Source organism: Tamandua tetradactyla, chromosome 2 (genome assembly GCF_023851605.1).
Source record: "Tamandua tetradactyla isolate mTamTet1 chromosome 2, mTamTet1.pri, whole genome shotgun sequence".
Lineage (NCBI taxonomy): Eukaryota > Metazoa > Chordata > Mammalia > Pilosa > Myrmecophagidae > Tamandua > Tamandua tetradactyla.
In genome coordinates, this window is record NC_135328.1 from 31,205,474 (window position 1) to 31,266,779 (window position 61,306).

The 61,306-nt window shown below is 38.0% G+C and overlaps 3 pseudogenes; 2 read left to right on the forward strand and 1 right to left on the reverse strand.

The window, feature by feature from the left end:
* The first annotated feature begins 8,125 nt into the window (after positions 1-8,125).
* Positions 8,126-8,333, forward strand: LOC143659555 (guanine nucleotide-binding protein G(I)/G(S)/G(O) subunit gamma-10 pseudogene; annotated as a pseudogene).
* Positions 8,334-49,693: 41,360 nt separating this feature from the next.
* LOC143655900 (riboflavin kinase pseudogene) lies at positions 49,694-53,612 on the reverse strand (annotated as a pseudogene).
* A 3,800-nt stretch (positions 53,613-57,412) lies between these two features.
* On the forward strand, positions 57,413-58,246 carry LOC143655908 (F-actin-capping protein subunit beta pseudogene; annotated as a pseudogene).
* The last annotated feature ends 3,060 nt before the right edge of the window (positions 58,247-61,306 follow it).

Here is a 61,306-nt window from a genome sequence, read left to right on the forward strand (position 1 = left end):
AGGCTGTGTTGTGGGTGCCCCCAAAGGAGAAGAGAAGGGAAAATAAGAAGAAAAACCAATGGAGGAAATTATCACTGAAAATTTCCCAACTCTTATGAAAGACTTAAAATTACAGATCCAAGAAGTACAGCGTACCCCAAAGAGAATAGATCTGAATAGATGTACACCAAGACACTTTCTAATCAGAATGTCAGATGTCAAAGAGAAAGAGACAATCTTGAAAGCAGCAAGAAAAAAGCAATCCATCACATACAAGGGAAGCCCAATAAGACTATGCGAAGATTTCTCAGCAGAAACCATGGAGGTGAGAAGACAGTGGGATGGGATGATATATTTAAATTACTAAAAGAGAAAAACTTCCAACCAAGAATTCTATATCCAGAAAAATTGTCCTTCAAAAATGAGGGAGAAATTAAAACATTTTCAGACAAAAAAATCACTGAGAGAATTTGTGACCAAGAAACTGGCTCTGCAAGAAATACTAAAGGGAGCACTAGAGACAGATATGAAAAGACAGGACACAGAGATGTGGAGAAGAATGTAGAAATGAAGACTCTCAGCAAAGGTAAAAAGAAGAAAAATTAGATATGACATATAAAATCCCAAAGGCAAAATGGCAGAAGAAAGTACTGCCCTTACAGTAATAACACTAAATGTTAATGGATTAAACTCCCCCAATCAGAAGACATAGACTGGCAGAATGGATTAAAAAACAGGACCCATCTATATGCTGTCTACAGGAAATGCATCTTAGACCTAAGGGTAAACATAGGTTGAAAGTGAAAGGTTGGAAAAGGATATTCCATGCAAATAACAATCAGAAAAGAGCAGGAGTAGCTATGCTAATGTTCAAGAAATTAGAGTTCAAATGTAAAACAGTTAAAAGACACAAAGAAAGATACTACATATTAATAAAAGGAATAATTCAATAAGAAGACATAACAATCATAAATATTTATGCACTGAGCCAGAATGCTCCAAAATACATGAGGCAAACATCAAAAACACTGAAAAGAGAAATAGACATATATACCATAATAGTTGGAGATTTCACTTCCCCACTCTCATCAATGGACAGAACATCAAGACAGAGGATCAATAAAGAAACAGAGAAATTGAATAACACAATAAATAAGTTAGACTTAACAGACATTTATAGAACATTACACCCCATAACAGTGGGATATAGCTTTTTCTCAAGTGCTCATGACCATTCTCAAAGATAGGGCATGTGCTGGGTCACAAAGCAAGTCTCAATAAATTTAAAAAGATTGAAATCATACAAAAACACTTTCTCAGATCATAAAAGAATAAAGTTGGAAATCAATAATAGGCAGAGGGCCAGAAAATTCACAAATATATGGAGACTCAACAACACACTCTTAAACAACCAGTGGGTCAAGGAAGAAATTATAAGAGAAATCAGTAAATATCTCGAGGCAAATGAAAATGAAAACACAGCATATCAAAATTTACGGGATGCAGCAAAGGCAGTGCTAAGAGGGAAATTTATTGCCTTAAATGCCTATATCAAAAAAGAAGAAAAAGCAATTTCAAGGAATTAACTGTCCACTTGGAAGAACTAGAGAAAGAATGGCAAACTAACCCCGAAGCTAGCAAAAGGAAAGAAATAATGAAGATTAGAGATGAAATTGAGAACATGAAAACAGTCAAGAAAATCAACAAAACCAGAAGTTGGTTCTATGAGAAAATCAGTTAGATTGATGGACCCTTAGTGAGGTTGACAAAAAGAAGAAAAAAGAGGATGCAAACAAATAAAATCAGAAATGGAAGAGGAGACATAACCACCGACCCAACAGAAATAAAGGAAGTAATGAGAGGATACTCTGAACAACTTTATGCTAATAAACTTGACAATGTAGATGAAATGGACAACTTCCTAGAAAGGCATGAACAACAAATATTGACTTGAGAAGAAATAGATGACTTCAACAAACCAATCACAAGTAATGAAATTGAATCAGTCATTAAGAAGCTCCCCAAAAAGAAAAGTCTAAGACCAGATGACTTCACATGTGAATTCTACAAAACATTCAAGAAATAATTAGTACCAATCCTGCTCAAGCTCTTAAAACAAATTAAAGAGGAGGGAAAACTGCCTAACTTATTCTACGAAGCCAACATCACCCTCATACCAAAGCCAGACAAAGATATTACAAAAAAAGAAAACTACAGACCAATCTTTCTTATGATATAGATGCAAAAATCCTCCACAAAATTCTTGCAAATCGAATCCAGCAGCATATTAAAAGAATTTTACACCATGATCAGGTAAGATTCATCCCAGGTATGCAAGGATGGTTCAACATAAGAAAATCAATTCATGTATTACACCATATCAGCAAATCAAAGCAGAAATAATGCATGATCACTCAATTGATGCAGAAAAGGCATTTGACAAAATTCAACATCATTTCTTGCTGAAAACACTTTAAAAGATGGGAATAAAAGGGAATTTCCTCAAAATGATAAAGGGAATATATGAAAAACCCACAGCTAACATCATCCTCAATGGGGAAAAACTGAAAATATTCCCCCTAAGATCAGGAAAAATACAACGATGTCCACTATCACCATTGTTATTCAACATTGTGTTGGAAGTTCTAGCCAGAGTAATTAGACAAGAAAAAGAAATACAAGGCCTCAAAATTCAAAAGGAAGAAGTAAAACTCTCACAGTTTGCAGATGATATGATATGTCAAAACTCCCCAAAAATCCACATCAAAACTACTAGAGCTAATAAAGAGTACATCAAAGTAGCAGGTTACAAGATCAACACTCAAAAATCTGTGGTGTTTCTATACACTAGTAATGAACAATCTGAGGGGGAAATCAAGAAAAGAATTCCATGTGCAATTGCAACCAAAAGAATAAAATATTTAGAAATAAATTTAACTAAGGATACTAAAAGCCTACACAAAGAAAACTACAAGAACTTGCTAAAAGAAATCACAGAAGACCTAAATAAATGGAAGGGCATACTGTGTTCATGGATTGGAAGACTAAATATACTTAAGGTGTCAATTCTACATAAATTGATATGTAGATTCAATGCAATACCAATTAAAATACCAAAAGTTTACTTTTCAGATAGACGATAAAGACTGAGATGGTATAATCTAGGAATGCCTAAAGTACATAATGATAGTGAATAAATGTACAAATTAAAAAAATGTCTTTGCATGAGGGAGAACAAAGGAATGTCATTACTGCAGGGTGCTGAAAATAGATGGTAATTAATATTTTAAAATTTTGCCTTATGTGTGAGACTAAAGAAAAAGTTTATTTGGTACAAAATTTGTATTTTGACTAGTGCATTTGCTAATATAACTTATGTGGACAGCTTAATTGAACACCATAAATACATGGAACCTTGAGTAGGACATGAGATTTTGTTGGTTTGTCCAGAGTGATGCCCTGATAAATCCCAGAGTGATTTGAACAGTGAATAAAAAATTATTGGCAAAATAATTATTGGCAAATTATTATGGTGAGAAAGGGGGAAAATTCAACTTCCCCAAGTTGAATTCTTGATATTCTCACAAGCAGTGTGGACGAATGCTATAGGCTGAGCCCCCAATCTTGGGGGTTGTTCATATGAAACCTAACCCCACAGGGGATAGATAGGTCAAGCCTACTTAAAATTAAGCCTAAGAGTCACCCCCAAGAAAACTTCTTTTGTTGTTCAGATGTGGCCTCTCTCTCCAGCCAATACAAGAAGCAACCTCACCACCCTCCTCCTGTCTATATGGGACATGACTCCCAGGGGTGTGGACCTTCCTGGCAATGTGGGACAGAAATCCTAGAATGAGCTGAGACTAAGCACCAGGGGATTGAGAAAACCTTCTCAACCAAAGGGGGAAGAGTGAAATGAGACAAAATAAAGTGTCAATGACTGAGAGATTCTAAACAGAGTCGAGAGGTTATCCTGAAGGTTATTTTTACAAATTAAATAGATAACATCTTGTTCATCAAGATGTAACAGAGAGGCTGGAGGCAACTGCCTGAAAATGTGAAGCTGTGTTCCAGCAGCCACGTTTCTTGAAGATGACTGCATAATGATATAGCTTTCACAATGTGACTGTGTGATTGTGAAAACCTTGTGTCTTATGCTCCTTTTATCTGCCTTATCAACAGATGAGTAAAACATATGGGCTAAAGATGAATAATAGGGGGAACAAATGTTAAAATAAATTTAGAATGAAATGCTGGTGATCAGTGATGGGGAGGGGTGGGGGGTATGGTATGTATGGATTTTTTTCTGTTGTCTTTTTATTTCTTTTTCTGAATAGATGCAAATGTTCCAAGAAATGATCATGATGATGAATCTGCAACTATGTGATGATATTGTGAATTACTGATTATATATGTAGAACAGAATGATCAAAAGTTACAAATATTTACTTTTTTTGATGTTTTTTGGTATTTAAAAAAATTTTAAATTAGTAAAAAAAAAAAAAGCTTACTTTTCAGAAATAGAAAAACCAATAACCAAATTTATCTGGAAGGGCACTGTGCTCCAAATAGCTAAAAATATCCTGAGAAAGAAAAATGAAAAAAGAGAAAGAGAAAAGTCATGCTACCTGACTTTAAGGCATATTATGAAGCTACAGTGGTCAAAACAGCATGGTACTGGCGTAAACATAGATGTACCAACCAGTGGAATCGAATAGAGTGTTCAGATATAGACCCTCTCATCTATGGACAATTGATCTTTGATAAAGCAGTCAAGCCAACTTACCTGGGACAGAACACTCTTTTCAATAAATGGTGCCTAGAGAACTGGATATCCACATGCAAAAGAATGAAAGAGGATCCATATCTCACACCCTAAACAAAAATCAACTCAAAATGCATCAAACACCCAAACATTAGATCTAAGGTCATAAAACTGTTAGAAGAAAATGTAGGGAAATATCTTATAAATCTTATAATAGAAAGTGGCTTCTTAAATCTTACACCCAAAGCATGAGCATTGAAGAAAGAAAGAAATAAATGGGAAATCCTTAAAATTAAACACTTTTGTGCATCAAAGAACTTTGTCAAGAAAGTAAAAAGACAGCCTACACAGTGGGAGACAGTATTTGGTAACAATATATCAGATAAAGGTCTAGTATGCAGAATATAAAAAGAGATTGTTCAATTCAACCACAAAAAGACAGACAACTCAATTATAAAATGGGCAAAAAACATGAACAGATACTTCTTAGAAGAGGAAATACAAATGGCCAAAAGGCACATTTCTGTGGCTATTAGGGAAATGCAAATCAAAACCACAACGAGATAGCATCTCACACCTACCAAAATGGCCATTATCAGTAAAACAGAAAACAAGTGCTGGAGAGGATGTGGAGAAAGAGGCACACTTATCCACTGTTGGTGGTACTGTCAAATGGTACAACCTCTGTGGAAGGCAGTTTGGCAGTTCCTCAGGAAGCTAAGTATAGAATTGCCATATGACCCAGTAATACCATTGCTAGATATCTACTCAGAGGATATGAGGGCAAAGACACAAACAGACATTTGCACACCAATGTTTATAGCAGCATTATTTACAGTTGCCAAGAGATGGAAACAGCCCAAATGTCCATCAACAGAAAGTGGCTAAACAAGCTGTGGTATATACATACGATGGAATAATATGCAGCTTGTAAGACAGAATAAAGTTATAAAGCATGTAACAACATGGATGGACCTTAAGGACATTATGCTGAGTGAGATTAGCCAGAAACAAAAGGACAAATACTGTATGGTCTTACTGATATGAACCAACATTAATGAATGAACTTGGATAATTTCAGTTAAGAACAGACGTCATCAGGAGATAGAAATAGTGCAAATATTGTGTAATTGGAACTGAAGGGATACAGATTGTGCAATGGGACTGATTGCAAAAATTCAGAAATGGATAGCACAATACTATCTAAGGATAATACAATACTATTAGAACACTGAATGAAGCTGAATGGGAGAATCATAGAGGGAGGAGGCCTGGGGGCACAAATGAAATCAGAAAGAAGGACAGATGATAAAGACTGAGATGGTATAATCTAAGGATGCCTAGAGTATATAATGATAGTGACTAAATGTACAAATTTAAAAATGTTTTGCATGAGGAAGAACAAAGAAATGGCAATAGTGCAGGGTGTTGCAAATAGATGGTAATTCACATTTTTAAACTTTAACTTATGTGTGAGACTAAAGCAAAAATATTTATTTGGTACAAATTTTACATTCTGACTGGTGCATTTCCTAATATAACTTTTGTGGACAGCTTATTTGAACACCATACCTACATGGAACCTTGAAAAGGGCATGAGATTTTGTAGGTGTGTCCAGAGTGATGCCTTGATAAATCCCAGAAGGATTTAAAGAGTGAATAAAAGGTATTTGCAAAGTTCCCTTTTGGGGAATTGTGAGAAAGGGGGAAAATTCAACTTCCCCAAGTGGAGAATTCTAGATATTCTCATAAGCAGTGGGGACAACCAAAGCAATAGGCTGAATCCCCAATCTTGGGGGTTGTTCATATGAAACTTCATCCTGCAAAGGATAGGCTAAGCCTACTTAAAATTAGGCCTAAGAGTCACCCCCAAGAGAACCTCTTTTCTTGCTCAGGTGGCCTCTCTCTCTCAGCCAACACGACAAGCAAGCTCACTGCCCTCCCCCTCTCTATGTGGGACATGACTCCCAGGGGTGTGGCCCTTCCTGGCAATGTGGGACAGAAATCATAGAATGCGCTGGGACTCAGCACCAAGGGATTGGGAAAACCTTCTCGACCAAAAGGGGAAGAGAGAAATAGACAAAATAAAGTGTCAATGGCTGAGAGATACCAAACGAGTTCAGCAGTTATCCTGGAGGGATTAAATAGATATCCCGTTTTTAGTTAAGGTGTAATGGAGAGAACTGAAGGGAAGTGCCTGAAACTGTAGAACTGTGTTCCAGTAATTATGTTTCTTGAAGATGATTGTATAATGATATAAGTTTCACAGTGTGACTGTGTGATTGTGAAAACCTTGTGTCTGATGCTTCTTTTATCTATCTTATGGACAGATGAGTAAAACATATGGATTAAAAATAAATAAATAATAGGGGGAACAAATGTCAAAAAAATTTAGTAGATTGAAATGCTAGTGAACAATGAAAGGAAGGGGTAAGGGGTATGGTATGTATGAATTTTTTTCTGTTTTCTTTTATTTCTTTTTCTGAATTGATGCAAATGTTCTAAGAAATGATCATGATGATAAATATACAACTATGTGATTAAAAAAAGACTATTCGTGTTGTATGTTGATTGGTTTTATTAATAAAAATCAATTTAAAAAAAGGAACATGATCCTTCGTGGGGTACATACAGCCTCCAAGCTATCATAGGCACCCTGTAAGCATTCAGAGGATGCAAACTGGTGCTTGGTGAATGTGGTGGTACAAAGCTGTATATACCCCAGAACGACATGTTCTTAAGCTTACTTGATTTCTATTTGTGAAACCATTGTAAGAAGGACCTTTTGATGAGGCTGTTTCAGTTAAGGTACTTCAATAAGGATGGCTCTTAATCCTATTACTAGAGTCTTTTTAAATGGTATAAATACAGAGAGAAAGCGAGACAGAGAGAGCCACAGGGAGCAAGAAGCTGAAATGGAACCCAGATAAGAAGAGAGAGACCAGGAGATGCTGCCATGTTCCTTGCCATATGACAGAGGAGCCAAGGATCACCAGCACCCAGAGCCAGAACACCAGTCTTCAGGGAAAAAGCATTGCCTTGGTGATGCTTTGATTTGGACATTTCCTGGCCTTAAAACCATGAGCAAAGGGCCATCCATGCTGGCTCAGCAGGTAGAGTTCTTGTTTGCCATGCAGGAGACCCGGTTCGATTCCTGGTGCCTGCCCACGCAAAAAAAATTTTTAAACCATGAGCAAATACATCCCCATTGTTTGGGCCTACCCATTTCATGGTATTTGCCTAAGCAACCTAGGAAACTAAAACAGTGAACATTGTCTGAAAGCCAGTGAGTAGCTAGCCTTTCTGATATCACATGATATGCAACATTCACGAGTGCCCATTAACTTTAAGAAAATTGCACCCGCCGAGCCCAGTGCCGCGGCCATGTCTACCAGGGCCAGCATGAACGCTCTGCAGTGCCTGGTGGAGCAGCTCAAGCTGGAGGCCGGCGTGGAGAGAGGATCAAGGTCTCTCGGGTGGCTGCAGAGCTGCAGCAGTACTGCGTGCAGAATGCCTGCAAGGATGGCCTGCTTGTTGGGGTGCCAGCGGGAGCAACCCCTTCCGAGAGCCCGGATCCTGTGCTTCACTCTGAAAACTGTAGCGATGTTCATGGAGGAATGCCTTCAAGCACAAGATGAGCAACTGTCTCCAAGTTTCAAGAAAACTCTTTTCCTATGGGCTGGTCCTATAGCCAAAATTCTACAAAAATTGATACGTTTCTGCTCAAGGAAGGAAACTGTGAGAGAGTGAATCTTTTAAATAATAATGACCTGGTTCTTTTGATAAAGTGCTTTATGCTCAAACAAAAGTCTTACCACCAAATATACCAAAATACATCTCTTTCATAAGTGAATTACCAGTGTTTCTATACCTGGAATACCATATATATTTTTTTTATTGGATGTTTACATTTTAGGAAGGAAAACAGTTTTGTTTTTAAAAATTGAATAGTTGTAATTTGTGGTTCCTAAAATTTTTATGCTGTAATAAAATTTATCTCATAAATTTAGTTTCTACATGAAGATAAGCAGCTATAAACTCGAGGGGAAGAATAGGCTTTACTAATCAAATGATGTCTTGACTTTTCTAAGTGAGAAGACAGGTGTTTTTGTTTTTTTTTTCTGAGAAGACAGTTTTATTTTTATCTCTCTTTTTTTGCGCGGGAGGGGGTGGAGGGTGCAGGGGAAGGGGGCTGTGCATGGTCTGGGAATCAAACCCGGGTCCTGCATAGAAGGCAAGTGTTCTATCACTGAACCACCTGTGCACCCAAGGCAGTTTTATTTTTAAACACTAAACATGGAGTTTTCAGCAAACTTGTTTGGGAAAAGATTAGTATTGTGTTATGTATGTGATTGCTCCGTCCTGTGCATAAAGCAGATTTGATCTTTGTCTTAAGTGCCTCTCTTTAATGATTGTGCTTTAACAAACATTATATTATTTCATGTCTTTAATAAATATTTAAAGTGTAGCCTGTTTTCAAATGGTTAAAAACAAAATAATGTGGAAATACAGGCTCAAAGAATTCTGAATGTCACAGTGTTTTATTTTGATGATGTGCCTTTCAGTTTGATTGGGACACTTTTTAAAAGGATACTTTATCTGTGTTTGTAATAATCTATGAAGAGTTTAGAAATAAAATTTCTGCTTACTTCAAAAAAAAAAAAAGAAAAGAAAAGAAAGAATGAAAGAAAATTGCGTCCTCTTCCTGCTTGGGATAAACAGTTCTTGTTTCTATGACCTGTTTTGTACATTGAGAAGTTTGGGAGCAAAGAGCCTGGCAGAAGTCACCAAAGGGGACATAATAAGAATGGCAAAGACCAGTATTTATTATGAAGGCAATAAGGTTAATTTGCATTTCCTTTCAGGGTCCTGAGATTTAAGATTTCGTGTTCTCATGGAGAGATATTCAAATGTCTGCACTATGTTAGCCAAAATGTTTGTTTCTTGTAAACTGGTTCTCAGTGAAAGAGGCTGCACCTTACATGGTTTCCTTTTGTAAAAACTCCTGATGTGGAATATTTGTAGCTTCACCTATATGATTACTACATAGAGTGTAGATAGTTTGTGCTGATAATTCATAGTTCTGAGTAAAATAGTCAACAACCACAAAACAGCTTTGGGAGGAAGACTGACCCTGGTGATTAACTTCATTTTGCAAGTGAAGGAAGGAGTAAGACCACAGAAAGAGTCTAGGACCTAGCCAAAGCCATAGCTGGCTAAGGGAAGTGAGAAAGGCTAGACTTCAATTAACCCCAAACCTCAAGTCGCAGTGCCTTGTCACTCAACCTGTGCCAATTTTCTGCAAATTTAGGTTTCTTTTCTGTGGTTGTCCTTGGATTTAGAAGTGGTTTGCTGTTGTGCCTTAGTACATATAGCAAACAAGCACACAGGTTGTATTTAAAAATCACATGTGACACACATACACATTAACAAAAATCTAGTGAGAAAATTCCTTCCTAAACAGTGAGCTACCTTAGATACCTGATTAAAGGATGGTGTGCATCAGAACTAGACAATCCAGTTGAGCCCCTTTGGGGGGACTTGTAAGCTAAGATCCTATACATAAGGGAGCCAGAAGCACTTTAGAATGTAAGGTGGTTTTCTTCTATGCCATGTGTGTCACCATGTCCTGGCCTTTTCAGTTAGCCAGCCCACAGAGACTGTCAAAGCCAGCCACTAGTACCAGCCCTCAATGTAGGTATTTGCCTACAATCTCCCTGCCACCTGCATGAGCATCCTGTTATTCTCAATTTTCAGATACCTGGGCTCTCAGATGCCCTTAGGTTATACTTTGGTTATAAAACAAGAAATTGTCTCAGGTCTTCTCCTGTCTGGACATCCGGCAGGATGTCCTATAACACTGGGCAACACATTTTGTATCCATAGTCAGTGTATAGCCAACTAGTAGGTATGTTGTTTGTGATATTGAGGGTTGTTTCACTTTTTACTTTTCTGCTTTCTTGAACAAACTGCCCTCTCCCCATCAGTGGCAGCTTCAGTGTTCTCAATGTTAAGTGTTCCTCCTTAAGGGGAGGGCCTCTACAGCCAAGAACAACATGTCAAATTCCTGGCTTTGAATTCTAAAGTAGGCTTTTGAAATTCATAGCAGAGACAATAAGCTTGAAAGGAGAGACTTAACTTGCAATCATTGGGTTATCTGAAAGAAGAAGTATTTTTAATAAGTTCAGAAATTTGGCTTTAAAATTAAGAGCCAAAATCCAAATATAACATTTATACCATAATTATCAGACTTTGGAAGAATATAGCATGATGTAAGACCAATTTTCCTAGGCATAAGGAAATAAAATTTCCACCACTTGGCAGGAGAAAGAGAATTGGAGATGACATGAAAGGAGCTTGGCCTCCTGGGTGTAGTTTTATCCTTTACCCTGTTCAGGTCTAGTTCCAAAGGGATTTGAGAAACATTAACTATTCCCCTAAGGTTTGCTGGGGGGCTTCTCAGGGCAGGAAAATCATTGGCAGGCTCCCCAGGGTGTTGCCTAGTGGGATGGCACATCCTGCGGAAAAGCCTCGATCTTGAGCAGAGCATTTGAGCTGTGAAGGGCAAATAGCTAAAGGAGGTGTCCAAGTTGATAGTCCTGAAGATTGCTTCTCAGAGTCCCCACACCCCTGCATGGTGTAAGAGAAACTTCATGAGTTCCCATGCCCTCAAAGGAGGACAGAAGTGGTCAAAGGGAGACCAGTGAAACTGGAGAGGACAGGACGGGAAGGATAGAGAGTGACTTGTGAACTCTGGGTGCAGGGATCCAGGACCCTCCACATCGAGGTCAGGTCCTTGCGCGTAGCCACCTACATGACCAGAAAAGATGTCGAAGGTCATCAGACTTCCTGGAGGGAAGGAGGGCTGTACAAATGGCATCATAAATGAAGCACTGAAACTCACCCCACCCTACCCTGATCACTGTTGATAACAATCCTTCAAATCCCCTATCACAGAGACCCTGCTGAAACTCTTTTGCCACACCCTATGAGATTTCTTTGTCCTGAACACTTATAAAATGCCCTCTGGCACTCCCTGCCCTTTGCTTAGCTCTGACCTTCACTTTCCACCACCATGGAAGATCTTCTCCTGTTCGTAAGTCCTAATTAAAATTCAAGTCTAACTATGTGCCTGGTGTATTCATTGGTCTTTGGCTGCCCTAACCCAAGCCCTCCAAGAGCTGGGTTGGGAACATGGGCTACTAATGAGCTGAGACATTTCAACATGGTTATAGAGGGAATAGGCAACCAATGCAAAGGAAACAGGGATTATTCTCTTAAAAGAAGCCAGAAGAGTGGTTTGCCCATGACCATGAACCACATTCCTCTCCCCCAAAGTCAGGATGAAAGACCACCTGGGTCTGACATCATCCAGAACTTAGACTGCTCCTCAATAGGGAAGGAAAGAAGTAAAGGGAGAAAATCTTAATTTGACTACCCATAAAGGGACTGAATTTAAACTGGAAAGTTTATAGAAGTAAAAGGAACCAGTATTACAAAAAAGTATTTTGACAACTTGGAAAAAACTGATGAAAATGTAAATGCAAAGAAACCAGGGAAAAAGGAAAGCATCTAAAAAATCCAGGAAAATAATTAGGAAAGATACTATAAATATGCTGTATTAAGAAATGCCTTCTGCATTGTCCAAATGTAACCAAGAAATCAAGATTTAATTGATGATTTTAATTAGTGAATCGTTACATAAAAATTTCTTTTTGCTTTCTGGAATGTTAGAGTAAACAGGGAAATACCTGAGATCTCTGAATTGTAGTCCAGCTACCCTGATATCTCTAATGAGTGTAAAAAGCCCTTATCCTGTGCCTTTGTAATTCTAAGAGCAGGATATTCTCTCATACAGCAAAGGCCCTAACTCCAGTGAAGTCGGCCATCAACTACTTCTGCCTTTTGTTTACACCTTTAACACTGAATTGATAGTTCTGCCTCCTCTCCTTTCAACTTATGTTCTACTATTGAAATGATAATGTTAACAGTCTTCTTTTCTGCTTTGAACTTAACTATCTGAAATGACTTCATCTCCCTTTGCTAAAATCCTTAAAGACCTTGAACTCCCTAAATTCAGGGAGACAGATTTTGGGCTGCTCTCCTCTTACACGTGTAGTAGTAATAAATTCTTTCTCTCTTTAAAACCCTGGTGTCTCCGGAATTGGGTCAGGCAGAAGAATCCACTGCCTTTGTCCAGTAACACAAATATGAAGCAAACATACTTTCAGATCAAGTTGATGCTGTGAGTTTATACTTTAAAAAACTACTCTTTGCTCCAAGCACACAGCAAAAACAGATAAGGAAAGAATACAAAAAAGCATAGTCAGGATCAAACACAAAATCCAAAAAGGCACAGAAATGCAAAACAAGTGAAAAGGACCGAAGGTGAGACAGGTCCTGTAGGGTAAAAGGGTTTGAAAAAGCTCCATATGAGACAGCAGGCTGGAAGCAGTGTGACAACCTCAACACTATGAAAAGAGAATGAAAAAGAACTACTGCTAACTGTTGCTTGGGTCCATAACTTTTAGTGAGCTACAGGCTTAGGGAGGCCAAGGGCAAAGTCATATCCTTGCAACCAGGAGATGAGCCAAGATACCTAGAGGTGTGTGACTGGACCTTATCCCCAATATCACCTCCTATTCACTATTGTGAGTGAGACCTAGCTATTGAATTAGAGACCCACAGAGCGAAATGGAGGTGATTGGGAAACTGGTAGGCAGGAAAGGGTAAAGAGAAAGAGAAAAATATAAAAAGTATAATATAATGAATAAGCAAATTCTCACTTGATGTCAACTTATACACCAAAATCCCAATAAAAACAACATTGTTGCTAAGAAGGACACCCATCAAAATCAACAATTGGAACAGAAATTCTATCTAGACAAATTATTTATTGAATGGTCTGACAAAGTCTTAAAAGTAAATGTTGAGAATGTTCAAAATTATACATTGACATAACTTTCTTTTAGAAGATGATAGGATTATAAAACAAAACAGGTAGAAAAAGAAACTAGAACAATTAGAAATCTTGGAGATCAAAAATATAATCATGTGAAAAAGGAAGGTATTACTGATAGATACAACATGGATAATCCTCAGAAACATTATGCTAAGTAAAAAAAAGTCAGATGCAAAAGATCGTATGTTGTAAGATACCATTTATATGAAATGTGCAGAAATGACAAATCTATGGAGACAGAAACTAGGCTAGTGGTTTCTTGCAGCTGGGAGTGTGAACAAGGATTGACTGTAAATGGGCAGAAGGGAGCATTTGGGGTTGATGGAAATATCCTAAAACTGGATTATAAGGATAGATCCACAACTCCACAAATTTACTAAAAATTGTCAAATTGTACACTTCAAATACGTGAGCTTTATGTTATATAGATTATACATTAAGATGTTAAAAAATATAAATCACTGGAATAAAAAATGTTATAATCAAAGATACTCTCTAAACTGAACACAGTTATAAAGTTAAGTAAGGCATTTGAAGACATTACTGGGAGCTCACTCAGTGTGCCATGCAGATTGGCAAAACAAATTAAACATGAAAGAGCAATAAAAGAATGGAGGAGAGATTTTGAGGATCCAATACTTGTCTAGTAGAAGCTCTAGAAGAAGAGAATGGAGGTTGGTTAGAGAAACAATATTGAAAGAAAGAATTGCTAAGAATTTCTTTATATGAAGAATGGCATTAATTTATTTAAGAAATATTTATCAGCTGCCAATTTTGGGCCAGGCCCTGGAAACATAACAGTGAACAAAATTAAAACCTCGCCATCACTCAGATTAAGCATGTATTTTCACCACCAAGCAGGACAAATAAAATCGCATCTAGCCACATCATAATAAATCTGCAGAACATTAAAGATAAAAACATAATCATAAAAGCTTCCAGAGGACAATGAATGATGAGCTATTGAGCAACGACAAATCAACAGCAGATTTAAATCAATAACAGTGGGAGCCAGAAAACAGTAATGATGGTGCTGATAAGAAATCACCAGCCACATAGAATTTTTTACCCAGAGAAACTATGATTCATGAATGAGGGACAGAAGACATGTTCTTCTCTCACATTGATATACACAATGTAAAAGAATTTACCATCCACAGGAGCTCATTAAAAGAACCGTTAAAGTGTACTTTAACAAGGGAAAAAAATGAACAAAGGAAAGACATGAATTATAAATGCAATGAGTAAAATATGTCACTTTATTTGACTATTTCATGTAAAATGCTAGTTTTGGTATGTTTACAATAGAATAAAATTATCACTCTAAACAACAAAAAATATTGTTATATTCAATGGGTCATCAAAGCATTTTAAGACCTGTGTTTGAGTTAGGAGTTAATAGAAATACTACATTATTATAAAATTTTTAAAACTTTTAATTCCTGATGTATATAAAATGTTAACTTAAGAATAGAAGTAGTATCTACTACTTCCAAATGAGTAGAGGGGGAAAAAGGAAGTGAATACCAGAAACTTTATTCAGGCACGGAAGAAAGAATACAAATAATAATAAGTAAACAGAAAGCACAGATTAAGGTGGCAGAAATCAATTACAAGATATCATAACCACAAAACAAAAAATGGCTGGGTTTCAAAATGTTTAGCTCTATGTTTTTGGGAGACAAATCTGAAACAAAACCAACCAAAAAGATTGGAAAGAAAGGGATAGAAACAGATGCGTCATTTAAATACTAATGCTACAAAAGCTTTGGTAGCAATATTAATATAAGACAGAATATGCTTAAAAGCAAATATGAAACTAAAATGTGGCATAATTTCAAGTGATTGATAGAAATGAGTAAATAGAAGCCACTTGATCTTGACGTTAGAAACTATTTCTTTTACATAGACCAGGGACCATGACATTGGAGGAGAAAATGTAATTCTGAAATTTACATGGTCATATTAATGTAAGTGCTGTTGATTCATTTATAAGGTTTGGAGTCATCTCAGGAAAAAGAAATCAGCAAAGTATTGGTTGCAGGCAGAAGTACAGGTTAACCACTTGATAAAGTAAAAATAAAAGTGTACTGGCAGGCAGTGGCACATGAAAAGGGTAAGAAAGTATAGGGGAATTATTATTCTCAGATCAAGTAGGGAGTCAAAAGTCTCTGTCAAAAGCTGATAAAGGGTGGTGCCATGGTGGCTCAGTGGCAGAATTCTCGCCTACCATGCCAGAGACCTGAGTTCGATTCCTGAAACCTGCCCATCTTAAAAAAAGAAGAAGAAGCTAATGAAATAAGAAATGGAAGTTTAAGCATATTGTTTAAAGTTAAACATATAACCAATAAAAGAATAAAAAGTGATACAAATTACCCAAGGGAATGAAGGATATATAGTGAGCCAAATCTTCAACTCTCATAAACAGGAGTCAGTAGACAATGCCTAAAATTAATAAATCAAAAAAGAGAGGTTTAAGATTGTATATATAACCTGACAGCAGAGTCCAATAAAAGTTCTGAACTTTTAGAAACTGACTGTGGAGAACAGGATCGAGGTTGGAGGGAGGGGTAGTATGGGGGGATCATCGCTTTTCATCAGCAGCAGAACTATCCGATGTTATCACATCCATAAGTTATTTCAATTTATGAAATCAGTAAAATTTAAAGAGAAATTTAAATAAAGGAGATGTATCACAAAAGACCTCTTAAACTTTGGGACTGGGCAACTGCATTTTCCCATCAGAAAGCTCCTATGTGGCCTGAATAAATTCTTGGAGCCTCTGGGTGTGTGCAGCTTGAGAGGAGATGTGTCTCCATGGGATTTCTGATATTTCTTTGTATCAACTTTGACACTGGAACTTTGGTTTTCCACCATTGTCAATAACAACTGCAAATTTCCATACCATTGAGGCCAATGGTATGGGGCTTCTTCCTGACTTAAGAGGCACATCTGAATTTCTGTTCCCTTGCCAGGAGGGCAGCAGTCGACAATCATGTTGTCTTGTTCTTGGACATGCATAAGTGTGGTCAGAAAACATGCGGTGTGGCTCTGTAAAGGTGTTTGTCGTCCATGTCAGTTTGAAGCTAGAACCATTGGTACCTTTCAAATTTGAGGCGAGATTTTATTTATTCAAAGAGGTCATAGAAATCCATCTGCTTTAACCTTTGCATCTGTCAAATTGATATATTACTAATTTTTCAGGTTTGCTGTGTGAACATTTTTAATAAGAGCAGATTTTCACAGCCAAAGCACAAAGGTCCTGTTGACCATTTCACTGGAAAGACATCCAATCGATGCTTGCTGACGTTGGTATTGTTATTGTTGGTAATGGTTGTGATAGTGGTGGCCTTGATGAGATGGGAAAGAGCCCATTCCATCACCCCACCAGCCAAAGTCCTGGACTTTGTGAAGAGTCATCACCCTGGTTTTCCCAGAATGGCATGTCAACAATTCCACGGCTCATCCTCCTGAGGCCGGACACTACCCTTGTCATGGCTTCTATTTGTTATAAAGGGTCTCTCCCCTCTACTCTCACAGCAAGTCATTCTGCTCCTAAAATAGGAAACCCATGTACCTAACTCATCATGGGATTTAGTAGCCCTGACTTTAGGAATTCTCTCCACGCAGAAGCAGATGTTGTCAGATGTTAATGTTCACCAGCCAAACGAAGCATCAGGTGCAGAAAGCATATTATTAGGTGACGTGTTATTATCTCTCAAGTGCCAAATACTTCCACTAAAGCATTGTCTGGCAATTGCAGGCCTGCAGAGCTTAGGGGTGGGGAGAGACATAGAAATCATTGCCATCTACACACACCATTTAGCCCAATTAATCTTGCATCAACTGCCTGAATGCAGCCTGGCTCAAGGCTGATCTTAGAATTCTATATCCTTCAACACATAGACATGATCTTCATCCCCACTCCACCCTCCCACCTCCCTCTCTTCTTCCCTTCTTTCTTTTTATCTGCCCCCTTCACTCACCACTCATCCTTAGAGCTATGTGTTCCAGACACTGCTCCTACGAGAAGGTGCCAAGAACTGTGTGCCAACTTTAAATTCAGGAAAGTCTAAAAGACCCCAACGTCAGGAATAGAGGCGGGTTTTGTAAGACGTTAGCATAGGAACAAGTGGAACAAACCCCAATTTAAACTGAGCAATCCCCAGCAGAGTTGCACCTGCTTGAGTAATTCTGCTGCACCACACCTTATTTGGTTGGTAGGATACTGTGGGCAGTCGCAAGTACAACAAATGGAAGATTCCCTTGCTTCATCTGGACTCTTTGAATGAGAAACAGAAATGGCTGCTGCCCAGTGATCACTCCAAAGGAGTGTCTGAAGGATGTGAGTCAGGACTGAAATCTACCCATACACTGCTGGGTAAGGCAGGAGGCTAGGGGCCCAGAGGAGGGGGCCCTTTTTCTCATTCGACACCTCCCACAAAGATACTGTATGTCCTAGCAGTCCTAGGATGCAAATCAATATTATTTGGTTGAAATACATTGGTAGGAAGGTGAGAGAGTTAAAACCAGAACGAGAACACACTGTGGAGTGTCACAGGCTTTACAAGGCAGGGTATAGAGTGGACTTTGCTTTCCCCCTTGCGTCCCCTACTTAGAAATGGCCTAGGACCAAATTTGATTGAGTCTACACTTGAAGATCCTGATGCATTCTTGTCTTTTCTAATTTGGGATCCAGAATTCATGGCAGGATCCAGAATGCTACCCAGACACTCCTCTCATTAGTACTACTGATTTTTCCTCGTAAACATAACCTGAAACTGCATACTCCTTTCCATCCTCACTAGTATTTTCATAGTGGAAATTGCTGCAGAATCCCCAAGAAAGATGTGCTACACTAAGGACTTTAGGAGCTGGGACATGGAACTGCTCGTTTCCCAGAGTCAACCTTATTGTCCCCTAAGGAACCTATCTGGAAAAAGATCCAGACTCCCGTCATGAATTTGATCTTAATTCCATGCTTGCTTTTGAGTAAGTCCTTACCTCTCTCTGGGCATCAGTCTCGCAATCTGCATAAGAAGAGGCTTCAGCTTTTCTGGTTCTGTCAGGCAGGTTGTGGTGATAGCCAGTTTGGCATCCAGAGGTTGGAAGCATAAAAGCAACTTGGCAGCAAGCCCAGCTTTGTATCCCTGTGGAGTCTGCATCTAGAACAAGAAGGAGGGTGTGGTTGGAAGAACCCATGGCCAAACTGCCCAGGACGCAGAGCCCTATGCTTCTCTCCCTACTCAGTACACACCAAGTGTATCAAGGCTCTAATTGCCCTTGGTACACCAAACATTACTGCACTTACTTCACCTTTAGCTTCTCCTTTTGTTCATTAAGCCCTTGCGGAAGACGTCACCTCTCCCACCTATACATAGGTATGCAGGATGCTACAGTAAAAGACCAAGAGCTTTCAAGTCCCAGCTCCACCCCATAGTAGTTATGTAAGTGATTCCTAGTTTCCTAATCTGTAAAATAGAGATAATAATGCTTCTGTCATGGAGTTGCTGTGAGGATTAAGTGAGATTCTGTACAAAAAGCACATAGCACGGGACTTGGCTGATACATACGTTAACTTCCTTTCCTTTCCACCACCACTGCTCCTTATCCCCTGCCCCCCACACATTGTGCACATGTCATTAAAGACGCTTATAGTTTTTCACCCTGGAGGAGTGGATTGTCTGGCTAGTAACGCAAGCCCAGGCATGAAACAGGTATGCAGTTAGCTGTTTGTGGCATGAGATCTCACCCCTGCCATTTTTTTTCATTACAAGTTTCATCTGAAGAAATGTTTCATTAGAATGATAAATGATAAAAATGTACATTTTTCCTCTCTTTCTCTGAAGTGATGGGTACCTCCAGTTAAGTTGGATGTGATAATCCTACATGTATGTGTACAGAAAAGGTTGGCATCCAATGACTTCTTTCAAAAGGCTTTGGGAAGTCCCTTTAAGTGTCAACCTCTCCCACCATCCATACATGATTTGAAGCTCTAAAATGTTGTTATTGATACCCAACTACCGCTTGAAAAATGTTACTCCCTCACTTGGGCTACCTATTCCATCCGTGAAATAGCAAAATGTAGAATGGATACTACACACTGTTCCTATCTGTATAAAACAAGGGGATCATATAAGGTAATACTTAAGACCAAGGCCCCCACAGTCAGACTGCTTGGGTTTCAATACTGGCTCTGCTACTTACTAGCTTTGTGATTTTGGTAACCTCAGTTTCCTTATCTGGAAAATGGGACCAATGGGGCCAGCCTGATAAGGTTTTTGAAGATTAAATGAGTCAATATGTATAAATTTCTAGTATATAAGTTCTCATAAATGTCCTTTATTATTAATAATATAATGCTCTCTTCTCCAGATGATAAGTTGTCATGTCCTAGGACAAAGCTGAGAATGGCCCTGTTAACTGTAGTAGAATAAAGTGGGTAGAGTACCTAAGTCTTGGACCAACTATTTAGGAGGTTTACCCAGCTTCAACTCTTAGAAGCTTTATCTCACAGCAGTCCGTTTTAAATGGAGGGAAACACCATAACTAGCACGTGGAAGGTATGGCTCTCAGTGTGAGGGCAGCTTTCTGTCTATTGCACTGCCGGGTGGGACACCTGAGCCCAGTAAGGTCAGAATGGCTGTGAATTCCTGATCATTAATTTTCTTTACATTATTGCCTTGATGAGTACAACCCAACCATCCCCTGGAACTTACAGATCATAGCCTTACCTCAGCCTCCTGCTGGGGACAGTATGTTCAACTTGTGTAAGTAACCACTTATCTCCCCCAGGACCAGGGGTAGCTGGTTGAGAGAATTTCTTGGAGGAAGTGGCAAAATAGCTGTCCCTGGCTCTGATCTATTGCCCAAATCCTGAATGCTCACTTCAGCTGCTGAAGACCTGTGTCCTCAGAAAGGACACAGGTGAGAATGTGTTGGTAAGGGCCACTCTGTCCTTTCATTTACCCTGCCATACCAAAAAAAATAAAAAGATGTGTTAGTATTACTAAGGCTTCTTGGCAGTCACAGCTTGTAACCACTACCCACTCCTGATCATCCCCAACTGGCTGGACCAGTTGAGGAAAGCCAGGATATTCACCAAGTCTGAACTCAGGAAGGTGTGTAACCTCATCAAAATCTAGGAGGATGCCTGGAAAGCAGCATTCCACAGTGACTCAGGCAATATGAATACTGAGGGTTGCTCTTCAGTTTCTGCTGAATTAAAGGAATTAATTTCTAGAAGTATGGAGAGAGAGGGATAAATATAAACTGGATTGTTTAGGAAAGGTGCCTTGGAGAGGGTAGTCCACATACCATACTTCTGCTTCTAAGACCAGCTTTCCACTTTCCCCTCATTCCCACTCCTGATATATCTATCTATTCCTCTACCTTTTCAACCTCTTATTCCTGGCATAACTTACAGGGGCTTTCTCTTGAGAACACTTATCTCCCCCATGGCCCTTTCTCATACTCTATCTCCTCTAAGGCTTAGAAGTAACATGACCATTCTTCTTACATCCCAGTGGCATTTACAGATCATTATTCTTCTACCCTCAAGTAAAAATCTTTCCTCTGTTGAGTTTCAGTTTTAGACCACTGGATTATACACACAGTCCTCCTCCATGACTCTAACTACCACCTTCCTGGTTCCTTACCTCCTGTCTCCCAACTCACCCTGACTCACCTTTAGCCCCAAAATCAGCCTGCATGACCACAATGTTTATGTCAATGATTGATCCAACACCTCCTTGACCTTCTCAACTCCATGACCTGTATGTAACTTCAGTCACCCCCATTCATGGACAAGTCTTGGTCTTGTCAATTGCCCCAAACAACTCTACTTTCAGAATCTTAAACTCTAATATCCTATCCTCTGGCTTCAACCTTCCATTTCTCTACTCCTTGCTCCTTCTAGACCTGATCTTAACAAGACCTCTCAGACTTTGATTCTTCCATTTCTACCAGTCTATTTGTCTCTTTCCTATCCAACTAACTTCCAAGCTCTTCAGATTAACTGCTATATTGGCAAAACCGTCTCTTCTTTTTTCCCTTAACCCTTTATTTAACCCACTTGGAAAAGCTGAGGTGGACCCTCTATGCTGCATATCCCTTGCCATCTCTCGCTTCTATTCTACCTCTATGAGCTATTTCAAATTTCTCTTTTCTCCTCAAACTCCCTACCCCATCTGTGTCCCATTTTACCTCCTCATTCCCGCAGGATGGCCTCACTTCATACTTTACAGGGAAAATAAAAATCTTTAAGGCATAATTACTTTAAGATTAAGCCCCTCTTCCCTGGTATACAAAATTATTCTGCTTGCATCCTTTCTTCCTTCCTGTTGATCTAAAAAGCTAATTTTTCCAACTGTGCTCTGAATTTCTTTCCCATCTACCAAGTCACGGGTCTGATTCCATCAACAAACTCTATGGTATCATTCATGTCTCTCCCTACTTGAATCTCTCATGCTTCTAGACCAGGTAAGTCCCTGTTCACCTGGTCTTTGCAAAGTCTAGGAATTATACTCTGAGCACTTCTACAAGAGCACCGTTGACAAAAGTCAGGGAAAGGGGCTGATTTTTAGGAACAATTTGGGACTTTACTTTTTTAAATACTGGGTTTGATGGACTATTCAAGTACAACTATCAAGTAAGAGGTTTAGAGATGTATACATGTATCATTTGGGGAAAGATCAAGTCTGGATATCCAACTTTCTTCTTTACTCTGATAAGGCATTTAGCTAGACATTAACTGGCATTAAATAAGATTGGAGGGGTATATGAGGGGAGATTGTCTCTGGGTATTTTTTTTCCCTAGCGTTTTTCTCCAAAGGGCCTTTAAGCTTTGGCATATGGACACATTTATTTTAAAGGTAGTTCAGGGTGTTGAAGACACAGATGTTACAAATCTATCTTTTTTTAGGCATAAGTAGTAAAGTTTATTAAAGGAGAAGTTTATTAAAATGAGAGACTACCCATTAGAGAGATTAATGCAGTCATGCCCACTCGGGCAGTGAGTGGAGTAGGGAAAGTTTTACCAGTGGCAGGTTTCCATAGTTATCATTGAAGACTAGATGTCTTTCTTGTTCTAGGAGGAGATAGCTAGCAGAATTCATGGTTTGTTGTTGCATACCTAAAATTTTGGGCAAATGGTTAACAATCTTTTTGACCCTATGCTTCCTGTTATTAACTAAGAGTTTGCCTTGGGCCCAGAATTTTACAAGCTTTTATGGTTTGGGTAGGTTGCCATGGTTTGGGTAGGTTTGGCAGCTTTAGGGAAATTTTTATCCCAGGAAGTCTGCAGCTCTATATTAGTTCCTTTGGAGCCAGATAAGAACAAGAAACTTGGAGATGTCTGTTAACTCTATCAGAGTTGAACAAGAAACCAGGGGCTTACAGTTGTCTTATTTTATCCTGCTTCAAATTCCCCCCTGAAAGACTTCAATCCCTTTAATCTTAAAGGTTAAGGGATAAATTTTTTGTTTTCACAGGGCTGAGAGAGTATATATAGAAATGTGCATAATTGCTGGCAATGTTGGAAGGGCTGGGGATATCAGAAAATGCAAAAACATTATTATGTTATAATCTGCCCCATCCCACCATTTTTACAATCTGTCCACTGCCTCTTCCACATCAATCCCTGCACATGAGAACAGGAGGTTATAGGTTTACAGCAAGCAATATTGAGAAAAGAGAATAAAATATCATTTTAGGGGAAGGAATATATGATTTGGTTCACTTAGAGCTGCTTTGCCCTTCTGTACATAATTTTGTCATATAGTGATGTCCCGGTCACACTTCAAAGTGGAAAACCATCATATGTGCTGGGGTGCAATTGAGTGAGGAATTCTGGTGCCCAGGATGCCACCTTTACTAATGATCCAGACTGAGCTGTTTCAAACATGTGACACAGATGGGCAGCTCTTGTTTAGATGTACTCTTGCTTCTTTTAGAAGTTTCTTTTTGTTGAAGATGAATTTCGGATTTGTAGTTGACTGCAAAGTCTGGTCTGCCAGATGACTAGTACCCTCAAGACACCTATTCAACCCAGGGCATCCCCATTGGAAAGAAAGACCTTAGATGTTAGGAGACAGGCTGTCTGGATTCACCCCTTATCTCCTAAGCTGGACCCAAAGGGCTGGTAAGCGGAATTTCTCATCCCAGTGGCTCTGAACCAGACTCAGAGGCTGGTGAGATAGACACATTGCTTGATATTGTGGAAGAGGCTACTCTCATGAGATCTTTTGAAATCACTCCTGGTGAGCTTGCCAGAATGTGTAATCAGTGCCCTGCTGGCAATAGTGCCAGTTGGGCCCCGATTCAGGTTTCATAGTCTCTAAACTAAAAAACCTTAGAGACAAGAGGGCCAGTAGGCATAATTAATGAAGTTTATTAAAAGAGAAGTTTATTAAAAAGAGAGGCTAACAACAGCTTTCCCAAGGGAGTGATAAGCCCACAAATCTATTTTATCCCAACATCCAGATGTGGAATCCAGAAAAAAATTCCCTAGAATTACGACTGAGCAGAAAATGAGAGACAGTGTCACACTGGGTCCTTGTGCTGATTTGAAAGGCTGTATGTACCCTAGAAAAGTCACGTTTTAATCTTAATCCCATTTTGTAAAGGCAGCCATTTCTTCTAATCCTTATTCAGTATTGTATGTTTGAAACTATAATTAGGCCATCTCCCTGGAGATGTAATTCAATCAAGGGTGGTTGTTAAACTGGATTAGGTGGAGATGTGTCTCCACCCAACTGGGTGGTCTTGATTAGTTTACTGGAATCCTATAAAAGAGGAAATATTTTGGAGAATGAGGAAGATTCTGAGAGAGCAGAATGATGTAGGCATGAGAAGCAGAGAGTCCAAAAACCAGTGACCTTTGAAGATGAAGAAGGAAAATGCCTCCTGGAGAGCTTCATGAACCAGGAAGCCAGGAGAGAAAGCTAGCAGATGATGCTGTGTTCGCCACATGCTCTTCCAGCCGAAAGAGAAACCCTGACTGTGTTCACCATGTGCCTTTCCACGTGAGAGAGAAACTCTGAACATCATCGGCCTTCTTGAATCAAGGTATCTTTCCCTGGATGCCTTAGATTGGACATTTCCATAGACTTGTTTCAATTGGGACATTTCCATGGCCTAAAAACTGTTAACTTGCAACTTATTAAACTCCCCTTTTTAAAAGCTGTTCTGTTTCTGGTATATTGCATTCTGGCAGCTAGCAAGCTAGAACAGTCCTTTTTAGCGATTCCTATATTTTTGCATTATGGAGGAACCACTTAGGGACAATGCACAGCAAAACTCTTGTTAGAGAATGACCATACTATTTCTTTGGGATCAAGCTTCGCTCTGTACATGCTCTAAACTATGCTTTTAAGGATCACTGCCTAACACATATATGCTACATATAGAGTAGGGAGAAGCAGAGGCTGTGAAATGCTACTGAACTATTGGGAAGAATGCTTTTGGCCTTTAGTTAAAACTAACAAGTTTATCATATTCCAAATTCTTTCTGATAAAGTTGAGCTTCATTTTTCTGATGAATAATTGCTTTGTCAGTCTATGTTGCTTCATTATATATTTAAAAATCCTATGTTGCTCTGAACCACTATAACCAGCACACTGTTTTTTTTGTGTGTGGTGTGATAACACTTTGGTTATAAGTATCATCACAAGGTGCACTTGAACATTCATCAGAGACTTAAAGGATTTCCTTGAACTGAAAAGATAGCATTCATCAATGTACTAGAATATCTGCAATGCAACTCTGCCAAATGGTCATCTGTCTTCTCTTCAAACCACAGAGCTCAAATAGATGAAAACTGTAAGTAAAAAGGCAGACTAGAATTATAACATTAGAATGATTTTTTCAATATCACCTATTCTTTTCAAGCACCATACCATAAAAGTCATTCCTAAGGATGAGATTTTATAGTCTAGTATTATCTCATTCTCCTCTTTCTTCCCCTCTTTACGCAAATATTTACTGAGTACCCACAATGCATCTGGTCCTATGTGTAGTACTGAAGCTATTGTGAGGAACGACAGTCAGTGTCTGCCTTTAATACTCTGTTTAGTAGAGGAAAGAAAGAATGCATCCAGGAGCCCAGACAGGACATCTGTGTTCCTCAACTCAATTGGGTGATCAGGAACTATTTCTAGGAAGGTGATTCTTGAACTGCTTCTTTAAAAGACAAGTAGTATCTAGCTGCAGGCAAGGGGGAAAGGATGGTCCAAACGGAATATTCGCAACTTCATGGAGAAGTAAGAACACATGGTGTAATTATAAATGAATGGAATGGCTGGACCATAGTGTACGAATATTGTACGAATTTAAATACAGGAGAGTCCCAGTCACCCATTCTGATGACAATATTTCAATAACATAAAATTAGCCCTGGGTGGGCCACGGTGGCTCAGCAGGCAGAGTTCTTGCCTGCCATGCCAGAGACCCAGGTTTGATTCCCGGTGCCTGCACATGCAAAAAAAAAAAAATAAAAATAAAAATTAGCCCTTACTTTTTGCTCTCTTATTTAGTAGACTCCTTAAAAGGCCAAGAAAATTAAAATCTGATTCTATTTTATTTAATCAGAGGTACCTTAGTACCAAATATAGGGAGAGGAGACTAAAAGGAAGTTTTTCACCCATTCAACTTTCCTTTATTAGTTATACTTATTACTTATTGAGAGCAATGGTTATTAATAGGAGTAGTCAAGAAAATAAATCCTCAATCATTCCTAGCTGATTTTCCAGGCAAAACTTCATTCACATCAGAAGGATGCTAATTTCATTTTTCATAAGATAGGGGAGAATGACCATTGTAAAAAGTAGAACCAAACTTCAAAGAGTCTCAAGTCAGTGTGGATAAGCCCCTTGAAATTCTGATATTTATTTGATGTGGTCCTTAAGTCCAATAATTTATTTTCATAAAATAGGCTTTTTAAGAGTAGCTATTAGAGCTTTTGCAGTGTGACTGTGTAACTGGAAAAACCTTGTGTCTGATGCTCCTTTTATCTACGGTATGGACAGACGAGTAAAAATATGGATAAGGAATAAATAATAATAAAGATTAAAATAAATTGAGTAGATTGAAATACTAGTGGTCAATGAGAGGGAGGGGTAAAGGGTATGGCATGTATGAGCTTTTTCTTTTTTCTTCTTTTGCTGGAGAGCTGCAAATGTTCAAAAAAATGATCATGGTGATGAATACACAACTTTGTGATGATATTGTGAGCCATTGATTGTAACCATGTCAAGAATGTTTGTATGTCAAGAATGCTTGTATGTTTGTTTGTTGTTTACAATAAAAAATATTAAAAAGAAAAGAGAAGCTATTAGTCTTATTTTGGATTCAGGAACAACAAGTGATAAATCATAACACAAAGTCACATGACTTCTAGAACTGTTACCAAAAATCTCTGTCTCCGTCTTTCTCTCCTACTGGACAAAGCTTACCTGCCTGGTATCAGCCCCTTCTCTTTGTTAGGTAGTCCAATTAGTAAAATCTTTTAGCATTTACACTTTAACATCAGGTACTTTTTGCCCTAATGCCCTTTATCATGTTGAAGAAGTGTCCTTCTATTCCTAGTTTTCTAAGTTTCTTTTTTTTTTTTTTAAATCTGGAAGGGGTGCTGGATTTTGTCAAATACCTTTTCTGCATCAATGGAGATAATGTTGATGTGGTATATTACATTGATTTTCTCTTGTTGAATCACACATGCTTTCCTGGGCTAAACCCCAGTTCATTAAGAGGTATAATTCTTATATGCTTTTGGATTCAGTTTGACAGTATTGTGTTGAGGATTTTTGCATCTATATTTTTAAGGGATTGGCCTATAATTTTCTTTCCTTGTGGTATATTTACCTAGCTTTGCTATTAGGGTGATGTTGGTCTCATGGAATGAGTTATGAGTGTTCCCTCCTCCTGAATCTTTTGGAAGAGGTTGACCAGGATTGGTGCTAAATCTTCTTGGAATGTTTTGTAAAACTCACCATTATAGCCATTCTGGTCCTGAGTTTTTCTTTGTTGGGAGGTGTTTAATTACTGATTCAATCTTTTGTTATTGGTCTGTTGAAATTCTCTATTTCTTCTTGAGTCAGTGTAGATAGTTTACATGTTTCTAGGAATCTGTCCATTTTATCTAGGTTGGATAATTTGTTGGCATAAAGTTGTTCATAGTATCTTCTTATAATCGTTTTTATTTCCATGGGGACAGTAGTAATGTCCCCCTTTCATTTAGGATTTTCTTTATTTGCACCCCCCCCTCTATATATATTTATATATCTAAATATATATATATTTAAATACCTCCTTTTTATTTTCCCTGATTCCATGGGTTATTCATTTTACTGCTCAAAATCTGGACTGATGGAAAAAAACACGTGATTTAGAATCAAATAGAACTCTCTAAATATTGGCCCCATCTCATACTGTGTGACCCCCTAGGCAAGTAACACAGCCTCTTGAATGTTAGTTTTCCCACTTCTAAAACAGTAAAATAATGCCTACTTACATACTCCTAAAAATTCAATAATATGCATATAATGAACACATGGCCCAGAATAGGCAGTCAGCAAATACAAGTCGCATTTCTTTCTTCAAGCAAGTGCTTTTCCTTTACCTAATACATTAAGAACCTTTTTCCAGTAGAGTCATATATGATATTATATGTTAAAAATCCAAAAAAAAACCCATAGCAAAACTACTACAGGTAATAAATGAATATAGAAAAATGGCAGGATACAAGATCAACACCAAAAATCAGCAGTGTTTCTATACACTAGTAATGAGCAATCTAAGGAAGAACCCAAGAAAAAATTTTCATTTACAATAGCAACCAAAAGAATCAAATATTTAGGAATAAATTTAACTAAGCATACAAAAGACCTATACAAAAAAAAACTGCAAGAAATTGCTAAAAGAAATCATGTAAGATCTAAATAAATGTATTTAGTCTAAAGAAATCTGGAAGACTAAATACAGATAAGGTGTCAATTCTACCCAAATTAATCTATAGATTCAATGCAATACCAATTAAAATCTCAAAAACTTACCTTGCAGAAATAGAAAAAACAATGACCAAATTTATTTGGAAGGGCAGGGTGCCCTGAATAGCTAAAAATATCTTGGGAAAGAAAAATGAAGTGGGAGGTCTCACACTACCTGATTTTAATGCATATTATGAAGCTACAGTAGTCAAAACAGCATGGTACTGGCCTAAAGTTAGATATACTGATCAATGGAATTGAATAGAGTTTTCAGATATGGACCCTCTAATCTATGGACAATTGATCTTTGATAAGGTGGTCAAGTCAACTCACCTGGGACAGAGTAGCCTCTTCAATAAATGATGCTTGGAGAACTGGATATCCATATGCAAAAGAATGAAAGAAGATGCATATCTCACACGTTCTACAAAAATTAACTCAAAATGTAACAAAGATCTAAATGTTAGTGCTAAGGACATAAAACTTTTAGAAGAAAATGTAGGGAAATGTCCTATAAAACTGGCAATTGGAAGTGGTTTCCTAGATCTTACACCCAAAGCAAGAGCATTGAAAGAAGAAATAGATGAATGTCAATTCCTCAAAATTAAACACTTTCGTTCATCCAAGAACTTTGTCAAGAAAGTGAAACAGCAGCCTAACCAGTAGGAGACAATATTTGGAAACCACATATTATATAAGGGGTTAATATCCAGAATATATAAAGAGATTCTTCAACTTGACAACAAAAAAGACAAACAATCCAATTAAAAAATAGTCAAAAGAAAAGTCCCCTTGGGGGAATGGCGAGAAAGGGGGAAAATTCAACTTCCCCATTTGGAGAATTCCTGATATTCTTGCAAGCAGTGGGGAACAACCAAATCAATAGGCTGAGCCCTCAGTCTTGGGATTTGTTCATATGAAACTTATCCCACAAAGGATAGGCTAAGCCTACTTAAAATTAGGCCTAAGAGTCACTCCTAGAGAATCTCTTCTGTTGCTCATATGTGGTCTATCAAACATGGCAAGCAAACTCACTGCCCTTCCCTTCTTTACATAGGGCATGACTCCCAGGGGTGTAAACCTCCCTGGCAACATGGGACAGAAATCCTAGAATGAGCTGGAACTCAGCATCAAGGCATTGAGAAAACCTTCTAGACTGAAAGGGGAAAGAGAAATGGGACAAAATAAAGTGTCAGTGGCTGAGAGATTTCAAACAGAGTTGAGAGGTTATCCTGGAGGTTATTCTTATGCATTATCTAGATATCCCCCTTTTAGTTTAAGGTGTACTACAGTGGCTAGAGGGAAGTGCCTGAAGTTGTACAGCTGTGTTCCAGTAGCCACATTTCTTGAAGATGATTGTGTAATGATATAGCTTTCATAATGTGACTGTGTGATTGTGAAAACCTTTTGTCTGATGCTCCTTTGTTTTCTTTTTGCTGCTGTTTTTTTTATTTATTAAACATAACAACATACAAACACCAGCATTCTTACCATATGATCATTCCATTCTTGATATATAATCAATTACTCACAATATCATCACATATTTGTATAGTCATCATCATGAGCATTTCTTAGAACATTTGCATCTGATGCTCTTTTTGTCTACAGTATGAACAGATGAGTAAAACATATGGATTAAAATAAATAAATAATAGGGGAAACAAATATTAAAATTAAATGTATATATATATATTGGATAGATGGATATACTAGCATTCAGTGAGAGGGAGGGGTAAGGGGCATGGTTTGTATGAATTTTTTCTTTTTCTTTTTTTTTCTGGAGTGATAGAAATATTCTAAAAAATGATCATGGTGATGAACATACAACTATGTGATGATATTGTGAGCCATTGATTGTACATAATATATGGAATGTGTGTGTATAAGCATGTATGTGCTTGTACACTGTTTAATCAATAAAATTTTTTTAATGGACAAAAGATATGAACAGACACGTCTCAGAAGAGAAAATACAAATGGCTAACAGGCATGTGAAAAGATGCTCAACTTCATTGGCTAATGGGGAAATGCAAATCAAAACCATAGTGAGATATCATCTGATGCCCACTAGAATGGCCATTATCAAAACAAAACAAAACAAAACAAAAAACACTAAGAGCTGGAGAGGATGTGGAGAAAGAGGCACACTTATCCACTGTTGCTGGGAATGCAAAATGGTACAACAGCTCTACAAACAACAGTTTGGCAGTTCCTCAGGAAGCTAAATATAGAATTGCTTTTGACTAGAAATCCCATTGCTAGGTATCTATTCAGAAGACATGAGAGTAAGGACACAAATGGACATTTGCACACCAGTGTTTATAGCAGCATCATTACAATTGCCAAGAGACGGAAACAGCACAAATGTCCATCAATGGATGAGTGGCTAAATAAGCTGTGGTATATATATTAGAAATGCACAAATTAGAAAATGTAGTGCATGAGGGAGAACAAGTGAATGTCATTATCGCAGGGTGTTGAAAATAGATGGTATATATATATATATACACACACACACACACACACAATGGAATATTACACAACAATAAAGCAGAATAAAGTCATGAAGCATATAACAACATGGATGCATCTTGAGGACATTATGCTGTGTGAAATTAGCCAGAAACAAAAGAACGAATACTGTGTGGTCTCACTGATATGAACTAACATTAATGAGTGAACTTGGAGAATTGAAGTTAAGAATACAGGGCTGATTGTAAAAATTCAGAAATGGATAGCACAAAACTACCTGATTGTAGCATCATAACATAAATATACTGAATGAATCTGAATGTGAGTATGATAGAAGGAAAAGTGTTGGGGGCGGGTACGTATGAAACCAGAAGGAAAGATTGAGATGGTATAAATTAGGAATACCTAGAGTGTACAATAGTAGTGATTAAATGTACAAATTAGAAAATGTAGTGCATGAGGGAGAACAAGTGAATGTCATTATCGCAGGGTGTTGAAAATAGATGGTATATGGGGAAAAGTACAATCAATGTAATCTGGGTCTATAGTCAACAGTGGCATTGTAATATGCTTCCACTGAATGTAACAAAGGCATTATGCCAAAACTAAATGTCAACAGGTGGGAGGTGGAGTGAGGGGCATTGGAACAGGGGTATGGATTCTTTGCAGAAGAAAAGGAAATGTCTTTAGATAGAGCATGGTGGCAAAGGTAAGTCTATACACTTAGTCTGGCTTGTATGATGTGTGAATAAAACTGTTTAAAAATGAGCAGAGAGAAGTGCTGGAGAAAATGCGGAGAAAGAGATGTTCCTATTCACTGTCAGTAGAGAACTGAGAGGTGCAGCCCCTTGGAGGGCAGTGTGGTGCTTCCACAGGAGACTAGGAGTGGGGTTGCCGTAGGATCCTGAAACCCCATTGCTCAGTATATACAAGGAAGAACTGGGCGTGGAGACATGAATGGACATTTGCACACTGGTGTTTATGGCGGTAGTGTTCCTGATACACAATGGATGGAGTGGCCTTAGGGTACACCGATGGAAGAATGGAGAGGAGAACTATGGTGTAAACATACAATGGACTACTGAGTGGCCACCAAAAGGAATGAAGTTGTGAGGCATGGAACTGGATGAAAGAATCTTAAGAGCTGTATGTTGAATGAAATGTCAGGAAAGAAAAAAAAAAGACAAATATTATCATGCCTCAATCATATGGACTAACTATAATACAAAAATTCAGTGAACCAAAGTCAAGAGCATGGGTTATGAGGTTAGAGCTTATTGCAAATGGTCTTAGATTGTAAGCTCTTACAGCAGTCACATATATTCATGAAGTGTAACTGTTAGTTCTTAATTTTGAGATACTGAGCTGTTTGTATATAACATGGTCTTTCCCAGAAATTTCAGGTACTACTGTGACACCTGAGACTCAGAGCTAGAGCTCTGAAGCTAAGAAAGTAAGCAGTACCCCCTATAGGAACTGTTTAAAAAGTTGGAAAAGGGATCAGACTTCAGCTAAAGATATGAATGAAGCCAATATGGACAGGACTAAGGTATACTAGAAGACTGGGTAAACGATGATATCATCCATATTTTAAAACTTCAATTTCTGGGTGAGACTAAAGCATTTGATGCTTATTTGGTGCAAACTTTATATTTTGAGTAGTGCATTTCCTAATTTAACTTTTATGGTCAGTTTAGTTGAACACCGTAAATACATGGAATCTTGAATAGGGAGTGAGATTTTATTAGTTAGGTCCAGGTTAGTGTGATGCCCCAATAAATCCCAGACTGACTTGGGCAGTGAATAAATATTTGCAAAACAATGAATAAACATAGAAACAAATTTTTGGAGGCTCTGTTTTAGAGTTAGTGAGAAAAAAAAAAAGAAGTATTTGCAAAGTCCCCTTGGGGGAATAAGAAGAAAGGAGGAAATATTGAACTTCCCCATTTGGAGAATTTCTAATACTCTCACAAGCTGTGGGGACAACCAAATCAATAGACAAGCCCTCAATCTTGGGGTTCACCCCTGTGAAAAGGATAGACTAAGCCAACTTAAAATTATGCCTAAGAGTCACCTGTAGAGAACTTCTTTTGTTCCTCAGATGTGGCTTCTCTCTCTAAGCCAACTCAGCATGTAAACTCACTGCCTTTCCTCCTATGTGGGACATGACTCTCAGAGGTGTAAATCTCACTGGCAACATGAGACAGCCTGGGATAGGCCAGGACATGGCATCAAGAGATTGAGAAAGCCTTCTTGACCAAAAGGGGGAAGAGAGAAGTGAGAAAAAATAAAGTGTCAGTGGCTGAGAGATTTCAGAATTGAGAGGTTATCCTGGAGGTTATTCTTATGCTTTATATAGATATCCCTTTTTAGTTTATGGTGTATTGGGGTGGCTAGAGGGTAGTACCTGAAACTGTTGAACTGTGTTCTAGTAGCCTAGATTCTTTAAGGTGATTGTATAAATGTTTGATGTTTACAATATGACTGTGTGATTGTGAAAACATTGTACTGATGCTCCTTGTATGCAGCATGTGGACAGATAAGTAAATAATATGGGTAAAAGTAAATAAATAAGTAATGGGGGGAAGGGTAAAATAAATTGGGTAGATGGAAATGCTAGTGGTCAATGAGAGGGAGGGGTAAGGTATATGGTATATATGAAGTTTTTCTTTGTTCTTTTTATTTCTTTTTCTGGAGTGATGCAAATGTTCTAAAATGATAATGGTGATGAATACACAACTGCGTGATGGTATTTTGAGCCATTGACTGTTCACCATATATAGAAAGTTTGTGTGTGAATATTTTTCTCAAAAAAAAAGAACTTTCGTCCAGAACAGTCACCGAAGGCAGAAAACTCACCTAACTTCATCTACCTGGGGAGTCCAGGAGGGCCAAGACTTGAGTGAGATGGATAATATAATTGCCTCAGGTGCAGAATTTAAGGTGGTGCCAAAAAATTTGACAATCAAAATAAATAATGTTTAATGTAATATTTTTTAAAAAAATCAAAATGAATGCTTTAGAGGATGAAAATGTTCTAAAATTAGAGAGTGGTGATGGGTTTCATAACTCTGTGAACATATGAAAAAATGCTGAGCTGTACACTTTAAAATGATGAATTTGATGATGTGAATTATATCTCAATAAAACTGTTCTAAATATCAATTAATGCAAAACATCCCTGATGAACAAAATGTCACAGTTTTAATCAGAATCGGGCCAGAAGCTACTCAAATTCAAAGACAGCAGATTCCAGATCTCAGGATCACAAAGGGATGGAAAGTGAAAGAAAGTGGGCCACATGGAGCAAGAAGGAGCAATGTACTTTTCGTGTCCTTTTTGTAGTTTTACTTTTCTTTTCTAAGCCATAAACATTAACCAAGTGCCTCTCTTAACAATTTGCACAGCATTCCTTCTTTCCCTTTTCTCTCTCTTCTCCAGAGTCCACAGTGGAGGATGGGTAAGATGGGGAGAAAAGCTGTCTGACAGCTAAGCTTGGACACGGTAAGGAAAGTGAGGCCATGCTATTTGTTTCAGGTGCACCTCTAAGCCAGGCAAGGCTTGTAATAAAGTGGAGAAAATACTAAATTAACAATTGGCATCCAAATTACTGAGGGAGAAGTTTAGGGAGAGAAAATACCTGAAAACTGTTTGAGGTAGGACACAAGACCCTAAGAGCCTGTATGTCTTCTGGTGGCCAGATTTAGGGGACCAATCTTGCTATTCTAGCCAAAGAGAGGGACCTTTTATCTGGAGAAGATGGGATGAGGGTAGGAGATGAAAGAACAGTTGACTGTGAAAGGAGAGGAGAAAGAGAGAACCTGGGAAAGATTCTGCATTGAGACAATGATCAAGATAGGAGGTCCCTGAATCAAAGATGAGGAGAGGCCCTGAAAAGACTTTTTAGAATAGGAATATCTAAAGTGGCTTTTTAAAGTTGTTTAATGTGTTCTATGTCATGTACTCTCTCCCTATACCCACCTGCTCTCAAAGTCTACCTGTGTGAATTGGGGTTTGTGTGGAAGCCAAGGAAGGGACTGGATAGTTGAGCCTGTTGAGAGTGTAAAATGGACTTGGGTATGCAGAAGAAACCATGAGATATAAGCCCCGGACTTTTCAGAAACCTTAGAAAGGGATCTGGACTCCTGCAGGCCATGGAATTAGATCAGTTGAGTTAGTTTTATCTAAAACTCAAGGGCCAAGAAGACCATAGCTGAAATCTAGCTCAGGGTTAGATATAAATACATTTAAAAGGTTCTTGAGGTTCCTGCTGAGAAGTGGAAAGAGTCCTGCCAGTACATTCTATATCTAAAAGGGAAGTTTAAGAGGGAAGAATAAATTAGATTGATAGCAACTGTGCTGGTTTGAAAGAAAAATTTCCTTCTTTCAATTTATGTACCCTAGAAAAGCATGTTTTAATCCTAATCGATCTTGTGGGAGCGCCATTTCTTTTAATCTCTATTCGATAATATAGGTTGGAAATTTTATTGGGTTATCTCCATAGAGATGTGATTCACCCACTTGTGGGTATTGGAGGAAGATGTGACTCCACCCATTCCAAGTGGGCCTTGATTAGTTTGCTGGAATCCTTTAAAAGAGGGAGCATCTTAGAGAAAGCTTGAGAATGACGAGATAGCCACAAGAAAGACAAGAGCCCATGCAGACAGAGACCTTTGTTGCTAAAGAAGGAAAATATCTCTGGGGACGCTTCATGAAACAAGAAGCCTAGAGAGAAAGCCAGCAGATATTGCCGTGTTCACCATGTGCCTTTCCGTTTGAGAGAGAAACCCTGAAATTCATCGGCCTTTGTTGAGTGAAGGTAACCTATTGTTGGTGCCTTTATTTGGACATTTTTATAGACTTGCTTTAATTGGGACATTTTCTCAGCCTTAGTAAGTTATTAAATTCTCATTTTTAAAAGGCCATTCTATTTCTGGTATATTGCATTCCAGCAGCTAGCAAACTAGAATAGCAACCATTGCTTGAACAAACTCCTCCAAATATTTGGGGCCCAAAGCTCTAAGGCCCACACCTAAATTTATTTCTTGGCATACTTAAAAGAGTTATTCACACTCAAGAAATTAGAATCTATGCCAAGCTCAGGATATCAGCTGAGTACCCAAGTTTCTTTTTTTGCTGGACAGATGTTCCAATTTAAGAGCAGATGTTTGTGATAGTATCTTGTAAATATCATTCTCTTTTTTCCAACTGATCCCACATTAAACTAATTTTTCCATTGGAAATGATACTTTAATATGAACTACAAGAGACCCCATAATTTCATGGCATGTGAGAAGCACCAAGATAACTGTCTACTGGCTTTTCTATCATTATTTATTGTCAACAAATTGCTGCTTTCCCATCATAGCCCTTATTTTATTTTACCGTAGGCCAACCTCAAAAAGACTCGGCCCAGCAAAAATCAGAAACTGCAGAGGTGGGGCTCTGTGAATAAATAATCTTTAAAAAGCTTCCCAGAGTATTCTATTATCTTCCCCAGATGAGAATTGTAGGAACTAAATCTTCAGAGGATGTGAATTTTGAAAACTCCTCATTCCTTTCTACCAGTTGAGAATTCTGCAGTGAAATTAGATTTAGATCATCTAATTCTTTGGACTGAATAATTCACTGTTCAACTTACTGTGTTTCCCCACTTACTATTGGTAATACACTCATCCAAAGCACAAACTATGGAGTGAGAGTTTAGAAATCAATATCTTAATCCCAAAATATATAGATAATTTAATGTGAATTCTTCCACTAAGAACTAGTTGTCTCATTCATTTATTCCTTCATTAACTCAACACATTTATTAAGTACTACTATTTGCTCTATGCTTCTAGGTACTGGGGGTGCAAAATGAACAAGAAACAGTCCCTGCCCTCAGGAAAAATTGAGAAGTCAACAGGCAATTACAACGTAGTGTGATGCATGCAAAGGAAAGGAGTAAGCAGGTAAAACTCTGAAAGTACATTGAAGGGCAATTAGCTGATTCTTGGGGTTGGGATAAGACTTCTCACAGAAAGTATCACCTAAGCTGAGACTCATTAGGTGGGAAGGACTACTCAAAATGAAGAGACAGGACTTCCAGGTCAAGATGGCGGCTTAACAACGTGAGCATTTTAGTTCGTCCTCCAGAACAACTACTAAATAACCAGAAACAGTACAGAACAGCTCCTGGGGCCATGTCAGTGACCAGACACACAGTGTACCCCAGTCTGGACTAGCTGGACCAGCTGCGATCACCCCCCAGAACCGTGACTTCCCAAAGCTGCGGTGGCCAGTGCCCCTCCCCCACAGGCCGCTTCCCAGAGGGGAAAGGAAAGGACTTTACCAGCAGCAGGGACTGGGCACAATCAAACGCCAATTGTGGAGCTAATTAACAAATTCTGACTACTAAAAATAGGCCCCCAGCTTAGGTGAACCTGATCAAAGTGGAGGTTGCTCATTTTTGCCCCGGCGCCAAGGGGGCAGGACTGACAGAAAAAGGGGGAAAAAAAAAAGGAGGAAACAGAGGTTTTTGTGGCTGTGTATCTACAAAGGCTTGACTGCCTCTGGATACAGCAGCAGGACTTTTCAGGCTGCAACTGCCCCAGGCATAGGCAGAAGTGAGCTCTTTTGGGGGCTTGTCTGGAGCCTGTACCTTCCCCAGGGGAGGGGTGAAGCCCAACTCAGGTGGAATCCCTCCATCAAGGAATTCAGACCCCAGGGCTTGGTAATTTGAAGCCATTAAAACCAGACTACAACCTCTCCTCTGTCTCCACCATGCCCCCAGCAGGGAGAGTCTGCCAAAGTTAAAGGTACCACATCATTTTATGCTGGTGGAACCTGCAGTCAGACAAGCGCCACACACAGGGCAGGATAAGAAAAACAGAGTCCAGAGACTTCACAGGGAAGTCTTTCAACCTGCTGGGTCTCACCCTCAGGGAAAACCGATGCAGGTGACTCTCCTCCTGATAGGAGGCCGGTTTGGTCTGGGAAAATCTGGCTGGGATATATAATATCTAAGTAGACCCTCCTAAGTGTGTGTGTGTGGTGGGGGAAGGCATCACACAAACAGGGTGTGCTGGTTTGAAAGGAAGTATGCCCCCTAAGAAAAGCCATGTTTTAATATAAATCCCATTTCATAAAGGTAGAATAATCTCTATTCAATACCATATGTTTGAAACTGTAATGAGATTATCTCCCTGGATGATGTGATTTAGTCAAGAGTCGTTGTTAAGCTGGATTAGGGGATGACATGTCTCCACCCATTTGAGTGGGTCTTGTTTAGTTTCTGAAGTCCTATAAAAGAGGAGAATGAGAGATTCAGAGAGAGCAACACTACAAAGCAGAGAGTCCACCAGCCAGCGACCTTTGGAGATGAAGAAGGAAGACGCCTCCCGGGGAGCTTCATGAAACAGGAAGCCAGGAGAGAGAGCTAGCAGATGATGCCATGTTGCCATGTGCCCTTCCAGCTGAGAGAGAAGCCCTGACTGTGTTTGCCATGTGCCATCTCACTTGAGAGAGCAACCCTGAACTTCATCAGCCTTCTTGAATCAAGGTATCTTTCCCTGGATGCCTTTGATTGGACATTACTATAGACTTGTTGTAATTGGGACATTTTCTCGGCCTTAGAACTGTAAACTAGCAACTCATTAAATTTCCCTTGTTAAGAGCCATTCCGTTTCTGGTATATTGCATTCCAGCAGCTAGCAAACTAGAACACAGGGCAAGAAACAAGAAAACAAGAACTGAAAAATTCTCCTCTGTTAAACAAAACTTAAGCTAAAGGTCCAGATAAAGCTGAATGGAATGTCAAAGAACAGATAGACAACAAATTCATCCAGCAAGAAAACCCTAGATGAAAGAAGTGAAAGCAATCTCCAGAATAAACTAATTAATGTAATTAAATGCCTAGATGCCAGCAAAAAATAACAAATCACACTAGGAAAATTGAAGATATGGCCCAGAACAAACCAACAATTCAAATGACATATAGGAGCTGAAACAATTAATTCAGAATGTACAAACAGACATGGAAAACCTCATCAAAAACCAAATCAATGAATTGAGGGAGGATATAAAGAAGGCAAGGAAAGAACAAAAAGAAGAAACTGAAAGTCTGAAAAAACAAATCACAGAACTTATGGGAATGAAAGACACAATAGAAGAGATGAAAAAAACAATGGAAACCTACAATGGTAGATTTCGAGAGACAGAACATAGGATTTCAAAACTGGAGGACGGAACATCTGAAATCCGACAAGAAACAGAAACTATAGGGAAAAAAATGGAAAAATATGAGCAGGGACTCAGGGAATTGAAAGACAATATGAAGCGCACGAACATACATGTTGTGGGTGTCCCAGAAGGAGAAGAGAAGGGAAAAGGAGGAGAAAAACTAATGGAGGAAATTATCACTGAAAATTTCCCAACTCTTATGAAAGACTTAAAATTACAGATCCAAGAAGTGCATTGTACCCCAAAGAGAATAGATCCAAATAGACATACTCCAAGATGTTTAATAAGCAGAATGTCAGAGATCAAAGAGAAAGAGAGGATCTTGAAAGCAGCAAGAGAAAAGCAATCCATCACATACAAGGGAAGCCCAATAAAACTATGTGCAGATCTCTCAGCAGAAACCATGGAGGTGAGAAGACAGTGGGATAATATATTTAGATTATTAAAAGAGAAAAACTGCCAACCAAGAATTCTATATCCAACAAAACTGTCCTTCAAAAATGAGGGAGAAATTAAACATTTTCAGACAAAAAAAATCCCTGAGAGAATTTGAGACCAAGAGACCAGCACTGCAAGAAATACTAAAGGGAACACCAGAGACAGATATGAAGACAGAAGAGAGAGGTGTGGAGAAGAGTGTAGAAAGGAAGACTATGAGTAAAGGTAAAAAGAAGGAAAATTAGATATGACATATAAAATCCAGAAGGCAAAATAGTAGAAGAAAGTACTACCCATGCAGTAATAACACTGAATGTTAATGGATTAAACTCTCCAATCAAAAGACATAGTCTGGCAGAATGGATTAAAAAACAGGACCCATCTATATGCTGTCTCTACTCAAAGGACACGAGGCCAAGGACACAAATGGACATTTACACACCAATGTTTATAGTAGCATTATTAACAATTACCAAGAGATGGAAACAGCCTAAATGTCCATCAACAGACAGTTGACTAAACAAACTGTGACATTTACATAAGATGGAATATTATGCAGCTGTAAAACAGAATAAAGTTATGAAGTATGCAACAACATGAATGGACCTTAAGGACATAATGCTGAGTGTGATTAGCCAGAAACAAAAGGACAAATACTGTATGGTCTCACTGATATGAACTGACATTAGTGAATAAATTTGGAATATTTCCTTGGTAACAGAGACCATCAGGAGACAGAAATAGGGTGAGATATTGGGTAGTTGGAGCTGAAGGGATACAGATTGTGCAACAGGACTGAATATAAAAACTCAGAAATGGACAGCACAATACTATCTAATTGTAATGTAATTATGTTAAAACACTGAATGAAGCTGCATGTGAGAACGATAGAGGGAGGAAGGCTGGGGACATAAATGAAATGAGAAAGAAAGATAGATGGTAAAGATTGAGATGGTATAATCTAGGAATGCCTAGAGTGTATAATAATAGTGAAATGTACAATGTACAAATTTTAAAAATGTTTTTGCATGAAGAAGAACAAAGGAATGTCATTATTGCAGGGCACTGAAAATAGATGATAATTAATACTTTAAAATGTTACCTTATGTATGAGACTAAAGCAAAAAATGTTTATTTGTTACAAAATTTAGATTTTGACTAGAGCATTTCCTAATATAACTCATGTAGATAGTTTGATTGAATGTCATAAGTACCTGGAATCTCAGGTAGCACATGAGATTTTGTTGGTTTGTCCAGAGTGATCCCCCGATGAATCCCAGAGTGATTTGATCAGTGACTGGAAAAGTATTTGCAAGCCCACTTCAGGGAATGGTGAGAGTGGGGAGAAATTCAACTTCCAAAGTCGAATTCTTGATATTCTCACAAGCAGTGTGGACAACCAAAGCTATAGGCTGAGCCCCCAGTCTTGGGGTTTGTTCATATGAAACTTAACCCCACAAAGGATAGGTCAAGTCTACTTAAAATTTAGGCCTAAGAGTTACCCCCAAGAGAGCCTCTTTTGTTGCTCAGATATGGCCTCTCTCTCTAGCCAACATGACAAGCAGTCTCACCACCCTCCCCCTCTCTGCGTGGGACATGACTCCCAGGGGTGTGGACCTTCCTGGTAACGTGGGACAGAAATCCTGGAATGAGCTGAGACTCAGCATCAAGGGACTGAGGAAAACCCCAGAATGAGCTGAGAATTAACATCAAGGAATTGAGAGAACCTTCTCGACCAAAGGGGGAAGAGTGAAATGAGACTAAGTGTCAATGGCTGAGAGATTCCAAACAGAGTCGAAAGGTTATCCTGGAGGTTATTCTTATACATTAAGTAGATATCACCTTGTTGTTCAAGATGTAGCAGAGAGGCTGGAGGGAAATGCCTGAAAATGTACAGCTGTGTTCCAATAGCCATGTTTCTTGATGATGATTGAACAATGATATAGCTTTCACAATGAGACTCTGTGAATGTGAAAACCTTGTGTCTGATGCTCCTTTTAGCTACTATATCAACAGAAGAGTAGAACATATTGAATAAAAATAAATAATAGGGGGAACAAATGTTAAAATAAATTTAGTTTGAAATGCTAGTGGTAAATGAAAGCGAGGGGTAAGGAGTATAGTATGTATAATCTTTTTTTTTCTCTGTTATCATTTTATTTCTTTTTCTGTTGTCTTTTATTTCTTTTTCTAAATTGATGCAAAAGTTCTAAGAAATGATGAATATGCAACTATGTGATGATATTAAGAATTACTGATTGTATACGTAGAATGGAATGATATCTTAATGTTTTGTTTGTTAATTTTTTTAATTAATAAAAAAAGTTAAAAAAAAAAATGAAGAGACAACACTAGAGAAAAGTAAGTGAAAAGGCCAGGAGGAGAAACTAAACCAAACCAAACAAATGAAGAACCTTCAAAGATCAACAAATAGTTTAGTATGACTACAGCTTAAAATTCAAGGTGAAAAAAAATTCGGGGTGAATAGTAATTAGAGATGAGCCTAAACAGGTAAGCAAAAGTCAGACTATGAAGGGTCTTCTGTGTCATGCTTTGGTGTTTGGACTTCAACCCTAAGTAGGAGTGTCACAATTGTTGATGAGGATGTAGAGCAACTGGAATTCTTATATACAATACCTACTAATGCTCTATAATCCAGCAACTCCATCCCATTTATGTCCCCAACAGAAATGAGTGCTTGCGTCTACCAAATGACCCAGGAAAGAATGTTCATAACAGTTTTGTTCTCCTATCTAAAACCTAGAAATAACCCAGATGCCCATCAACAGTAAAAAGGGTAAACAAATTGAGATATATTCATATAATAAGAACAAACTGCTTATACACACAACATACTAAATAGATATCACAGGCATAATATGTAGTGAAAAAGTCATACACAAAAGAGAACCTACTATATGATTCCACTTTGTGAATTTTTAAAATAGGCAAAATTAATCCATGTGACAAAAATTCCAATAGTAGTTACCGTGGGAGCAGGGTGACCCAGGTGGGGGCACGAGGAAATCTTCGGGGGTGCTGGAAATGTTCTTTATCTTGATCTGGTGTGTGTGTGTGTGTTTGTGTGTGTGTATGATATGTATATATATGAATACAACAAAACATACACTTAAGATTTGAACACTTTGTTGTATTTAAATTATACCTCAATAAAAATTAAAATAAAAAGAAGAGTGACACAACAAGATGGACCATCTTAGTTATAGCATGAGCTGGAGGCAATGAGAAGTGTTAGCAGTAATCTCAGTAAGAAATGGTGGTGGCCTTAAGTAGGGGATTAATAAGATTTCCACATAAAATGTAGAAAAAGGGAACTTGCCAGTAACTCCATGTGGAGGCTAAGGGAGAGGGGGTAGTTACAAATGATTCAAGGACTGGCCTTGTGATATTTTTCTAAATGGAACTTAACATTTTTGAGATCAGTTTATCAATATTTTATGTTAAAGGTAATAATTCTTTGCAGAGCATAGCTGTGCATAGATACTATTGATATACAACATATATGTTAAATTTTATTTGTTTTTCCAAGATATGGTTACAAAAGAAGAAAAATATATTAGGGGTTTATTCTCTCATATAAGAAACAGTATTAAAAATTGCAATAATGGAAAAAAAAAAGATTCAGAGGCCTCTGGCTTGGGCTGGATGAAAAGTGATGACATACCCTGAGAGAGGAAGCATGGAAGGTGGAGCGACTCAGGGTCATAGTTAGTAAATGAGCAAAACTCTGGGAAGAAGCAGCACTGGGTGTGGCCATCCACTCTCTCCATCTGGTCTGATGAGTTTTTCCTAATCTCAGTTTGAGTCACCTATACTTTATTGACACTGGAAGGACAGGCTCCAGCCAGTCAGGGTGGTTGAGGGGGATTTTAAAGATCACTGTCACCTTGGGAATACGGCCTGTAGTTTGAGAGCAAGGCCCCGGGAAAAATAAAACTGGATTTGAAGCAATGTGCCTTGAGCTTCCAAAAATGCCAGGCAATGAAAAGGTTAAGGCATATTATGCCAAAGGAAATCAACACCCTGACCATTTTGAGGCATGCGACGAGGAGCACAGAGCCTAGGCCTTAGAGAATAAGTTGCGTGTGGTTGTGTGCAAAGGGAAGGGAGGGGGAAGAAGGCAGAAAACAGATTCAAATCCTGTCTCCGTTACTTGATAATTGTCTGACGGTAAGTCAGTCAAATACCTCTAGCCTCAGTTTCTTAATTTGTATAATGCGGCAAATAATGCTCACCTTTCCAGGTACAATGTTTAAATGAATTCATATATGTGGAAGAATTTAACTCATTATGAACAGTCAACCCATGTGTCCCCTTCCTCTTTTTTATGGGACAAATCGGTCTCCTGTTAAATTAGTCCTGAAGGTTAAAATGGTCTACTCAGACACCTCTGTACCTTCTGTAAATTGCCCTTCAAAATCCTATTCTTCAACCTTTCCTAATTATGTCAAATCATTATCTTCTTCCTATAATGTGCAGTATAAAAAAGAGTAACCTTTAGATGCTATGAGAAATCTCTATTTCATCTCTGATCTCCCATTTTTCTCTCACTAAAATGCTGTTAAAGATTGTTTTACAGCCCTCAATGATTGAATAATTGTCCTTATTACTGTAGATCTAATTATCAGTTTAAATCATCAATTTGGGAAAAGTATTAGTTAGGATTAGTTTGATAGTATTTAACCAAAAATTCTAAAACAACAGTGGGTCAAAAATATAGATCTGTCTTTTTCTCACGTAAAAAACAAATTTGCTGCAGACATTTCTGAGTCTGCCTGGCAGCTCTGTGGTAACATAAGGGCTACTATATTTTTGCTCCACCATCTTAGCACATGGCTTCCATGTATCTCATAGTTAATGATGGTAGCTACAGCCTCAGTTATCTTGTCTCAGCTGTGAGCCAAGAGAAGAAATGGCTTAAGGGCAATAAGGGGCCACTTCCCGATGAGGCAGTTTTCTTTACATGGCCTGTATGGATATTCCATAAAACATTTCAGTTTAGATTTCATTAACTAAGACTAGCTGCAAGGGAAGCGGGAAAACAATCTTTTATTCCAGGTGTTGATATGCCCAGTCAAAAGTCTGGGATCTGTTACTAAGGAGGGAAGGAAGAATACATGTTTAGGTGGGCAACTAGAACTTTCTTTCCAAAGATTTCATTCATTCATCAAATACTTATTGCCCAACTTGATTAGGAACCAAGCCCTATTCCAGACACTGGGAATTCAAAAGAAGGAGGAAGAAGAGGAGGAAAAGAAGAGACAAAAATCCTTGCTTTTGTGGAACTTACATTCTAGTGGAATAATAATAGATAGCATTTATTAAGTTATTATTATAATTCAGGTATGATTTTAAGCTTTTTACTTGTATTAATTTATTTAATTTTCACACCAATCCTTTGAGGTAGATATCATCATTATCCATAGTTTATAGATAAAGGAAACTGAGACACAGAGTAGTTAATAACATATCCAAATTAACATAAATCATAACTGGTGGAGCCAGTATTTGAATTCAGAAAAGCTAATTACAATGTCCATGCATTTAGCCCCTGTATTATACTGCTGCTTCTTAATTTTTCCAGTGTTTAATTTGCTTTCTCCTCTGAGCACAAATAATTGACATGTATGTTTTGGAGACTTAAATAGTTGGGCACAATCTTCTGCTTCTCTCTGGTGGTATTGGGTGATGCATTGGAAAAGGGATGGCTGGCTATATAAGACTACCTGTAGTAAAATGGAGAAAGTCGCCATATACAGGACCTAGGAAATTATCAGTCTCCATACTGACCTACAGGGCTACCCAGATGCCATAGGAAGTAGGAAATGCATTCCTTCTCTTTTTTTAAGAGCTGTGACTTGAATTGGGATCATTGATGGCACTATATTTGCTCAATCCAGAAACCTAAACATTGTAACTGGCTCTTCTTGCCTTCCATCAAGTCCCCCTTCCACACTGTAGTGTGCGATCAAACCTCCAAAGCTGATTGTATCACCCCATACTTAAACCCCCTCAATGACTCCACATTGTCCTCAGAATAAAGTCCAAACTCTTACCCTGATTTACAAATCTGTCATTCCCAAAGCAGTCTGAAGAGACTGTTGCAGTTGGATTCCCCAGGAAGCAGACCCTGAGATAAAGCTTAGTGTGCAGAAGGTTTATTAGGGAGTCCCATTGCATGCCATATCTGTGAAGGGGAAGGGAAGGAAGTAGGATTGAACACAGAGAGAAGTTAAACTGTGCTGTTGCCTCAGAGGAAGTCTCAGCTGCCTCTACGTCCTCAACTGAGGCTGGGATGAGCCATCAGAAATGTTCCAAGTTGGAACATTGACCCAAACTCAGTACTTCCATGTGCCCCGTGAGTACCCAGGACTTCTCATCCATTTTTCCCAGTTTATACTAGGAGGAGCCGGTAGGATTAAGGTGAGGCTGACTACCCTCAGATCCATCTTACCATTGTGTAGCCACGCTGGACTCCTGGCTTCTTCATTAGGCTTGCCTCTTCTGGGTTCTTGAGTCTTCCTAACCTTGTCAGGGTTTCTACCCCTGTGCCACCTCTCACCCTACCACCAGCAGATACTGTTTCAGAAACTTCCCAGTGAGTGCAAATATCCCTTGTGTCCAGGCATGCCAGCCATTTCAAATTGACACCGTAGTTGACTCTTGGCCTTTAAGAATTTGTTAACATTTTAGCTAATTTCTTCTTACCTGTTTTTTATGGTGGCAACCACTTTCTCCATGATCTGCCAAGGGTGAAAGAGTTTGGGTGACCCATCTCTCCTTGAAAGAGTTTGTTATTGTCTGGTATTCTTACTTGGTTGACTCACAACCTCAGCTCTTTGATAGGCTCAAGAAAAATTAAGATTGTGTAGGTGATCTGGCTTTTCTTTATGTTGTATGAATGGGAATCATGTTCTCTTGTGGGTTTCTGCATCTGCTTCTTAAAAGAAAGCAGAACTCTCTTTTTACAGTTTCTTCATTAGGAAAGAAAAACTCCAATTAGAAAAAAAATTTTTAGTGAGGAAAGTCATTGGCCTAGTTTGGGTAGCCTCTACTGAAATAAATTAGATCATTTCTAAAACTGAATTTTTAGTGAGAAAAGTGACATATGCACATGGTAAAAAAGATTCCTACAGTACAAAAGAGTATACTATGAAACCTAATTCTCCCTCCCAAATCAGATTCCAGTCATATGCCTGGGAGACAACATCGTCAACAATTTCTTGACTATCCACCTCCAAAGTTTCTTTGTGTATATAAACACACGCATACACAAACACATGCCTCCAGTCAAAGTAGAAGCTTTCTTATCCAAACCTCCATTTAACTGACTCAAAAGATTAACCATCGCTCTTCCGTCTCTGAAAAACACACAAAAACGCATTCACATTTCTGCTTCCACCAGGGGAGTTTCTTGTTTACCAAGAGTTCATTTTGCTCATTCAAAGCCTGATTATGCTGGTTGTGGTTATTATTATCCTTAAGTAATTCAATTAAATGTTGCATAACCTGATGAAAATAAGTGCAGAAGAAGTGGTCATTTATATGAAAGTCTTTGGAGAGATTTGATAAAGGTGAGTTCTTAAAAATTTCTGCAAAATTAGCTATGGGAGAGACAACTAAAAATTACTGGGGGAAAACTGAAAAATCAAGCATTTGTGGCTGCAATTGCTTCAAATTTGTTTAAGTAATTTAGAAAAACATAGATAATGCTAGTTTTGTTTTTATCACTTAGTTAAGATTTACTTCAATGCCCAGAAACATTCAGGCTAATCAAAATGTTTTTACTGTAATTTCTTAAAATATGTAAATACTTAATAAAAAAACTTTTGAAATGTTGATACTATTATCTGATCTCTAAACAGTTCACTACAGATTTTCAAAAGCAATGGCTATTTTAAAAACTCAGGGCAATAATAAAATATCAAAGAAGTTTCATATATTTATGAGGACATAATTAGCAGCAAGCTAGTCAAAAAAGAAATAAAGACAAATCTGATTTTACATTTTGCATATTCATTTAAATCTGCATCATAAAAGCACTGATGATTGAGTCATCTTTTCTTCAAATATTTTATTTCTAATGTTAAATTACATTTTCTAAATATTTTTATAAAGAAATGGAAAATGTCACAAACTGCTTTGTTTGCCACAGTCATGTAAAATAATCATGTATTTTATTTTATTTGTCACATAAAATAAAATACAACCAACTGAATTTATCCATGTTTCTCCCAATCCAATGTGACTTTTAGACATTTTTCTATATATTACATTTTAATTCATTTATGCAGATCAGGGAAAACTGACTTATAATGAGTTGTTTACATCTCTAAAATGACCTTCTGTATATCGCCCCTCCTTTCCAGCAAATCCAGTGCCAAAGTAAACAATAATGCAATAGACTATTTCAGGGGCCCAAAGCAAGTAATTTTCCAAATTTTAGTTTCAAATTTCTGTCAATATGAGCAAAAAGACTCAAATGGCCAAAAATCATATAGTTAACAGAAAGAAAAATGCATGAAATGAAAATTATTTAAATAGAACTTTATTATTTAGGCTTTTCTCCCAAGCTACAGGAACTCTTTAGACTGGCATTAAATATATACAACTACAGAGTTTAGATTTTCTCAGGAACAAAATTACATGAAAAATAAATAACTTTCAAGTTCTTTCATAGATTAATTGGCTTTTAAGTATTTTCAGGGGAGGGGAATCCCAAGCATTTTGTTTTCTTTAAGAAATTGGTATATATAAATGAACAGGCTATATGTTCAATTAAATCTTGAAGAAGTGCAATGCAAGTATGCATGACAATCACTGTTTATTTAGGGAAAGGATGTTATGGTAAAAACCGATTCAATCTCCTGTAAGTGTACAGTTGAAGCTATGGGAAATGGGAAAACAAAACAAAACAAAAACCTTGACACTGACAATCATTTAAAAGAAAAAGAGAACCAATTAAAAAAATGTTGAAGAACAAGAATATCTCTTCTTACAAAGAAGGAAAGTGTTATCCAATGCAAAAATGAATAGATTTGAAAAACACTTTTTTTTCTTAATATCAACAAAAAATGGTGGAAGGAGGGAGTCAAGACCATTAAGAATTGAGACAGGTCTACACAAAAGTGGAGCAGAGTACAATGATTTCACCTTGTGAGGGAAGTGACCGAAACGAAATTTCACAAGTTTTTGGGTCTACAACAGAATTTATTATTGCAACTGCAACTCATATCAAACCTTAAAATGTGTTTTATAACTACTTGTTAAAATGTACTTGGAAATTTATTGCTTTTTTTGTATATGTTTATATTTCACAATTTTAAAAAGTTAAAAAATTTATTATTGCAAAAAAAATCAATGCACAATAATCAAAGTCTGGATTTTTCCTCTTAGGTTTATAATAAACTACCAAGCCTCTGTTTAATGCATTTGCTTCTACAAGCCTTCTCTATTCAGCAGTATATGCTATCTAGTGCACACACACCTGTATTTTACTGTAAGTATCATACACCTCATCTGAAATCAGTGGTATGCCCTTTACCACACATATGTACACATTATTTCCATCATAAGAATTGAAGGCTTGTCTAGTGGTGCGTTTTAGAAAATTTTGAGTTTTTAATCAACATATTACATAAAAAAGAAAATTTTAAAAATGAATTTTAGTACAGTTGCATGCAGGGTTTAATTTAACAGTTGAAGCATAAACATAGTAATTACATTGTACTGTTTAAACTAATTCACAGCTATAGGAAAATAATTTTTAAAATATGGCCAACATAAGACTGTGTTGTTTTGAGTAGCGAACTACTAGAAAACAGTGAATGAGTAAATAAGATGATTTCTCAGCGGTGGCCATTCATTATTTTGCTTTTAGAAACTTGGAAGAAATTGTCTTCTTTAAGTTTCAAATGTTCTGGTAATTCTAGTCGTTCCTTAGCTTCCTCAATATCACCTTGAATTGCTGAAACAAGCGATTCTAAAGACTCGAAGTTCTTTTCTGGTGTCAGGTAGCCAAGGATGGCCACATCCAGAATTTCCCCGAGAAAGTCCTCTTGGAAGGTATGCATAACCTGAGTTTCCACAGACTTTTTGGTATTCTTGTAGCATGGGTTCCATCCTGTGCTCACCACCCTCTTATGGATAGCTCCATCGCCAACACTGGCCCAGCCATAACACCTGTCAGTGGGTACATTAGCTGGAAGACTGCTGGGTACTTGTGAAGCAAAGTCAGCGGTGGGGCTGCCCGGCTGCGTGGAGCTCCGCACCCCTTGGCCGCGGCAGAAGTAGCTCAGGTGCCTCACGACACAGTCCGGGCCAGTCCGCGACCAGGCGGTGCCCAGACCCTCCAAGACGAGCGGGGAGGACTCGGGAGGCATCTCAGCCTGTCGGAGTGGGTGCACAGTGGGCGGGGCGGGGGGGGGGGGTGGCTCCGACCATTCGCCGTGGCTGGTCCCTCGCATGGCTGACCCAACCGAAGCTACCGTGCGACTCAGGCGGGCTGCGTGGGCGGAAGTGTCTAGATAATGTTTTAAAAATTAGAATCTTACTTTAAACAAAGATCATAAAAATTCATTTAATGTGCAGATTATGCAAGAAGGAACACGAAATTCTAATCAGTGTGCTCCTATTTAAACAAGAGATTTTAAGTAAAAATTAAATGGTTAAAGTTACACTCATATATCATTTTTAAAGGATTTCCTATTTTCAATGAGCCTTTTCATTAAATGACCAATTTAATATCCTTGACTTCATTCAGTAAGAGGGCTTCTGCTCTGATTAGATGTGTTTACATGTATGCAAAAGAAAAGAAGAGTATGTGTGTGTGTGTTTACAGGCATGCACACAGCACACCTCTTGGTGGTCAGCAGCCAGGAAATGTGCCTCTAATAAGATGACTTTTGATTAGACATTTGAGGAAAGTGAATAAACCACGGAGATGCCTGAGGAAAGAGTGCTCCAAGCAAAGCAACAGCGAGCACCAAGGCCTGGAATATGCCTTGATTTTACGATTTGGCAACACGTCTTGGAGATAGTTTGGGGTCATCTACTTCAACTTCTAACCAGCTACATAGTATTCTAGTGTATGGGTGCCCCATAATTTATTTTAACCAGTCACCCACCAAGCAAGGACATTTATTTCTAGACTTGCTATTATAAATGTGGAATTCTACAGTCTCAAGTTTCATTTGTGTCATGCATCCTAGAATTAAACTGCTACAGGCCGGCTAGAAAAGGAGGCAACAGAGGATTTCTGAGAAATACCGCTGCTTAAAAGTTATATGTTTATTTCACTATAAAAACCAACTTCACTCCTGGGGGAGAGAGCTTTTCAGATGACACAGACACACTTTGCATTAATCTCTCCCCACTTATTTCCCAAAATTATTGGAATATTAGCTGAATAAAGTAAAGAATCTCTAGGAGAGCTAAATCAAATGTATCTTTTACCACCCTTGGACATACATCTTGTATACCTTAGGCTCACATCTAATAATAATTTGCTAATAGCGCAATTATTGGGTTAAAAATGATACATGCATTTAAATTTTGGGCAATGGCTGAATTTTATTCCAAAGAGGTATGAGAATGTTTTCCCATACCCTCACTAACACTGAGTTATTTCAAACTTTTAAATTTCTGCCAATCTTACACATTTTTTAAATTATAAATAAGGTTGACCATCTTTGTATATGTTTGTGAGACAGTATTTCTTTTTTGTGTGACCTGCCTGTTTTTGTCTTTTGTCCATATTCCTATTGGATTTATTGGTCTTCGGCTTATGTAATTTCTTTATATAATAAGCAAATTATTCTTTCATGTTTATATAATTCAGTAATTTGGTCTTTTGATTGCATAGAGAATTTTGGAGTATTTTTGTGAAATTAAATGTATCAATTTTTCTGGGTTTTAAGACTTTCTTTGAATGGTCTTTCCCAATGCAAGAATAGACTGTAAATACTCCAAGTTTTCTTTTAGTAATTTTAGGGTTTTATTTTTTACATTTAAATCTATCATCTGGAGCTTATTTTTGTATAAGGATTGTAGTGGAGATGCAGCTTTATTTTTTGCAGAAGGCTAGTTGTTTTCCCAATGTTACGTACTGAATGAATAGTCACTTTTCCCCACTGATTTGAAAGGTCATTGTTATCATGTACTAAATTTCTATATGCATTTTAATCTATTTCTAGATTCTCTATTCAGTTCCATTATTTATGTGCCATTGATAGTGTGTTAAATATTCTAGCTTTAAAGAATTTTTAAATATCTATGAGCTATTTCCCTATGTCAACATACAATATGAACATTCTTTTTTTCATTACATAGTTGTATATTCATCATCATGATCATTTCTTAGAACGTTTGCATCAATTCAGAAAAATAAATAAAAAGAAAACAGAAAAAAATTCATACATACCATACCCCTTACCCCTCCCTTTCATTGATCACTAGCATTTCAATCTACTAAATTTATTTTAACATTTCCTCCCCCTATTATTTATTTATTTTTAATCCATATGTTTTACTCATCTGTCCATACCATAGATAAAAGGAGCATCAGACACAAGATTTTCACAATCATATAGTCATATTGCAAAAGCTGTATCATTATCCAATCATCTTCAAGAGACATGGCTACTGGAATACAGCTCTACATTTTCAGGCACCTCTCTCCAGCCTCTCCAATACACCTTAACTAAAAAGGGTATATCTGTATAATGCGTGAGAATAATCTCCAGGATAACATCTCAACTCTGAAATCTCTCAACCATTGGTACTTTATTTGTCTCATTTCTCTCTTCCCCCTTTTGGTTGAAAAGATTTACTCAATGCCTTGATGCTGAGTCCCAGCTCGTTCTAGAATTTCTGTCCCACTTGCCAGGAAGGTTTACACCCCTGGGAGTCATGTCCCATGTAGAGAAGGGGAGGGCAGTGAGTTTGCTTGTAGTTCCATAACAGTATTTAAATGGTGGAATTGGGGGGCACTTTGTCTTATTTATGTCAATGGGAATACTTCTTTTACTTTACCATTAAGAATATCAATACCTTAACAACATCTGGGTAAGATCATGATTTTTCTCTATTGATCTATTAATTTCATGAGTTATATTAATAGATGCTATATTAATAGATGTTCTAATCTAGAATCACCTTTGTGGTCAAACAGGATCATTAAAAGCTCATGTCCCATGTAGCAGTCCAAAATATGTAAATAAAAAAAAGAAACAGAACACGTAGTAGAAATTTTAACTCAAAACAATTGGTAATAGAACATGTAGGTAGAAAATAGAGGATCTGAATGAAATAAATAAGATTGAACTATTAAGTATGTATCCTTTCTGTCCTCTGACATATGATTTGGGTCATTATATTTTGAAACTAGAAGATAATTGCAAAATGGATGAGAATTCTGCCACTGAGCCACCTTCGCACCGCCCTAAAATGCGTTTTATTAATTAAGTCAGTGTCTAAGCAAGAAATATACCCCATTGTATTCGTTTCCCGAGGGCTGCCCTCACAAAATATCACAAACTGGGTGACTCAAAACAATAGAGATTTATTCTCTCACTGTTCTGGAAGCAAGATGTCTAAAATCAAGGTACCAGCAGGGCCATCCTCCCCGCCGAAGTCTCTAGAGAAGACTCTGTTGCATGCCTCTCCCTTGCTTCTGGAGGTGGCCAGCAATCCTTGATGTTCTTTGGCTTGTGGTAACTTAGCTTCAATCTCTGCCTCCATCTTCACACGACCATCTTCTGTGTGCATCCCATCTGCATTTTCTCAGTCCCACTGGATTCGGGTCCTGCCCTACATCAGAGTGACCTCACTGAACTAATTCCATCTGCAGTGACCCCCCACTTCCAAAGAAGGTCACATTTGAGATGCGCTGGGCTAGGACTTCAGCATACCTTTTTGGAAGGACATATTTCTACCCAAATGCCTACATTTCTTCTTTTTTTAAGTTGTAAGTGAAAACCAAGCAGTGTAAGTAAAAGCCCACAGAGACAAAGAGTATCTGTAACGAGTGTTTACTATGTGCCACCCAGGTGTTCACGACACCGCTCAGTTTCCCTTTCAGAGGAGCACATGCCCTTACCTTCAGAATCTGTTTCATTTCTACTTTCCAGAACTTACCCACTCATCATTTTGGAATTTCCGCCTTTGTTACTTACACACTGTCATAGTGAAACAAAAGTTTGCTGGAAACTTTGAAAGCAAAGGGGCTAGTTCCAGGGAATCAATGATATCCTTGTGATAAATACTGATTCCCTTAATGCACACTTTAGAAATGCACTGTTTGGGGCCCTAAGATTATTGCTATTATTTAAATTCTTATTGTTTTTACTGTGGATTCTAAAACTTTTTATCATTGCTTAAATGACAAATTCTTTAACAGCCCTGGGGATGTGGTTAAAAAAAAAAAAAGTCCAATTGGCACAGCAAATTTCTTTTAAGCTTACTTTCCCATTTCACGGCTGAAAGGTGATCACAAAGTTGGCATTGAACCAATGTCAGAATTTTTTTTTTAGCAAATTGATTTGGGGTTCATTTTTAAAATCACTGTTGGTTTTCACTGTTAATGGATAATTAATATTATTAATGACATTAATACTGAACCACTTTGAGCACAAATATCTGTGGTGGCTCAGGAAAAAGTTATTCATTTCAAAATGATCTTCAGACACTCTCATGGTGGCTACTTGAGACTCAGATGTTTAGAAGATATTATAAGGTATTAAGAAGGTAGCCAAATGAATTAATCCAGCATAGGAGCAGAAATGATCAGTAAGGCTTGAGGAAAGAAGTCTTGTGTCTTAGAAAGCAAATAAATGATGAATTAAAAGGGAGGAGCACGATTAATTGTATCAAACCCTGCTGAGAATGCCAATAAAATGAGGCCTGAGAATTGACCATTAGATTTGGCAATCAGGAGGCCATTGGTGGCCTTCGCAAGAGTGGTTTCCCTTTTCTGGTGTGGGTGCAGAAAACATTTTCTAGTGCTGCGAGAGCAAGCAGGAAATAGGGAGCTAGGTGAAGGGATCACAGGGTCAGGGAACATTACTTTCTTTTATGAAGTGAGAGATTTTGGCCAATAAAATAAATGAAATAGGATTTTTGATTAATTTATGATGCCTTCCAAGGACCTTTTAAAACTCTAAAGTGTCCCAAGGGAAATGTTTTTCCTAATTTCTTATCAATGTTTTAACCCCCACCTACTGCCTAGTTCAACAGTACTGCCAGCAAAATTTAACCAGTATAAAAAATGCTTCATACCAAACAAGATCTGAGGGAGATTACCCTGAATGACAGAGCAAGAACCTCTGAAGATCTGCTTCTCCATAAAAGCTATCAAAATTAACTTTTTCAGAACTTTGGAAATTACCCAAGGGGCTGCAATCACCCAAGAAGATTTTATTCAAGAAAACAGCTGACTTTATGTAAGAACAGTTGAGTTTGGTGATGTTTTAACATGACCTATTCCCATACTTTGAGTTGAATGGAAATGAAACTACAACATATCGAAACCCATAGGATATAGCTAATGCAGATTTTAGAGAGAAATTTATAGCCGTAAAAAGAGGAAAGCTCTCAAATCAATTACCTGAACTTCCACCTTAAGAAACTAGAAAAAGTGAGGCTCAGCATCAAGGGATTGAGAAAAACTCTCGAATGAGCTGAGACCCAACATCAAGGGATTGAGAAAACCTTGACCAAAAAGGGGAAGAGTGAAATGAGACCAAGTGTCAATGGCTGTGAAATTCCAAACAGCATCTAGAGGCTGTCCTGGAGGTTATTCTTACCCATTAAGTAGATATCACCTTGTTATCCAACATGTAATGGAGAGACTGGAGGGAACTGCCTGAAAATGTAGAGCTGTGTCCCAGTAGCCATGTTTCTTGATGATGATTGTATAATGATATAGCTTTTACAATATGACTGTGTGATTGTGAAAACCTTGTGTCTGATGCTCCTTTTATCTTCCTTGTCAACAGATGAGTAGAACATATGGAATAAAAATAAATAATAGGGGGAACAAATGTTAAAATAAATTCAGTTTGAAATGCTAGTGATCAATGAAAGGGAAGGGTAAGGGGTATGGTATGTAAAATTTTTTTTTCTTTTTCTGTTTTTGTTTTATTTTTCTGTTGTCTTTTTATTTCTTTTTCTGAATTAATGCAAATGTTCTAAGAAATGATCATGATGATGAATATGCAATTATGTGATATATTGTGAATTACTGATCATATATGTAGAACAGAATGAGCATATATTACGGATGTTTGCATTTCTTTCTTATAATTTCTTTTTAATTAATAAAAAATTATTAAAAAAAAGAAACTAGAACAAGAATACAACTCAACCCAATGCAAGCAGAAGGAAGAAAAAATTAAGATTGAAGCAGAAATAAATGAAAATAACAATAGGAAAGCAACAAGGAAAATCAGTAAAAGTGAGAGTTGGTTCTTTGGAAAGATCAATAAAACTGACAAACCTTTAGCTAGACTGGCCTAGGAAAAAAGATAGAAGACTCAGATTACTAAAAAAAAAAAAAAAAAGAGGAAGCATCACTACCAAGCTTATAGAAATAAAGAAGGATTATAATGGAATACTATGAATGACTGTACATCAACAAATTAGATCACCTACCTGTGATTGTTAATTTCATGTACCAACTTGGCTAGGTTATGGTGTCCAGTTGCTTGGCTAAGCAAGTACTGGCCTGAGTATTATTGTGAGGGTATTTCTACATGGATTTAAGTCATTAGTCAGTTGTTTGCATCTATGGGTGATTTCTTCTACAACCAACAAAGGAGACTGCCTTCAGCAATAAGAAGTTTCCTCATCCATTCAGTTAGAGGCTTTAAACCAAGAACACAGGATTCCAACAGTCAGAAAGGAAGATTTCTATCTCTACTTCAGCCAGCCTCCTTCTTCTAGGGAATTCAATACCATCCTCTGGAGCCCTACAGAATTCAGATTGCCAATCCACATGGTCGTGTGAGCTGATTCCTATAACAAAACTTTTCATATATCCTATCAGTTCTGTTCTCTGTTCTACTCGTCTGTTGACAAGGTAGATAAAAGGAGCATCAGACACAAGGTTTTCACAATCACACAGTCACATCTAATACACTAGATGAAAAATGAAAAGAATAATTTCCTAGAAAGATATGGACTATTAAAACTGATTCAAGAAGAAATAGAAAATCTGAATACACCTTTAACAAGTAAAGAGAAATAATTAGTAAATTTTTTAGAAAAACATTCCTCAAAGAGAGCTCAAAGATGGCTTCACTGGTGAATGCTACCAAGCATTTACAGAATTAACACAAATCCTCCCAACACTCTCCAAAAATTAAGAGGGGCTACTGTTCCCAACTCATTCTAGAAGGCCAGTATTATCCTGATATTATTCACTATATCCTAAACCAAAGAAAACTACAGATCAATATTGATGCTAAAATTCTGAACAAAAGGACAGCAAATTGAATCCAGCAACATATAAAAAAAGATTCTGGGGGATAGAGCTACAGACTCCAGGACCGGGGACCACTGTCACCACCATGAGTGATCAGCAGCTGGCCTGTGCCTTGGACTTAACATGTCTCCTGCCTCCAAAGAAAATTGAGAAAAACCTCAGCAACCTGATAAACCTGGTCCCCAATCTGTGTGAAGATCTTCTGTCATCTGTTGATCAGCCACTGAAAATAGCCAGAGACATGGTGATGGGAAAGGATTCCCTTTTATGTGACTACAAGAGAGAAGGGGAGTCCTATAGGTTACCATGGAGTAACAAGTATGACCCTCTGTTGGATGATGGGGCCATGCCATCTGTGTGGCTGCGAAAGCTGGAGGTGGAAGCCAATGATGCCTTGGACCAGTATCGAGATCTGTATTTTGAAAGCAGCATCTGCTCTGTCTTCCTCTGGGATCCGTATCATGGCTTTGTTGGAGTGATCCTCATAAAGAAGGCTGGAGATGGATCAAAGAAGATCAAAGGCTGCTGGGATTCCATCTGTAATGGAAGTGCAGAAGAAATCCAGTGGTCGCACTGCCCATTATAAATTGACCTCTACGGTGATGCTGTGGCTGCAAGCCAACAAATCCGGTTCTGGCACCAGGAACCTTGAGACAGCCTCACCAGATAAATGGAGAAAGATGAAACTGTGAGTGCCTGCTCCCCACACATAGCCCACATTGGGTGCTCATGGAGGACATGGAGAATAAAATCAAAAGTATGCTAAATGAAATCTACTTTGGAAAAACAAAGGACATCGTCAATGGCCTGAGGTCTGTGCAGACGTTTGAAGACAAAGCAAAAACAAGAAGCTCTTAAAAATGACCTGGTGGAGGTTTTGAAGAGAAAGCAGCAAAGTCAAACCTCTGCTTCATACTAACCAGACATGCCATGCACCCATTAAGCTCCTTAGAAAATCTTTTTCTGCTTCCCTTTCCCTATCCCTTCCCCACCAACAGATCACATAACACCTTGCATCATCGACCCACACAGAGCCATCTCTCCCTGAGAATAAAACCTGATATACACACTTCTCCATCTCTGAAGCTACTTCCAACCACATTTTGCTATCAAAACACTTGGTATTTCTATACTGTGTGTGTGCTTTTTTTTTTTTTTTTACCCCAGCCCCCATCTTCCTGCCCTCCATCCATTTATAGATATAAAATACACTGTCTGCCTTCTTTTCCACCTTTTTGTTACAATGGCATAAAAAAAGCAAAACAAAAAAAGTTTAGGAAATAATGGTGGTGTGTGAAAGAAGAAAAACCGGAAATCTGATTCCACATGTGTTTGGGACTTCCTTGGGGTTTTGGGTCAGGGGACAGAGCACGGCTCTGGGAGGAAGGAGAGGCAGCCTTCAGCAGTGCTGTACAGGCCGACTCTGTCCCATGGAGACCATATTTGGGGTGGGGGTGGGGAATCTGCCAACCATTCTGCTCTTCTGGCCAGGTGCTTTTCTGTCCATTTTTATGGAATACACAGGAGTTTGTTTTATTTTTTATTTTTATTTTTTTGTAAAGCTTAAACAAAACAAAAATAAATCTACATCTTATACTTGAGCCTCCATACTTAAAAAAAAAGGAATAAAAAAACTGGGACATGGTAAAAAAAAAAGATTCTACACCATGATCAAGTGGGATTTATCACAGGAATGCAAGATTGGTTCAATCACAAAAATCAATCAATGCAATACATCATAATAATTAATAACAGAAACCATATAATCATTTTAGTAGATGCAGAAAAAAGCATGTAGCAAATCCAACACCCTTTCGTGATAAAAACACTTAATCTATGAATATAAAGGAACTTCCTCACCATGATAAAGGTCCTTTATGAAAAACCCACAGTTAACATCATGCTGAATGGTAAAAGATTGAAAGCATTTACCCTGAAGATCAGAATAAGACCATAATGTCCACTCTTGCCCCATGTATTCAACATTGTCCTGGAGGAGCTAGTCATGGAATTAGGCAAAAATAAATTAATAAAAGGCATTCAGATTGGAAAGGAAGAAGTATTTCTATTTGTAGATGGCAGCTCTTGAATATTGACAATCCAAACAGAGCTATTAGAATTAGTAAGTGAGTTCAACAAGGCTGAGGGTAGAAGGGCACTATAAAAAATCAATGTATTCCCACACACAAATATTTTAGTTTCCTAGTTGCTAAAACAAATACTATACAATGGGTTACCTTAACAACAGGAGTCTGTTGGCTCAATGGAACCCAGGGGAGAAAGGAGAAGAAATTACTGTGTGCACTATCATGTAACAGAAACATCAAAGGGCCCAAAGACTGTGGACCAGCCAGAAAATGCTGACCCTGAGAGGAAGATGGATCTTCAGATGTTTGTTATGGCTTAACAACCATAACAAACTTTGCCTGGTGTTTGTTTTAGCAGCCAAGAAACTAAAACGCCACACAATCCAGAGCTCCTGGCTATCTACCTAAGGGAAATGAAAACATATGCCTGTACAAAAAAACCTGTACCTGAAAGTTCCTAACAGCATTATTCATACTTGCCAAAGTATGGAAACAACCTAAATGCCTATCAATTGATGAATAGATAAACAAATGTGGTACTTTCCTACAGTGGAATAGTAATTGGCAATAGGTAGGAATGAAGTACTGATATACTCTTCAACACAGATATTCCTTAAAGACATTATGCTAAGTAAAAGGAGACAGTCACAAGAGACCATGTATTATATGATTCCAGTTTTATGAAAAGGCAAATCTACAGGGATGGAAGTAAGATTAGTGATTGCCAGGATTTATGGGGAAATGGGGAGTGACTACTAAGGAGTATGGGGTTTCTCTTTGGGGGATGAAAATATTCTGAATTTACATGGTGATAATAGTACGACTCTTGATTATACAGAGTGATTTTATAGAATATGACCACTATCTCAATATAGATGTTAAAAAATAACAAAAGCTGAAAGAGGTTACTTGAAATCTTTCATATTTCAGACTTCCTAGAAACTTCCCAGTTTGGTGGAAAATCTGCATGATGGGTGTGGAGGTTAACTCTCCAGTTCTATTTTCCCCATCCCATCGTGCAGTTTTCACGCAGTTTGAGTGGAATTTATTCTTCCTACCAGCTCCAGTGGGTCCTGATTTGGCCATTCTAGTCCTCCTTGCCATAGTGTAAGCCAATTAGTAAAGGATAGTCAATGAAGCCTCAGTTGAGGTGGGGTAGGGTGGGGAGCTTAAGATTTTTGTTGGGTCGTTGTGAAATCTTGCTGTCCCTACATGTGAAGGGAAAACCGAGAGGTACAGATCACTGCTGCCAGGTACCTAATAACCATGAGAGAAGTCAGCTAAAAGGCAAAACTGACACATCGACTGTGAAAGCCAAGACTACGCCAGGGAAAATGGAAAAAGAGCTCTGATAGAACCATGCCTGACCCCCTTGTCCCTTAACTAGGATGTGGCCCTGGACCTTATTTACCTAAGACATCCAGTTTAAAAACAGTTCTTTTAGACTGATGGTTAAGTGTGTTGGTTTAGACAATCATCTGCATTGCAACACTCGAGTACATGTTTATCTTCTGTAGCAGACTGAAAAATCCTGAAAAGGATTTTTATCATTTTTATCTTTGCCTCCAAAGCATGAGAAAAGTGTGCACCTGGAACACGGTACATTTTACAGGAATGTAGAAAGAGAGATAACTGGATAGGAAAGCCACTAGTTTCATTTTTTTTTTCATCCTAATAGTGCGTTCAAATGATTTTGCTCAATATTTTTAGTTGTATAATGACTAAAAGTTAACGATGGCTCCCAAGCCCAAATGATCTCAGAATAGTTAATGTGAGCAATTGAATTTAGGCAGGAGATTAATTTATAGAAAAGGCCCAAAGTTATTTGTTTTTACGTGAATTGCAAAAGGGACCATTTCATGCGTCTACATATTTGAGGTAACACTTCAAAT